At 42.8% G+C, this 72,089-nt stretch overlaps 3 protein-coding genes across 6 annotated transcripts in view; 1 reads left to right on the forward strand and 2 right to left on the reverse strand.

Moving 5' to 3' along the window:
• Window positions 1–9,478: 9,478 nt before the first annotated feature.
• LOC110537460 (2-acylglycerol O-acyltransferase 2-A) lies at window positions 9,479–19,632 on the reverse strand. 3 transcript variants are annotated; one of them, XM_021623521.3, is made up of 6 exons: window positions 19,370–19,632; window positions 18,286–18,464; window positions 11,984–12,188; window positions 11,340–11,514; window positions 10,551–10,750; window positions 9,479–10,036 (listed from the first exon to the last, which is right to left on the reverse strand). In XM_021623521.3, exons 1-6 carry the CDS (start codon window positions 19,461–19,463, stop codon window positions 9,882–9,884), a joined length of 1,008 nt encoding a protein of 335 aa, XP_021479196.1. In that variant the 5' UTR covers window positions 19,464–19,632; the 3' UTR covers window positions 9,479–9,881. The 3 variants fall into 3 exon arrangements, with proteins under 3 accessions (XP_021479196.1, XP_090048405.1, XP_090048404.1); XM_090192279.1 differs by lacking the exons at window positions 18,286–18,464; window positions 19,370–19,632 and adding an exon at window positions 12,360–12,587; XM_090192278.1 differs by lacking the exons at window positions 18,286–18,464; window positions 19,370–19,632 and adding an exon at window positions 12,282–12,408.
• A 7,978-nt stretch (window positions 19,633–27,610) lies between these two features.
• LOC110537461 (microtubule-associated protein 6 homolog) lies at window positions 27,611–58,993 on the forward strand. Of its 2 annotated transcripts, XM_036937404.2 has the most exons (5): window positions 27,611–28,902; window positions 52,814–53,033; window positions 53,349–53,581; window positions 56,877–56,987; window positions 58,445–58,993. In XM_036937404.2, exons 1-5 carry the CDS (start codon window positions 28,187–28,189, stop codon window positions 58,587–58,589), a joined length of 1,425 nt encoding a protein of 474 aa, XP_036793299.2. In that variant the 5' UTR covers window positions 27,611–28,186; the 3' UTR covers window positions 58,590–58,993. The 2 variants fall into 2 exon arrangements, with proteins under 2 accessions (XP_036793299.2, XP_036793300.2); XM_036937405.2 differs by lacking the exon at window positions 56,877–56,987.
• Window positions 58,994–69,463: 10,470 nt separating this feature from the next.
• Window positions 69,464–72,089, reverse strand: part of LOC110536849 (uromodulin-like 1) — an 8,059-nt gene continuing 5,433 nt past the window's right edge. Inside the window, exons 9-14 of the mRNA XM_090191376.1 lie at window positions 72,027–72,089; window positions 71,629–71,766; window positions 70,958–71,484; window positions 70,486–70,679; window positions 69,997–70,233; window positions 69,464–69,802 (exon numbers count right to left, since the gene is read on the reverse strand). The exon at window positions 72,027–72,089 is cut by the window's right edge and continues 226 nt beyond it. Of these exons, the coding sequence (XP_090047502.1) occupies window positions 69,595–69,802; window positions 69,997–70,233; window positions 70,486–70,679; window positions 70,958–71,484; window positions 71,629–71,766; window positions 72,027–72,089 (1,367 nt within the window). The 3' untranslated portion in view covers window positions 69,464–69,594. The remainder of the gene's footprint in view (window positions 69,803–69,996; window positions 70,234–70,485; window positions 70,680–70,957; window positions 71,485–71,628; window positions 71,767–72,026) is intronic.

Genomic DNA, 72,089 nt, shown 5'->3' on the forward strand with positions numbered 1-72,089 from the left:
ATGCTCTACCAACTGAGCCACATCATCACATCATCACAAACCACTTGATGTCTAAATGTACTCAATTACTGTATTGTGCATTGTTTTTCTTCATGATGATGAAAAGTCTACAGGTACAGACCTATATGACCAGCCTATGTACAATACAGTAATGTATATTTGCATTAAGTGGTTTGTGAGGATGGTAAATGAATACTGCACAAAAAAGTGGTTGTTTTCCATGTTATTTGATCAAGAAAAATATTTAATTTGATGTGGATGTTTTGTGTCTTTGCCCATAACTTTACACCTTTTGATGTAAATGTTTGAGGACAGGGTTTTGTTCTTTCTGGATTCCAGTAGAATGACAATCACAGAGGGACAGGGCAACAACTCCTACAATTCCAACTACTGAATCCTGCAAGATACTGTTCTTAATTATATGACTAACTATTTTGCCAAAGCTGAGATGCTGACATTTTTGTTGTTGTTGCATGCTCTACAGATGTCTACATCAGTCCACAAATACGAATAAAGGCCCAGTGCACTACTTTTGTGAAATAATGTCTCCCCCCCAAAAAAATGTTGCAGCAACATTGAAGGTTTTAAATGACATCCACTGTGCTCTTGATAAGTGTGTCTGTTTTTATTGATTTGTCGAAGGCTTTTGACACCGTGGACCATGCTGTGTTGTGGAAAAAATGTTGTGGAATTACTGGTCATGCTTTAGATTGGTTTATAAATTATCTATCAAATTGTACACAATGTGTAATGGCGGATGGTCGTACATCTGAGTCCATAGAGGTGTGCTCAGGTGTTCCGCAAGGTTCTATTTTGGACCCACTGTTGTTCATTTGGTATATCAACAACGTTGAGGAACTCATTGAAACAGCAGATGTTAATTTTTATGCAGACGATACTGTTCTTTATTCAAGTGGTAGTAGTGTATCTTTAGCTTTTGAAAATGCCCATACAGCATTTAACATCATAGAACAGAATCTATATGATTTAAAGCTGATTCTAAATTCGGGTAAAACAAAATGCGTGGTATTTTCAAATGCCAGGCATGTTACAAATCATGTCATTGCTACATTGGCTGGACATACTGTAGAGCAAGTTAAAGTGTTCAAATATTTGGGTGTGTGGGTTGATGATAAGCTGAGCTTCATTGTGCATGTAGAGAACTTGATAAGGAAGCTCAAGCTGAAAATAGGTTTTTATTACCGGCATAAGGCTTGTTTTTCTTTTGAGGCCAGGATGGAGCTGGTACAATGTACATTACTGTCAGTTTTAGATTTTAGTGATGTTATATATATGCAGGCCTCAGCCACTACCCTGAGTGCACTTGATTCAGTGTATCATGCAGCCCTCAGGTTCATTACAAATCAGAAACACACATCATTGTGATCTCTACAGTGCTGTTGGCTGGTCTTCATTGACCGTGCGTAGGCTAAAACACTGGTATACACTGATTTAAAAGGCCATATTGGGTAAAATGCCATTTTATCTCTGTTCTGTTTTAGTCAGGTCAGTAAACAAATATAAATTACGGTCCCATTCTGATTTGCTTCTAACAGTGCCAAAAATTAGAACAGGTCATGGTAGAAATAGTTTGAGTTACTTAGCACCGTGGTCCTGGAATTCTCTCCTGAACATTTTAAAATGTGATGATCTAGTTTCGTTGGTGGAGTTTAAACACTTGATCGATGTATATATCATAGAAGAGTGTAATTGTTTTTAGGCCAGCTGTTTTTAGTCAAAATGTTTGTGTTTTTAATGTAATATGTAATTGTTGTACTGTATGTGTGTTTATAGTTGTGTTTAATGTTGTGTTAGTGTATGTCACGCCCTGACAATAGAGAGCTGTTTATTCTCTATGTTGGTTAGGTCGGGGTGTGATTAAGGGTGGTTTATCTAGGGGAATTATATACCTATGTTGGCCTGATTATGGTTCCCAATCAGAGGCAGCTGTTTATCGTTGTCTTATTTAGGTAGCCATTTACGCCATTGTGATTTGTGGGATCTTGACTATGTTTGTGTGTAGTTGCTTTCTGCAATGCATGTAGCGGCACAGTGCATTTATTTGCGTTATTGTTTTGTGCTTTAAGTTTTCTCTTCCAAAAATAAGGATGGAAACATACCACACTGCATCTTGGTCCACTCCTTATAATGATCGTGACAGTGTATGTAAGTTGTTTTGTCTGAAATGCATCCAACAAATTTGTAGAGTCACAAGCTTAATGTAGTCATTGCGTGCTATGAATATGGGACCAAATACTTAACGTTATTTACTACTTTAATACACAATTGAATTTGTCCCAATACTTGTGGTCCCCAGAAAGAATTCATACCCCTTCACTTAGTCCACATTTTGTTGTGTTACAGCCTGAATTTAAAATGCATTAAACGTGTCTTTTTCTCACACAATACCCCATAATGACAAAGTGAGAACATATTTGTAGAAATGTTTGCAAATGTATTAAATTAAATACAGAGATCTCATTTATATACTGTAAGTATTCACACCTGTGAGTCAATACTTTGTAGAAGCACCTTTGGCAGTGATTACAGCTGTGAGTCTTTTTGGGAAATTCTCTAAGAGCTTGCCACACCTGGATTGTGCAACATTTGCCAATTATTATTTTCCAAATTCTTCAAGCTCAGTCAAATTGGTTGTTGATCATTGCTAGACAACCATTCTCAGATCCTGCCATAGATTTTCAAGTAGATTTAAGTCAACACTGTAACTCGGCCACTGTCTTCTTGGTAAGCAGGTCCAGTGTATATTTGGCCTTGTGTTTTATGTTATCATCCTGCTAAAAGGGGAATTCATTTCCCAGTGTCTGGTGGAAAGCAGACTGAACCAGGTTTTACTCTAGGATTTCGCCTGTGCTTAGATCCATTGTGTATATTTTTTATCCTGTAAAACTTTCCAGTCCTTAATGATTACAAGCATACTCATAACATGCCGCAGCCACCACTATGCTTGAAAAAATGGGGAGTGGTACTCAGCAATGTGTTGTATTGGATTTGCCCCAAACACAACAATGTTGCAGTATTACTTTAGTGCCTTGATTCTGGACAGGGCTTCCTTCTTTTCATTGTCAATTAGGTCAGTATTGTGGAGTAACTTCAATGTTGTTGTTATCACACTCTGTAACTGGTTTAAAGTCACAATTGGCCTCATGGTGAAATCCCTAAGCTGTTTCCTTCCTCTCTGGCAACTGAGTTGGGAAGGACGCCTGTATCTTTGTAGTGAGTGTATTGATACACCATTCAAAGTGTAATTAATAACTTCACCATGCTCAAAGGGATATTCAATGTCTGCTGTTTTTTGTTTACCCATATATCAATAGGTGCCCGCCCGTCTTTGCAAGGCATTGGAAAACCTCCCTGGTCTTTGTGGTACAATCTGTTTGAAATTCACTGCTCAACTGAGGGGATCTTACAGATAATTGTATGTGTAGGGTACAGAGATTAAGTAGTGATTCAAAAATAATGTTAAACACTATTGCACACAGAGTGAAGTCATGCAACTTATGTACATTTTTAACTGAACTTAGTTAGGCTTGCTATAACAAGGGGTTGAATACTTGTTGACTCAAGACTTTTCATTTTTTTAATGAATTTATCAACATTTCAAACAGTTCAGCTGATACGGAGGAAAATACCCTTCATTTAAGCTGACAGTCTGCGCATGGAGTACAGAGCCAAAACAACAAAGCATGTGTCCCTGTCCAAATACTTTTGGAGCTCACTGTATATTTGAGACTTGAGGAGACAAGAATAACGCTGCAGGAAATATACATTTTGATAAAGGCATTGATATTTTGAAAGGATATTGTAATCTGATTTCACATTGACTTAACCAGGTATAACCCCATTGGACACATGTCAAATAATGCAGTTGCGGGGCTAGCGACCTGGCTGTAGCCCTGTTATACACAATGTCTACCCCCCCCCCCCCCCCCCAAAAAGGAATTGTGGATTTGATTATGGATTGAGTTACTTGGAGTACTCTACAGGCCACTCTATACTCCTGTTGGTGTCAAATGTTATCACAGGGCTGGAAACTCTCAACACTGTCATCTTGCCAGTCTGCCAATCCTGCCACTTTGCCAGGGGAGCCAGACCATCTTTCCATGCAGGTCATTGTCACACACCCCTCACACTCCCACACCATGTCATGCTGAACTTGAAGATGTTTGGAAATCAGTATTAGCATTAAATAATGGCTCATCAAAATTGGGATTTCATTTGATATCTTTCACCTGCTACTTTACCGTCTTCCTTTCTGTCTCTTTGTTGTATTCATGCTCTCATTCTCTCCATCCTTCTTTCCCCAGTTCAATGTTTTGATTTGTTGTCAACTAACATGAATTAAATGTGAAATCAACAGAAAAAATAACATTCTTGGATTAAGGTTAAAACTTGAGTAAAAAACAAACAATTCCCTTACATTGATTACTTTTTGTAAATCCAATAATTTTCCCACGTTGATTAAACGTCATCACCTTTATTTTTTGTTGAAATTACGTACACATTTTTTGCCCAGTGTGCAGTTTATTGTAGTCATTTCTCTGTCTGGCCCTGTGCTTTTCTTTCTTCTCTTTCCTGGCCTGAGGGTCATTGGTCTCTGTTGAAAGTGCCTGGATACTATCCAGGTCACACTAATGTGACCAGCTGCCAGTCTGCTGCCCGTTTGGAAACATTTTACCCTTGCCATTGCACTCATAAAAAGTGTTGCGAAAGTCAGAGACAGCCTTATCGCTGAAGGACCAGATCCAACTCCAAGCTGTCACTGACCCTTGAATAATTAATCAGAACTGGATGACAGCTGTGTGCAAAGTTTATCCAGTGAATGAGACTTAAACACCTTTATTAAAATAAATTAACTGGTATTACAATACAAATGTACAATCTTAGTGACAAATGGTATCAGTTATTTTAACAGATTTTATATTACAATATTAAAATAAATGAATATATGAACCTTCTGTTGAGACAGAGACATTGGGATTTTATATAAATGGAAACTTGTGAAATCAGAAATACTATCATTGTGTAAAAACAGTGAGTATAGTATTTTATATAGGAATCTAGAGGCCTCATAAGTGAGGATACAGTGCATCACCCCATTACATAATCTCCTTACAAATTCAACCGCTGACGATCTGTGATAGGACATTCAACCTTAGGGCAATTCCACAGCTGAGACTCACCTTTTCATTGAACGTGTACGTCAAGCATAAACCATTGATTGAAAAGTTTAACAAACCATACACCTACATTTTTTTAAACAATTGCCACTGAACATTTTACTAAAACACATTTACTTGAGGAACAGTGCAGATCCAAAGTTTGGTTACAAAATGACAGCAAAATCTCCTTAACTTTTTTATGTCACCACGTTTTCCAAAAACTTCCTGTATTGAACTACAGTACATGAAGTGGATCAACACCCGGTAACAGAATGATGGTAACAGAATGACATAACGGGTCCCTGATTTGTACTATACAGAAATGCATAATTGTTCATGTCATTCTCTTCATGGTGATGTATGCTAAATAGGTACACAAAGGTAGAAAAATGTAATATCCTCCTTTGCATGTTTGGATATTATCCTACACACTGGCTATTATACTAATGAGCTCCGCCTCCAAACAAGAACAAATAGAGTACAGTACAGTCCAGTAGATTGTACTGTACTATACTGTACTGTACTTTTCTTTACTAAACTATACTCTACTCCACTCTACTTTTCTTTACTTTACTGTACTGTGCTCTACTACAACTGTTTGTGAGAACTATTGCAGTCATTCTCTTACTGATTTTTTTGGGGGTCACTCTGTTACACGTTATGTGACACGTTATAATCTCTTAATAATTCATAAACAAAATTGTTATCAGTGAAAACACTAACTGATTGGTAAGTCCATCTCCCGGCTAGCTGAAGAGGTCCATCAGCCACTCCTGGGCTACAATACTTATTTTGCCAGTTGGCCTGGACCCCTTTTACTGCAGGTTCGGAAACCCCACTGATCCTTCACAACTGGTCTACTGACGTAATCTGCCAGAGGGTGTTTTTCAACTGGCTACAACGTCGCGCCCTTCTCTGAATGCCCATCTGCTAGCCTGCTAGCCACGGCCCGCTAGCTGTCTAGAGCATATTGGACTGTTAGCTGAATAAGTCCATCGACCAATTTTTTTGGGCCACTATACCTTTTTTGCCAATTAGCCTGAACCTCTTTTACTACACGGAGCCCTGCTTATCCATCATGACTGGACTACCGACGTAAACGCACAAGGAGGCTCCTCACAAGGAGGCCATAACAGACTTTTTCTGTCGAGACATCCTCTAAAGCCCTTCTGCTAGCTTGCAATCCCCGGTCCGCTAGCTGTCTGAATTGCCGTGTCTCTAGCCAGCCTAACTACTCAATGGACCCCTATGATCACTCGGCTACGCATGCCTTTCCCTAATGTCAATATGCCTTGTCCATTGCTGTTCTGGCAAGTGATTATTGTCTTATTACACTGTAGAGCCTCTGGCCCTGCTCAATATGCCTTAGCTAACCCTCTAGTTCCACCTCCCACACATGCAGTGACATCACCTGGTTTAAATGATGTTTCTAGAGACACTATCTCTCATCATCACTCAATACCTAGGTTTACCTCAACTGTATTCACATCCTACCATACCCTTGTCTGTACATTATTCCTTGAATCTATTCTATGGCGCCCAGAAACCTGCTCCTTTTACTCTCTGTTCCGAACGTACTAGACGACCACTTCTTCTAGCCTTTAGCTGTACCTTTATCCTACTCCTCCTCTGTTCCTCTGGTGATGTAGAGGTTAATCCAGGCCCTGCAGTGCCTAACTCCACTCCTACTCCCCAGGTGCTCTCATTTTTTGACTTCTGTAACCGTAAAAGCCTTGGTTTAATATTAACATTAGAAGCCTCCTCCCTAAGTTTGTTTTATTCACTGCTTTATCACACTCTGCCAACCCGGATGTCCTAGCCATGTCTGAATCCTGGCTTAGGAAGACCACCAAAGACCCTGACATTTTTGCATCCTGTAGCACAAACTCAAAAAAGTTCTGGGACACTGTAAAGTCCATGGAGAATAAGAGCACCTCCTCCCAGCTGCCCACTGCACTTAAGCTAGGAAACAATGTCACCACCATTAAATCCACTATAATTGAGAATATCAATAAGCATTTTTCTACAGCTGGTCATACTTTCCACCTGGATACCCCTACCCTGGTCAACAGCCATGCACCCCCCACAGCAACTCGCCCAAGCCTCCCCATTTCTCCTTCACCCAAATCCAGATACATGTAGCTGATGTTCTGAAAGAGCTGTAAAATCTGGACCCCTACAAATCAGCCGGGCTAGTCAATCTGGACTCTCTCTTTCTAAAATTATCTGCCAAAATTGTTGCAACCCCTATTACTAGCCTGTTCAACCTCTCTTTCGTATCATCTGAGATTTCCAAAGATTGGAAAGCTGCCGCGTTCATCCCCCTCTTCAAAGGGGGAGACCCTCTAGACCCAAACTGCTACAGATCTATATCTATCCTACCCTGCTTTTCTAAGGTCTTCAAAAGCAAAGTTAACAGATTACCAACCATTTCGAATCCCACCTTACCTTCTCCGCTATGCAATCTGGTTTCAGAGCTCGTCATGGGAGCACCTCAGCCATGCTCAAGGTCCTAAATTATATCATAACCACCATCGATAAGAGACAATACTGTGCAGTCGTATTCATCGACCTGGCCAAGGCTTTCGACTCTGTCAATCACCACATTCTTATCGGCAGACTCCACAGCCTTGGTTTCTCAAATGACTGCCTCGCATGCTTCACAAATTACTTTTCTAATAGAGTTCAGTGTGTCAAATCGGAGGGCCTGTTGTCCGGACCTCTGGCAATCTCTATGGGGGTACCACAGGGTTCAATTCTCGGGCCGACTCTCTTCACTGTATACATCAATGATGTCGCTCTTGCTGCTGGTGAATCTCCGATCCACCTCTACGCAGATGACACCATTCTGTATACTTCTGGCTCTTCTTTGGACACTGTGTTAACTAACCTCCAGATGAGCTTCAACGCCATACAACTCTCCTTCCGTTGCCTCCAACTGCTCTTAAATGCTAGTAAAACTAAATGCATGCTCTTCAACTGATTGCTGCCCGCACCTGCCCGCCCGTCCAGCATCACTACTCTGGACTGTTATGACTTAGAATATGTGGACAACTACAAATACCTAGGTGTCTGGTTAGACTGTAAACTCTCCTTCCAGACTCACATTAAGCATCTCCAATCCAAAATGAAATCTAGAATCGGCTTCCTATTTCATCCTTCACTCATGCTGCCAAACATACCCTCGTAGAACTGACTATCCTACCGATCCTCGATTTCGGCGAGTCATTTACATAATAGCCTCCAACACTCTACTCAACAAACTGGATGCAGTCTATCACAATGCCATCCGTTTTGTCACCAAAGCCCCATATACTACCCACCACTGCGACCTGTACGTTCTCGTTGGCTGGCCCTCGCTTCATACTCGTCGCCAAACCCACTGGCTCCAGGTCATCTACAAGTCTTTGCAAGGTAAAGCCCTGCCTTATCTCAGCTCACTGGTCTCCATAGCAACATCCACCCGTAGCACGTGCTCCAGCAGGTATATTTCACTGGTCACCCCCAAAGCCAATTCCTCCTTTGGCCCCCTTTCCTTCCAGTTCTCTGCTGCTAATGACTGGAACGAATGGCAAAAATCACTGAAGCTGGAGACTTATCTCCCTCACTAACTTTAAGCACCAGCTGTCAGAGCAGCTCACTGATCACTGCACCTGTACATAGCCCATCTGTAAATAGTCCATCCAACTACCTCATCCCCATACTGTATTTATTTATTTATCTTTCTCCTTTCCACCCCAGTATCTCTACTTGCATATCTATCACTCCAGTGTTTAATTGCTATATTGTAATTACTTTGCCACCATGGCCTATTTATTGCCTTACCTCCCTTATCTTACATAATTTGCACATGCTGTATATAGACTTTCTACTGTATTATTGACTGTATGTTTGTTTATTCCATGTGTAACTCTGTGTTGTGTGTGTCGAACTGCTTTGCTTTATCTTGACCAGGTCGCAGTTGTAAATGTGAACTTGTTCTCAACTAGCCTACCTGGTTAAATAAAGGTGAAATAAAATTTAAAAAATAAAAAATAAGTAGTGACTCTTCGCTTTCATTTGACATGCTCCTCCTATAAACTGCGCATGTTGGTGCTCATGGGTCCTTTTACATGGAAATAACCCTTAAGTCTCAAATCTCCCTGACAGATGTCACTTCAAATCCTCTTGACAGAAGTGAAGAAGTGTGGCTCTCGGATAATTATACTAGTCCCCAGTGTCCCCCTGTTACCATGTCCTGAGGAATGGAATATGCAAGTAGGCTACCATCTGAAAGAATTGAACATATTGAGCACTTAAACAGTGTACATTTTTTATTTTCAAAAACACCAATTTTTATTTTATTTTGTAAAATATTTGCAGACATTACATTTTTATTAAGATGGGAAATAAGTAAATAAGTGCGGGATGGGCGCATACTCAATACAGTGGTTTGCATGAAGGCAAAGATTTTTCCATATCTTGGCTAAGAATGTCCATATCAATTCATTGGTTTGCTTGTCTTCTTTAGTTTGGTCTGGATCCTTCAGTTGGTTATGGCAGTAAAGGTTTATCTGTTTGAGGAAAGTCAAGTGAGAGGATTTGGTGGTGCAACGCCAAAGGTGGTTTGGAAACCTCTCTCCCCTCTCTTTCCTCTCCTTCTCTCCCCTCTCTTTTCTCTCCCTATACCCTCTCTCTCTCACTCCTGGTTGTGAGTTCTGCTCAGACGAAGCTAAGGTGTTGGTCCTCTGGCACTCCGTACTTGCCCTTGTGCTCCTCAAACAGCTGGCTGAGTTCTTCTGTGTAGAGCTGATGGAGGGCATCCAGCTCTTCCTCTGTGGGCTTTTCATTCTTCTCCACTCTGATTGGCCGTCCCACTGTGGAAAGGTCAAAGGGTATGCAAGATGACATCACATTCAAATATAGGTTACTGTAGTAGTGCATAACGCGCAAAAATGTATTTGCTTTTTGGATATGATTTTTATTGAAGGTATTTATTTAACATAATATGATGGCATTTTCAAGTTGGGATTGCCAAATAGATGTACACAGTGCCAGCCACTGTTGCTGAGAGGTTGCAGCCAACTGATGCAATCAAACTATCTAGCAAGTCAAATATGTCCAATGGGCAAATGTGTCCCTCTCTGCCAGATAGTTTACTGCCAAAAACAACAAATTGCCTTTGCAACATAGTGCCTTTAAGCTAGAGAAAGGGATAAATAAATTGGGTAGATATAGTGAACAGCTACTGATAACCCCTCTGGCTTCAACTGGCAAGGCCCAACATTCCTAAAACCTTGCTTAGAGTTATCTGGTCTACTTAAGTATGAAATTGGAACATTGTCCTAGGCAGTAATTCAGAGTGACAGTGAAGATCAGACAGTGACTCACCCACAGTGTTGATGGGCTTCCTATAGGGTATGACACCAAAGCTGTACTGGAAGATGCCCCGCGCATGGAAGAGGGGCAGAGAGATACCCATGATGCTCTGCAGCTTGTCCTGAATCCAGCGGAGACAGGTGCCTCGAGGGTTCCCCACCTGGTCAAACAACTCGTTCTCTCCAAAGGAGAAGACTGGCACCAGATGGGCACTACGGAGGGAATGGGTGGAGGAGGGGAGCGGAGAGGGGTGGAAGAGAGGTGAGGTGAGTTGAGACAGGAGTTTGGCCTTCAGTTTTGTTACGGTCATCTCTATGAGTTTGCAAGGTACAGTATATTTTTAGAACGCAGACCCATGCAGTTTCCATTTCACTACTAGGTGTTGAAGTTATTCCTAAACTACTCTACTATTGATGAAATTCACAAGCAGTCATGTTAAACACGTGATTTGAGCAAGCTTTGTGTATCCCACGAAATAGGTTGTGAGCGACTGTAGCTGGACTTGCTGTATAACCAGCAAAGTCAAGGGAAAACTGAATTGTGTAACACTGGTGTCACTTGACTCGTCCCTCTGCATGTCATACAGTGCTTGCACGCGGCCAATAGAAATTCCCAAAGGGCTTACACAAGTCACTATTTCAGGAAGCTGCCCACAAGTACACACTGTACATATTCATATCAAACTATGATGAAGTGATTGATACAATTGAAGTTCCTTGTGCAACCATGAGAGTAGTTACAAGATTTCATCAGGTACAAAGATAATAAAATGTCCTTCTACCCCTCTGGCACTGGTCTTACCCATGTTCCATTGCCAGTTTGACGAAACCTTTCTTATTGGCCAAGAGAATGGTGAAAGCGCCAGGGCGTGCGTCCAGGGCCTCGGGGGCTCCTCCCACTGCTATAACAACGGCATTCCCACCTCCCTGTCGACGTAACACATAGCTGGCACTCTCCTTGTCCGAGGGAATTAGACCTGGGAAATACATTAGACACACAGGTCAGGTGTTCGTAACAGTGGGGGGAAAATTTGGTACACTATTCTTCACTGTCGAACAATGATCAAACTCAAAGATGTTAATTTGCATCATGCTGGTTGTCCCCAGTCAATCAACTAGTGAATCCGATGTATTTATATTACCATCGTCTTTACAGCAACATACATTGAGTATACCAAACATTCGGGACATCCTCTGAATGGCACACATACAAAATCCATGTCTCAATTGTCTAAAGGCTTAAAAATCCTTCTTTAACTTGTCTCCTCCCTTTCATCTACACTGATTAAAGTTGATTTAACAAGTGACATCAATAAGGGATGATAGCTTTTCACTTGGATTCACCTGGTCAGTCTATGTCATGGAAAGAGTTCTTAATGTTTTGTATACTGTATGTCAAAGTGTTTCACAGTAACCCGGCCTTGACTTAACCCCAACCCCACTAACCTGCCATCATGATGTAGTCTCTGAAGAAGGGGGCTCTGAACCAGAGAGGCAGCATCAGCAGGAAGCTGTCAAGGCCAGGGAACAGCTTCCTGAAACCTGTAGCGTACGTACAGAAGTTAATGAAGGCTCCAGCCACCAGCACCCCATGGGGATGGAAACCAAGGATGTAGTTCTTCCCGGGGTCCAAGTCTGCTGTCTTCACCAGCTGCAACACACAGGGGTTTCACTTGTGAATTCAATAGTCATCAATTTGTGAGAGATTTTCTGAAACGTTTCAAAGATATATTGAATGCCATACTCTCTAGGAAGCCTATGAATTGACTTCCATGTATTTGGCCTATATCTTCATGTCATGTGTATCTTCATCACGTGTCACCTGTGTGAGTTCTAGTTGTTGTTCGCCTGCCTCCACAGGGGCTGTGAGTAGAGACTATCCTGCCTCTAACCAGTATTAACCAGTGTCGCCTGTCTCTTTGCACGGGCAGATAGGAGATAAACAGGAGGAAGGATCATGCCTGTTGTCTCCCTTGATAGGATGGTCACAGGTTCTGGATGGGGGCAAAGTTTCTTGTTAGCTATCCATGTGCCGGGAATGTTATGCCCATACACGTCAAACCAAAGCTGCTAAAAACACTTTTTGTATCGACCTCAGTGTTTGAGATTAGCAGTTCAAGGCCAATGAGCTCCAAAAATCAAGTCCCCACCTATTAGTTATAGGGCTACGCTAACCTCTCACTAGCAAAACGAGGGTAGTCATAGTAAATACTAAGCAGGCTTTGGGTGGGATGCATTGACTTAATGGATTGAGATGATTCATTCAAGGATGAACCACCAATTGTTAATAACCCGTTTGACCTTTTCTCGTTCCTTCTCTTGTTTGTCTGTAGTCCTCTGTCTAATCATGAGATTTTGCTGTTTCCAAAAACAGATTACAGAATTAGTCAAGCTCTAAGACTAAATATGCCAATAATATTTCTGATTCTGTTGTCTGGGGGCATGCAGTCCTCGGATGTCTGGAGGTATATGGCTGACCCCAATATCTCAGCGTGGGGAATGCATGTTTGGGAGTGTACTGAATGTATATTGGGGAATGAAGCTTTATCCGAGTTTGGCTTATTGGCCAACAAAGATGTCGTATGAGTGAGAATGGAGCACTAGTCATTGGCTGCCATAGAGAGAGAACACTGGCCAATTATTATTTTGGTCTGTACTGGAGACAGCCTCTATTTTTATTAGCTCCTGTTCCTCCATGTTTACAATCAAAATGGGTGTCCACTCCTATGCCCGCTGATACGGTGAACCCATTTTTCACATAATCTCCCACTCATGCTTGATATACAGTAACCTACATTATATTTAACTCTACCATTTGAACTCAGCAGAGGTTTTAGGCATGTTGTTGGATCTTGGCTTGGAGTTGGGTTCAAACATGACAAAAAGTGTATACATTCTCCAAATTCAAAGTGATGAGAGGAGTCAGTGTCTATAAACTATAGTCACTTGTTTTCAGTTTGCATGTCAGAGTGCAGGCGGAGGAAATGACGCTGTCATTAGGGATGGTAGTGGAGAACCAGACCTCAGTGAAACCGATGACACCCTCTGAAGGACACTGCTCTGTTCAGACTAACATTTGCTCTTTATTCCAGGCTTAATAATGCATGAAGTCAGATGCTCAGTTGGCACTTAGGGCATAATACAGGGGAAATGACATTCCAGGTTTGAAGAAGTGATCTTTGTTTGGTACTTGGTATCTGGTTGTGTTTAATGTACTGTATCTTTCCTTGAGAAATGAAGGAAAGTCCATATGAAATAACGATGATGATGCTCGTTCACTGTAAATTCCCGTGTGGAATCGATCTGTGTAAATTCACCATGTGGCATTCAGAACCAATTCATGTTTTGCTTGAGGGAGACATTACTCTCTCTAATACAGTTTTTCTCAGTGGTGTAGTGGAGGGTATACGCAAGTTTACGTGATAAACCCACTTATTTTTTTCTGCATGCATTGCGTACACTCACTTCTTAATCCCCATGATGCATATCAAAGTAGTGTAGTGGAGGCATATGCCATATAAATTAATAAGGTTGATGGAACAGATCAGAATGTTTAGCTTAAAATGTTGATAAACTATACATTTCTTTACATTTTAGGCACAGCAATGTGCACACGGCAGTAGGCCTACATGCAAATATTCCAAAAAGCAATAGAATGATATCAGAATGATATCATTTAAACACATCTCTGAATAAGATAAATGTAGTGTTTATCTGAGGCTAATTTCTAGGTCATCTGAAAATACCAATTTTATCTTTGATTACGATGATCAAAAGAAGCTTTAAAAAAAGAGACACTGTCACTCACTTTAAGCGAAAGAAATAGGTCTATATCAAATCAAATTTGTCACATACACGTGTTTAGCAGATGTTATTGCGGGTTGTTGCGAAATGCTTAACACCCCGGCAGTCCTACAATCTAAGCTAGATGCCCTCAATCTCACACAAATCATCAAGGAACCCACCAGGTACAACCCTAAATCTGTAAACAAGGGCACCCTCATAGACGTCATCCTGACCAACTGGCCCTCCAAATACACCTCCGCTGTCTTCAACCAGGATCTCAGCGATCACTGCCTCATTGCCTGTATCCGCTACGGATCCGCAGTCAAACGACCACCCCTCATCACTGTCAAACGCTCCCTAAAACACTTCTGTGAGCAGGCCTTTCTAATCGACCTGGCCCGGGTATCCTGGAAGGACATTGACCTCATCCCGTCAGTTGAGGTATTTTAGATAAGCATGCTCCGTTCAAAAAATGCAGAACTAAGAACATATATAGCCCTTGGTTCACTCCAGACCTGACTTCCCTCGACCAGCACAAAAACATCCTGTGGCGGACTGCAATAGCATCGAATAGTCCCCGCGATATGCAACTGTTCAGGGAAGTCAGGAACCAATACACGCAGTCAGTCAGGAAAGCTAAGGCCAGCTTCTTCAGGCAGAAATTTGCATCCTGTAGCTCCAACTCCAAAAAGTTCTGGGACACTGAAGTCCATGGAGAACAAGAGCACCTCCTCCCAGCTGCCCACTGCACTGAGGCTAGGTAACACGGTCACCACCGATAAATCCATGATTATCGAAAACTTCAACAAGCATTTCTCAACGGCTGGCCATGCCTTCCGCCTGGCTACTCCAACCTCGGCCAACAGCTCCCCCCCCCCCCCCCCCGCAGCTACTCGTCCAAGCCTCTCCAGGTTCTCCTTTACCCAAATCCAGATAGCAGATGTTCTGAAAGAGCTGCAAAACCTGGACCCGTACAAATCGACTAGGCTTGACAATCTGGACCCTCTATTTCTGAAACTATCCGCCGCCATTGTCGCAACCCCTATATAGGTCTGAGATCCCCAAGGATTGGAATGCTGCCGCAGTCATCCCCCTCTTCAAAGGGGGAGACACCCTGGACCCAAACTGTTACAGACCTATATCCATCCTGCCCTGCCTATCTAAGGTCTTCGAAAGCCAAGTCAACAAACAGGTCACTGACCATCTCGAATCCCACCGTACCTTCTCCGCTGTGCAATCTGGTTTCCGAGCCGGTCACGGGTGCACCTCAGCCACGCTCAAGGTACTAAATTATATCATAACCGCCATCGATAAAAGACAGTACTGTGCAGCCGTCTTCATCGACCTTGCCAAGGCTTTCGACTCTGTCAATCACCATATTCTTATCGGCAGACTCAGTAGCCTCGGTTTTTTCTGATGACTGCCTTGCCTGGTTCACCAACTACTTTGCAGACAGAGTTCAGTGTGTCAAATCGGAGGGCATGCTGTCCGGTCCTCTGGCAGTCTCTATGGGGGTGCCACAGGGTTCAATTCTCGGGCCGACTATTTTCTCTGTATATATCAATGATGTGCTCTTGCTGCGGGCGATTCCCTGATCCGCCTCTACGCAGACGACACCATTCTGTATACTTCCGGCCCGTCCTTGGACACTGTGCTATCTAACCTCCAAACAAGCTTCAATGCCATACAACACTCCTTCCGTGGCCTCCAACTGCTCTTAAACGCTAGTAAAACCAAACGCATGCTTTTCAACCGTTCGCTGCCTGCACCCGCACGCCCGACTAGCATCACCACCCTGGATGGTTCCGACCTTATAGATGTCCATATATTCAAGTACCTAGGTGTCTGGCTAGACTGTAAACTCTCCTTCCAGACTCATATCAAACATCTCCAATCTAAAATCAAATCTAGAGTCGGCTTTCTATTCCGCAACAAAGCCTCCTTCACTCACGCCGCAAAACTTACCCTAGTAAAACTGACTATCCTACCGATCCTCGACTTTGGCGATGTCATCTACAAAATAGCTTCCTACACTCTACTCAGCAAACTGGATGCAGTTTATCACAGTGCCATCCGTTTTGTCACTAAAGCACCTTATACCACCCACCACTGCGACCTGTATGCTCTAGTCGGCTGGCCCTCGCTACATATTCGTCGCCAGACCCACTGGCTCCAGGTCATCTACAAGTCCATGCTAGGTAAAGCTCCGCCTTATCTCAGTTCACTGGTCACGATGGCAACACCCACCCGTAGCACGCGCTCCAGCAGGTGTATCTCACTGATCATCCCTAAAACCAACACCTCATTTTGCCGCCTTTCGTTACAGTTCTCTGCTGCCTGTGACTGGAACGAATTGCAAAAATCGCTGAAGTTGGAGACTTTTATCTCCTTCACCAACTTCAAACATCTGCTATCTGAGCAGCTAACCGATCGCTGCAGCTGTACATAGTCTATCGGTAAATAGCCCACCCAATTTTACCTACCTCATCCCCATACTGTTTTTATTTATTTACTTTTCTGCTCTTTTGCACACCTGTACATGACCATCTGATAATTTATCACTCCAGTGTTAATCTGCAAAATTGTAATTATTCGCCTACCCCCTGATGCCTTTTGCACACAATGTATATAGACTCTCCTTTTTTTCTACTGTGTTATTAACTTGTTAATTGTTTACTCCATGTGTAACTCTGTGTTGTCTGTTCACACTGCTATGCTTTATCTTGGCCAGGTCGCAGTTGTAAATGAGAACTTGTTCTCAACTAGCCTACCTGGTTAAATAAAGGTGTTCTCAACTAGCCTACCTGGTTAAATAAAGGTGAAATAAAAAAATATTTAAATGCTTGTGTTTCTAGCTCTAACAAAATAACACAAAAACACAAAATACTGCAAAGTTTTTCTAAGAGCTAGAAGCATGGGAGAACTGTCGGCTCCATTTTTATTACTGTCAGAACAACAATCATGGTTTTAACAATGGCAAAGAATTTATAATTACTCATGTGACCCGATTGAAACTTTGAAATAATTTATAGTAGATAACAACGTTCTGCATTGTAACTGGAAGGAGAAAAACACTGCTGAGCCATTTTGTTGTTGATGTTCACATGCTTATCAGTGCTTAGTAGTACAGAACAAAGTGTAAATTCTGACCAAGGGCAAGAGCGTGGACCCATCTCAGCAGAGACAGTTCTTAGGATAAGACCATTGATAGTCAAATAAATTCCAACATATCTCTCAGCAGAACTTGTCTCCCTATGCACAATCCCTATTCCACCACTAGATGGAGACATCAACCCATCCCTCCCTCGTGTCAAAAAACATGCACTGACCTGAGCCCTGCTCTTTTATTGATAAGCCCCCCAAATAATACAGACACAAACACTTATATGTATTTTTCTGGCATCACTCCTAAGCTGAGACCTGACAAAGAATGAGATCTGACAGCAAATGAGCCAATTATAGTGGGATCAGAATGGGCAGCAGGAGGATGTGGCTATCATGCGGAGGGAGCATACATACCTCCACACAACAAGAGACCCCATTCTATAATTGGCATTATCAGTTGCACTGTCTGGCTGGGCCCTGCCTGCTCCTGTATAGAGATAAGGGCTGAGGAGCCACTGCCAGATCGGTGGACTCATCCACTGCGGAGGGCTATAGCCGCCAGTGAAAATAACACAGCGGGGATTGGAGATGAGGATGATAGAGTTTACTGGTAGCAAGAGATGTTGGGAGATACTGCCTGACCTCTAACCAATAAATTGAATAAAGGACTTTACATCTCCATAGTATATGCACTCCCACAGAGAATGTATGAGAATTGTCTGTATTTATATTAAACATGTATTCTCAACTGAACATTAAAAAGATGACAGCTCTACACTACAGTTCTGACTAAGTATTGTCATCAGCAGCTCGCAGTAAAATCAGTAAAATCTGTAAAGTCAGTAAAGTCATCCCACCTTGACAGGGAAGTAGTCCCTCATGTAGTCCCAGACACGTAGGTGGCACAGGAAGTGGAACCTGCGGCCCCCCTTAGACGGCGTTTCCCAGTCGACGAAAAACCACCAGGCATACAGCACGCTGATCAGCCAGAATCGTGTGAACATCAACACAAAGAACATCATGATGCAGCATGGCGCTGGAGGAAGACGACCAATGCAGAGAGACAGACAGACAGAGACACACACATAAACATTAGTCAACTGGGAATATTAGTGTTAAAAATCCATTTCACAGAAATGGAATAGATGTATTTAGTTTTCTATGTGATTTGGTCGTTTGTATGAGAAAACAGTGGAAGTCTATAAGTTGGGGTGACTTGAGGTCGATAGAGCAGCTTTATGAGGTGAAGGGCACTGCACTATTAGGTTACAACTTAACCTGCTGACGCACTGAGCAGCAGAGGGAAATGGAAGAGAGAAAAAGCTAGGGAGGGGTAGAGAGAGAGAGACCTTCTATGCTAACCAATAATTGTACTACAACTCAAGCCATGAGTTTGACCACGTGACTTGAACAGATTAACCAATAACTAGGACCCAGAGTTTCTTGGTCATGAAAAACCAATACCAGGCAGTGAGTTCCCTCTTGTCCACTAGGTACCACTGATGTATCCACTGATGTATCCAATCCCTCTATGGGAGAATAAAAAGTGTGGATGGCCTAATGGACAAATCTATTGTGACACACACTGGCATGATATCATGCACGGAAGACCATGGAGGTGTCTCCACTGTCGAACACATGTTATGTAAGAGTTAGTAAAGAGTAACTTAAGGCAGTGTCTTCTGCATGCACTTTCTTTGGTCCGTTTCAGGCGCAACTCCATGGACTCATGGAAGTCAGCCAGCAGTGAGCCTGCATGGCAACTCTCATAGAATTTGATTTCAGCTTCTCCACACCGAACAACCCATTAAATAAACAAAACTGTAAAGAGCCTCCCCACTTGTTACACAATGAGGAAGAAAGACTAACTAACACCGTTGCACAGCACACAAACACACATAGACAGGTCAGGACAAACAGAGCAGAGACACAGACACTCACCCAGGCCCAGAAAGGAAAAGACCCACTGCAGCACTGAGGCCATCTGCAGTCTCCTGGTTAGGGGCAAGTCAGTAGGGGCAAATTGGATCTTCATGGTGAGGAACTGGAGAGAGCCGAGAGCTAGGCAGTGCAGGCAGATGGGAGGGTGAGGTCTGGGACTAGTACACCCAGGAGAGGAGTGAGCAAAGAGAGTCCAAAGTCTGCCTCTCTCCCTCTTTCTTTAGTCTTCCTATCGTTGTATCTCTGTAATCCTTTTAATGAATGGGTTGATTACTCAACCCATATCTATAGCTTCAAGAACTTTGATCTTGCTGTTACTGAGCAGCTATAAATGCCCTTCACTTTGAACAATAAACAAAGTAAAGTTATTGTACAGTGAGCTGTCAGCAACAATAGTGTGAAATGAGCCAATGTACTTATAGATACTGCATACTTTGACAGCCTGTAGCCAATCAATATCTAAATTAGTTTTCCATTAAGTGTTTTTGTCTTCTGGTGATTGAACCTCTTGATATTCTGCTGTTCACCAATCAGTGCTCAGCCCCAATACGTTTTATCCAGGTGCTTATAAAAAGGGATTTGAGCAGTTGATTCACATTTTAGTCACTTAGCAGACACTCTTATCCAGAACATCTTACGGGAGCATTTAGAGTTAAGAGCCTTGCTCAAGGGCACCGACAGATTTTTCACTTAGTAGGTGTGGGGATTTGAACCAGCGACTTTTTGGTTACTGTCCAACGCTTTTAACCGCTAGGCTAGCAGCCACCCTAAAGAGAGATTAGCCCTGTGCTATCAATCTTTCCTTTCGGTGGTTTATATGATTAATTATTGATTGTGACTTTTCCATTTTCACATCATGTTGATTAATGGGTGGCTATCTATTACACCATAAACAGAAGAAAATCTGACATATCATAACTTTGAGGGAATATATTTGATGTCACTGATAACTATTCCTGTGAATACCATTCCTTATTTTTATGCTCTCACCAGCAATTTGGTACAAATAACCCACTGGGCACACCACGTAATTTCAACACGGATAATTGTTTAATATTTGGTTGAGACATTGATCAATGAGATTACAACCAATATTCACTAACTTAAAAAAAAGGCAAAAGTGAGTTGAATTTTCAATGCATTATCACTATGCTTTCAACAATCTAAAAGTACAACCAAATTCCAACGGAAAAACAATGTCTGATTTTTGGTTTAGATGTTACCCAAATGTCTATCATTGTACTTTCAACCATTTAAAAGCACAGCAAAGATCAAATGAGAATACAATTTCAGATATTTTGTATATTTATAGAACAGATTGTGTTATCACTGTGCTTCACCTAATAGCACAACCTTATGACCTGGATTGCAGTTGAGACTACATTAAAAGTGTACGGCACAAGTGATGAATGCCGTTCATGATTTGCGCATAGATAATTAAAGCAATTGTGAAGATCTCCACTGACCTAAGATATATGACCTATGCATGCTATCTTGAATATGCATGCTTTATATGATTATATAAGAATACGTTTATAGTTACAGTAACCTCAGAATGTGGCCATGGGTGAGTTACTCATTTTGAGGTTGAATGTTACATTAGTTTGTAAGATAGCCTTAACTTTAGGCCATTCACTGTATTAAAAAAGTAATATTGAATTGTGTTTGGTTGACAACACAATTTAAAGGATATGTACAGTTGAAGTCGGAAGTTTACATACACCTTAGCCAAATACATTTAAACTCAGTTTCACAATTCCTGACATTTAATCCTAGTAAAAATGGTTGTTTGAGGATCAACACTTTATTTTAAGAATGTGAAATGTCAGAATAATAGTAGAGAGAATGATTTATTTCAGCTTTATTTCTTTCACCACATTCCCAGTGGGTCAGACGTTTACATACACTCAATTAGTGTTTGGTAGCATTGCCTTTAAATTGTTTAACTTGGGTCAAACATTTCAGGTAGCCATCCAAAAGCTTCCCACAATAAGTTGGGTGAATTTTGGCCCATTCCTCCTGACAGAGCTGGTGTAACTGAGTCAGGTTTGTAGGCTTCCTTGCTCGCACACGCTTTTTCAGTTATACCAACAAATTTTCTATAGGGTTGAGGTCAGGGCTTTGTGATGGCCACTCCAATACCTTGACTTTGTTGTCGTTAAGCCATTTTGCCACAACTTTGGAAGTATGCTTGGGGTCATTGTCCATTTGGAAGACCCATTTACGACCAAGCTTTAACCTTGCAGCAAAGCACCCCCACAACATGATGCTGCCACCCCCGTGGTTCACGGTTGGGATGGTGTTCTTCAGCTTGCAAGCCTCCCCCTTTTTCCTCCAAACATAACGATGGCCATTATGGCCAAACAGTTATATTTTTGTTTCATCAGACCAGAGGACATTTCTCTAAAAAGTACGATCTTTGTCCCCATGTGCAGTTGCAAACCGTAGTCTGGCTTTTTAATGGTGGTTTTGGAACAGTGGCTTCTCCCTTGTTGAGCGGCCTTTCAGGTTATGTCAATACAGGACTCGTTTTACTGTGAATATAGATACTTTTGTACCTGTTTCCTCCAGCATCTTCATAAGGTCCTTTGCTGTTGTTCTGGGATTGATTTGCACTTTTCGCACCAAAGTACGTTCATCTCTAGGAGACAGAAAGCGTCTCTTCCTGAGCGGTATGACGGCCGTGTGGTCCCATGGTGTTTATACTTGTGTACTATTGTTTGTATAGATGAACGTTGTACCTTCTGTAACGGTCTGAGTGTAGTGGGTGAGGAGTCAGGCGCAGGAAGCAGAGAGTTCAGGGAAGTGCTATTTTAATGCACAGAGAAACGGCGAACATAAGCCAACCCTCACGAAAACACAGGGCGTAAATGAACAAACAAATGCCCCAAACAGGGGGACTTATACTGTCCAGGAAAACCCCACATAATGGGAAAACACACAACCCATAGATGTGCACACAAGTACACCAAACCGACGGTCACAATAATTAATCCCGCACAAGGCTGACTAATAAAGCCTTACTACTAACTACCTAACTCAAAACAGGTGCACTCAATAAACACATAAGGAGGGGGAGGAAATAATCAGTGGCAGCTAGTAGGACGGCGAACATAAGCCAACCCTCACGAAAACACAGGGCGTAAATGACCGCCACAGCACTCCTTTTCTGCCGTCCACTAGCCTGTTGAAGGGATTCCTGGAGCGCTGCACCCATTCCTCCACCGCAGGAGCCTCGGTCTGGCTCGGATGCCACGGTGCAAGGACCGGCTGGTACCCCAACACACACTGAAAGGGGGACACATTAGTAGAGGAGTGGCGTAGTGAGTTCTGGGCTATTTCAGTCCAGGGGATGTATCTCGCCCACTCCCCTGGCCGGTCCTGGCAGTACGACCGCAGAAACCTACCCACCTCCTGGTTTACTCTCTCCACCTGCCCATTACTTTCGGGGTGATAACCGGAGGTCAGGCTGACCGAGCCCCCCAGATGCTCCATTAACGCCCTCCATACTCGGGACGTGAACTGGGTGCCCCGATCAGAAACGATGTCCTCCGGCACCCCGTAGTGCCGGAAGACGTGGGTGAATAATGCCTCCGCAGTCTGTAGGGCTGTTGGGATACCGGGCAACGGGAGGAGACGGCAGGACTTAGAGAACCGATCCACAATCACCAGAACCGTGGTGTTACCCTGAGACGGGGGAAGGTCGGTCAGGAAATCTATGGATAGACGTGACCATGGCCGTTGTGGAACGGGGAGGGGTTGTAACTTCCCTCTAGGAAGGTGCCTAGGAGCCTTACTCTGGGCGCATACCGAACAGGAGGAGACATAAACCTTAACGTCCCTAGCTAAGGAAGGCCACCAATACCTCCCCCGAAGGCTCCCCACTGTCCTCCTCACCCCAGGGTGACCCGAGGAGGGTAGGACGTGAGCCCACCGAATCAGTTGGTCCCGAACACCAAGCGGCACGTACCTCCGCCCCGCCGGACACTGAGGAGGCGTGGGTTCAGCCCGTAACGCCCGCTCGATGTCCGAGTCCACCTCCCATACCACCGGTGCCATCAGCTTTGAGGCCGGAAGGATGGGAGTAGGTTCGGTGGACCTATCCTCCGACGGACAGTGCGTCCGCCTTCACGTTCTGGGAGCCCGGTCTATATTTCCACCGAGGTGGCACCGACGGACAGTGCGTCCGCCTTCACGTTCTGGGAGCCCGGTCTATATGATAAAGTGAACCGGAATCGAGTGAAAAACATGGCCCACCTTGCCTGCCGCGGGTTCAGTCTCCTAGCTGCCCGAATATACTCCAGATTTTGGTGGTCGGTCCAGATGAGAAAGGGGTGCTTAGCCCCCTCAAGCCAGTGTCTCCACACCTTCAGAGCCCTGACCACCGCTAACAACTCCCGGTCCCCCACATCATAGTTACGCTCCGCTGGGCTGAGCTTACTCGAGAAGAAAGCGCAGGGACGGAGTTTTGGTGGCGTACCCGAGCGCTGTGATAGCACGGCACCCACCCCAGCCTCAGACGAGTCCACCTCCACTATGAATGCTAGAGAGGGGTCCGGATGCACCAACACGGGTGCATCTGTGAACAGCGCCTTCAACTTGTTGAAATCTCTGTCCGCCTCTGCTGACCACCGCAACCGCACCGGGCCCCCCTTCAGCAGTGAGGTAATTGGAGCCGCTACCTGGCCAAAACCCAGGATAAACCTCCGGTAGTAGTTGGCAAAACCCAAAAACCGCTGCACCTCTTTTACCGTGGTCGGAGTCGGCCAATTACGCACGGCCTTACTGCGGTCACCCTCCATCTCCACCCCCGAGGTGGAAATGCGATAACCCAGAAAGGAGACGGCTCGTTTGGAGAACACACACTTCTCAGCCTTGACGTATAGGTCATGTTCCAGCAGTCTACCAAGCACCTTGCGTACCAGAGACACATGCGCGGCGTGAGTGGCTGAGTAGATCAGAATGTCATCGATATAAACAACCACTCCCTGCCCGTGCAAGTCCCTGAGAATATCGTCTACAAAGGATTGAAAAATGGCTGGAGCATTTTTTAACCCATACGGCATGACGCAGTACTCATAGTGGCCCGATGTGGTACTAAATGCGGTTTTCCACTCGTCTCCCTTCCGAATACGCACCAGGCTATACGCGCTCCTGAGATCCAATTTTGTGAAGAACTGCGCTCCCTGAAAGGATTCCACTGCCGTAGCAATGAGAGGTAGTGGGTAGCTGAACCCCACTGTGATGGCATTTAGACCTCTATAATCAATACACGGACGCAATCCTCCCTCCTTTTTCTTCACAAAAAAGAAACTCGAGGAGACGGGTGAAATAGAGGACCGAATGTACCCCTGTCCCAGAGACTCCGTGATGTATGTCTCCATAGCCAACGTCTCCTCTTGGGACAATGGGTAAACGTGACTCTTGGGAAGCGCAGCGTTTACCTGGAGATCTATCGCACAATCCCTTCCCGGTCGATGTGGTGGTAATTTAGTCGCCTTCTTTTTACTAAAAGCGATTGCCAAATCGGCATGCTCGGGGGGAATGCGCACTGTGGGACCCTGGTCTGGACTTTCCACCGAGGTGGCACCGACGGAAACTCCCAGACACCTTCCAGAACACTCTGACCACCCCTGGAGAACCCCTTGTCTCCACAAAATTTTAGGATTGTGCCGGGCCAGCCAGGGAATCCCTAACACCACTGGAAACGCAGGCGAATCAATAATATAGAGACTGATACGCTCCCTATGATTCCCCTGCGTTACCATGTCCAGTGGGATCGTGGTCTCCCTGACCACCCCTGACCCTAATGGCCGGCTATCTAGGGAGTGCACGGGAAAGGGAGAATCTATCGGCACAAGCGGAACACCTAATTTAATAGCGAGTCCGCGATCCATAAAGTTCCCAGCTGCGCCTGAATCGACTAGCGCCCTATGCTGGGAAGAGGGGAAAAATTTAAGGAAAAAAATCAAGACAAACATGTGACCAACAGGGGGTTCTGGGTGAGTTTGGTGCTGACTCACCTGGGGTGATCGAGAAATGTTCCGCCTGCCATCTCGACTCCCAGACGGACCCCCCCAGCACCGATCGGCCGTGTGTCCTCTCTGACCACAGTTGGTGCAGAGGGAGCCTCCTCCTCCGGTACCCCTCGGCAAAGCCCCTCCCAACTCCATCGGAACAGGAGTGGAGGTGCTGGGTGGTGGAACACACAGGACCCTCTCCGAACGCCCGCGGGCAGCCAGCAGATTGTCCAGTCGGATGGACATGTCAATTAGCTCATCCAAGGAAAGAGCGCTGTCCCGACACGCTAGCTCCCTGCGGACGTCCTCCCGGAGACTACACCGGTAGTGGTCAATAAGGGCCCTGTCGTTCCACCCGGATCCTGCTGCCAAGGTACGGAACTCCAACGCGTAATCCTGGGCGCTCCTCTTCTCCTGCCGGAGATGGAATAGTCGTTCTCCAGCCGCTCGGCCATCTAGAGGATGGTCAAACACGGCGCGGAAGCGGCGAGAAAACTCGGGGTAGTGCTCCTTCGCTGAGTCTGGGCCATTCCAGACTGCGTTTGCCCACTCCAGAGCACGACCCGTGAGGCAGGAGATGAGGACACTCACCCTCTCCGCTCCCGAGGGAGTGGGTCTGACGGTGGCCAGGTACAGTTCTAGCTGGAGTAAGAACCCCTGGCACCCTGCTGCCGCTCCATCATAGACCCTCGGGAGCGTAAGACGGAGGGTGCTGGAGTCGGGAGATGGGGAGTCCTGAGGAGGGTGGGCTGAAGGTGGAGAGAGGAGACCGCTTCTCTCCCATCGGTCCATTCTCTCCATCACCAGATCCATCGCCGTTCCGATCCGATGGAGAACGGTGGTGTGATGTAGAACCCTCTCTTCCATCGATGGGAGGGGAGTGGCTGTTGTTCCTGCTGACTCCATTCCAGTGGTGCGGGATTCTGTAACGGTCTGAGTGTAGTGGGTGAGGAGTCAGGCGCAGGAAGCAGAGAGTTCAGGGAAGTGCTATTTTAATGCACAGAGAAACGGCGAACATAAGCCAACCCTCACGAAAACACAGGGCGTAAATGAACAAACAAATGCCCCAAACAGGGGGACTTAAACTGTCCAGGAAAACCCCACATAATGGGAAAACACACAACCCATAGATGTGCACACAAGTACACCAAACCGACGGTCACAATAATTAATCCCGCACAAGGCTGACTAATAAAGCCTTACTACTAACTACCTAACTCAAAACAGGTGCACTCAATAAACACATAAGGAGGGGAGGAAATAATCAGTGGCAGCTAGTAGGCCGGCGACGACGACCACCGAGCGCCACCCGAACGGGAAGGGGAGTGTCCTTCGGTCGGAGTCGTGACACCTTCAGGCATTTGGAAATTGCTCCCAAGGATGATCCAGACTTGTGGAGGTCTACAATTTTTATTCTGAGGTCTTGGCTGATTTCTTTTGATTTTCCCATGATGTCAAGCAAAGAGGCACTGAGTTTGAAGGTAGGCCTTAAAATACATCCAATTGACTCAAATGATGTCAATCAGCCTATCAGAAGCTTCTAAAGCCATGACATCTTCTGGACATTTTCTGGAATTTTTCAAGCTGTTTAAAGGCACAGTCAACTTAGTGTATGTAAACTTCTGACCCACTGGAATTGTGATATAGTGAATTATAAGTCAAATAATCTGTCTGTAAAGAATTGTTGTAGAAATTACTTGTGTCATGCAGTTCCAGCAGAGGCACTGGCTTGATCCTATTCTTCAACTTATTTTTGGAGATGGGAATCCAACATAATTCATTTCAAAAGGATATTGAATTATGTTTGCCTGTCAACGCAACCAAATATCAACATTTGAAGGATATTTATCTTCTGCTTGGATAGTTCCATCATCTGTGCCACTGACTTAGACTGGCTTCCATTCCAGTTTGTCTACAAATTAATAATTGATATATTGGATTCACATCTCTATCCCAACCAAAAATTGTATTTAAAGAATAGGACTAAATCAAATCCAACACACTTTAAATAAGGTCTGATTTGATTTTAGTCCTATTCTTTAACTTGGATTTTTGGTTTAGATGGAGAAGGGAATGCAGTTATTAATATGTGGCCAAACTGGAATTAAAGCATATTATTAAGTAAAACGTTACTCCAAAGCCTCCATACAATGACACATAAATAAAGAAAAAAATGTCATCCAATTGCAGTATGGACAACAGCTCAGTTTATTCCCTATTTAATATGCTAAAGCACACCATCAACCTGTCATGCTTAATTACCTTCTTCAATTGTAGCCTACGTGAATGAGCCTACTACTAGCAGATTCTTGGTAATTTGCTATGAACGCATGGAAACATAAAACTATAATGGAATTGAATTGGTTGAAGCTTCAAAACGTCTCTCCTCACTGCAGACATTGCGTGATGATGAAGATGCCAGGTGATATTTCTCTGCTTCAATGCTGAGCATCCATCCTGTCATGGGGAGATGCTAGCGCGTGGGCGGGGCAGACTTCCCTTGCAGTGTCCTGTCGTAGTGCAATGTGCATGACGGGACAGAACGGGCAGAGCTGAGAGCAGCGCAAAAGGAAAACATCCGAGACAGTAATCTTTATATTTGGATCATGGATTTATCATTCGTCTATTATCGCTAAACATCGAAGATTGCACCATTCAATAACTCGGACATTTTGTTCCTCTTTAGCAGGATACCGGGGCCCATCAAGAGCCGAGGAGAGACAGTAATTTTCCCTGCTCGGATCCGTGGCATTTGAAGAATTGTATCGCGCGCAGGAGCTGAGCTATAACCGACATCATGGCGTGGCCCTGCATCACCAGGGCGTGCTGTATGGCCCGCTTCTGGAACCAGTTGGACAAGGGGGACATTTCTGTGCCATTGGTTTTCACCAGGTACGATGTCTCGGAGATGCAGCATCTTAAGCTGCAGCACCAACAAAAACAGCCGCATAACCAGGCACAAACGAGTGCAGTCGCCATAGAAACGCAACCCATTCACAGCGACCAGGCGGTAGCAGCTCGTGCGAACCCCGGTATCGCTGCGTCTGGGGAGCGCGCGTGTGGTTCTGTAATGCGGCAAGACTTTAAGCACTGGAAAGTGCGTCCTGAGCCATCCTGTAAACCTAAGAATGAATATCACACTCCCGAGATCCCTTTTAATAACAAGACACAATATCAGAAGGATTTCCAGCCGTGGCCCATTCCAAAAAGGAGTGACCATCCTTGGATTCCCAGACCCAATCCATCCATCTCCATCGGCGATGATCGCGTCCAGGATAGGTCCAAACAAGCGGAGGTTGACATCGGTGTAGAGAAATGCGAAATTGCTGACAAATTGCACGAAAAGGAAATCCTCGGAGGGAGTAAAAATAATCTACCTGCAGAGAAGGAGGGTGAAAAGAAAGTTAGCATCAAAGTGGAGCGAGAAGACGCGGCAGGGGCCAGAGGCAGGGCGGCACTAGATGCGCTAAACAGGCAGTTAAAACAGGAAGTTACTGGTGGCAGCTCATACAAGTAAGTTATAAACGCACTTCACAGGTAAAACCCAAAATCAAACATTGCATCATGTCATTGTGGAAGTTTAATGCGTTTCCAAAGTGGCTTTGCTCTGTGTTGCAGGTGAGTGAGTTCACCTTCAATATGAGGTTGTGTGAAGGTCGTCGCATGTTAATGAGATAAGCAAATAGGCCTACATGTAAAATATTCCTGATATATCATTCAGTATCAGATATCAAACATATTTTTTTACCAAGGAATTCTAACCACTGCTTTCTATTCAAAACTTTGAAGCAGATTTGCCTCAATTAAAGTAGCATGGATAAAACAGCATCTATCACAGAAATAGTGTAACAGTAAAACTTATTGTTCTGAAGGTCTTTATTTATACATAATGTTACATTCAAAAGGTTTGTGCTGAGGTAGAATTAATGTCCCTGTAAAACAAAATCTGTCTCTGTCCCAGCGTTATGCACTGTGCATGAATGATGGAGACCTGCCATGTCTCTGTCTGGCTCAGTGAGCTGAGCACTAAGGCCCGTGCTAGATATGCAGTTTACACAGACACAGCTTGGGGCAGCGGCAGTGCCATGTTTTTGTTATGCTCTGTGAACAAAGATGGTGGATAAATTGTTTAGTCATCTGCCACATCCCATTAGAGTTCCTTACAGAGTAGTTGCCAGGGAGTGAGTGCCACAAAGAGTTTGAGTGTTTGAGGATAACAACTTGAGAAAGTTTTGCCTTTGTTGTTCAAGATTCATCAGTACCACTTATTGCGTGTCCTATTTCAGTTCTCTGCTCAATTTGGCAAGAGTACAGTCCCATGACCAAGATATCACACTCCATAGGATTTATGCCTGAGCCTTACTGCCAAACACAGTACCTCTGGTCTGATGAATAGAAACACATTTCACCCAGTGAGTGTGACATGACAAAACTAAGCCTGACTCAGCTGTGAATTATATTAGAACACTTCCTTACTGAAGTTACCCACAAAACATAAATTACTAACACTGAGAAGAGGGCTGAGAAGAATATTCTCCCTGACTTGAGGTGGTGTGAGAGAGGAGAGCAAATGCCTTTGATTTATCAAAGGCATTTGATTTAGTTGGCCGTGAACATTGTTCAGTAACATAACACGTTCAGTAACATTGGTCTCAGTGAAGGGGCAGTAAATTGGTTTAGGAACTATCTTTCTGACAGAACACAATGTGTATATGCGGACAATCACATGTCTCGCTTTCTTGAGATTAATAGAGGTGTGCTCCAGGGTTCCATTCTAGCTCCTGTATTGTTCTCAATTTTTATTAATGATTTGGGAAATGGGATGCAACCAGCAAAGTTACATCTATATGCAGATGATACAGTCATATACTCATGTGTTCCTTCTCTGGTTCAGGCTGTTGAAGAGCTCCAGACTGCTTTTCAGTCACTGCAGGCCTCCCTTTATGTTCTCAAACTGGTCTTGTATGTACAACAAACTAAATTCATAACCTTTACCAGAGCTCGCACTCAGCCAGAGAAGAGCATTGTCATATTATCCATAAAAAAGTGTCATCCTACAAATACCTAGGTATTTGGTTGGATGACAAGTTGTCCTTTAAAGTTCATGTGGATAATCTTGTGACAAAGCTTAAATTGATATTGGGTTTTCATTTTCGTAATGAAGCTTCAATCCCGCTTATGGCTAGAAAGAATCTTGTTCAGGCCACTTTTCTCTCTGTAATTGATTATGGTGACTTGTTGTATATGCATGCAGCCTCCTCAGTCTTACAGAGACTGGATTCTGTTTATCATGCATCCTTGCACTTTAATACAAATGCTAAGTCACTCACCCACCATTGCACCTTGTACCAAATGGTAGGTTGGACCTCAACTTATATGCGCAGAAAGCTACATTTGTATGTGTTCATCTACAAAGCCCTTTTGGGTAAACTCCCTTTTTACCTCTGTAGTCTGGTCTCCTTCACCACCAGCAGTTACCATACCCGGTCTGCTAGGTGGTTGCTACTTAAAGTCCCCAGGACATTTACAGTATTTGGCAAGACTGCCTTCTCTTCTTGTGCACCAGAGGCATGGAATAGTCTACAATCCATGCTTCGTCTACTGTAGATATGTCAGTGCCACTGAATGAATTTAAAATGTTGATGAAAGACTGTTACAGAAGAGTGTAAATGCTTTTTTAAAGCTGGATCATGTTGTTGTATGTTTTAATTCTGTAATATATTGATTGTTGCTGCCTTCTTGGCCAGGTCTCCCTTGAAAAAGAGACTCTGGGTCTCAATGGGCTTTTCCTGGTTAAATAAAGGTAGAAATCAAATAAAAAACAAGTCTGGCAGCTGGTCACAGTGGAGCGCTCCACTGTTGTTGTGTCAGTATTGTTCTGCAGCCAGTGGGGACCAGCCCAGGGCGGAAAGAGACCTGCTCAGTCCTCACATGGCATGAAATGGCTGCATTGTGACAAGCAGGAGCCCTGAGTCTGCGAGCACTGAGAAAGAAAGAAGCAGGTCGGCTGTTGGTTAATCTCTGACACACACACATTCACACACACACACGCATGATCACGCACGTGCTCACACATACACATATAAACACACACTGTTATGGAGAGCCTTGCCGATGGGGACTAGGCTCCTTGGGATGTGGGTGTCTGTGGAGTGACAGACAGATATCCCAGTCTGACCGTGTTGAAGTTTACAAGTCCAATACAGACTTTTTTAATCGCAATATCAAATAATTTCTAGGTAACAATTAAGTGCCTTACTGTGATTATTTTTGACAATTTTAATTGAAAACAAACAAAAATAGCTTCTAAGCAAAGAGCAGTTTGAAGCAATAATTTTGCTAGGACTGTCTGGGAGTGGTCTGAGTGGGAATGGGAAAACTGAAAACTAGGTGCTATTGGTCTATTAATTAATTTACCGCCAAAACTCCATCGAACCAAAACAGGCTGAAATTTCAGGCGGTATTTTCACAATATTATTCGAACCTCATAGTGTGAAAATATATATAAAACACAGGAAAATCACTTTTTTGCCCCTGCACTGGGCTTTTAACTGCTCAGAGCGGCTTCATTCACCTTGCTTTCATGAGACTGTTTCTAATTATGTATGATAAAACTTTGTGTCACTGAATGCCACTGCATGGTTGGAGATTGACGTGACATTCATACAAATGAGGGATGTGAATTAGATTTTCTGCATCTAGTGGTTGCTCCCAATTGAGCCATGTTAATGTAATTCTCCTCCTGGACCTACAACATATAAATGAGGCCTATTCAGAAAACCAGGACTTTTATCCAAGCTCTGTGTCACGATGTTCGTAGTAATGGTCGGACCTAGACTCAGCTCGAAATGAGTCCCACATACTTTATTATTAGTGAAACTTAACAAAACAAAACCATAAACAATAAGCGAACAAACCGTGACTACTGAGGTGCTATGTGCACTAACTCCAAACATAAACAATATCCCATAACCCACAGGTGGAAAAAATGCTACTTTAAGTATGATCCCCAATTAGAGACAACAATAGCCAGCTGCCTCTAATTGGGAATCATACCAAAACCCAAACATAGAAAATATTAACTAGATTAACACCCCTAGTCACACCCTGACCTACTCTACCATAGAAAATAAAGGCTTTCTATGGTCAGGATGTGGATATGGATATTAATAGAATATGAAGCTTCTTGACTTCAAGTTACTGATGGAACCTGACTGGATAGTTGGCCACATCCTATTTTGTGTTCAGCCAGTCAACCATTTCTCCAAAACAATGGAAAATAGCTGTCTCTCAGAGAAGATTGTTTATGGCAGCGTGAAGTAAATAAAACTGCCCTCACGGTACAAAAACAAAAGTACTGAAGCTGAACCAAGAGCTATGCCTGGACTGCAGCGGCCTTTTCAAAATGTAGGCCATCTGAAATGATTCTGTGCAGCCTGCATGCCCCAAAGAAGTAGCATTCATGATGAAAGCCTTGCTTTTATGTCCAGTTTCAGTCATTCCTCACTTCTCACCTTTTTATTTTTATTTCACAATAACATGAGTGCATGACATGGTGGATGGTATGGACTGTGACAGATGTGATCAAGATGGCGCCTGTGCAAGATGGAGCCGACAAGATGGAGCCTCACTTCAGGTCCTATGCAGTTATTTGTTTTTTTATGTATTATTTCTTACATTGTTAGCCCAGAAAATCTCAAGTGTTATTACATACAGCCGGGAAGAACTATTGGATAAAAAAAAAGCCATCCACCGCTTCCGAGCATATTACTTGCCAATGTCCAATCTGTAAATATCAAGGTGGACGAAATTAGGGCACGCGTTGCCTTCCAGAGAGACAGAGATTGTAATATTCCCTGTTTCACGGAAACATGGCTCACTCGGGATATGTTGTCAGTTGGTACAGCCACCTGGTTTCTTCATGCATCGCACCAACAGAAACAAACATCTCTCTGGTAAGAATAAGGATGGGGGTGTATGCCTTATGATTAACGACTCATGGTGTAATCACAATACAGGAACTCAAGTCCTTTTGTTCACCTGACCTAGAATTCCTTACAATCAATTGCCGACCACATTATCTTCCAAGAGAATTCTCTTCGATTATAGTAACAACTGCCCCCCCCCCCCCCCCCTATGTAAACTGGAAACCATACATCCTGAGGCTGCATTTATTGTAGCTGGGGATTTTAACAAAGGTAACCTGCGAACAGAACTTTCTCAATTCAATCAGCATATCGAATGTGCGACACGAGCTGTTAGCATTCCGGATCATTGCAACTCTAACTTCCGCAATGTATACAAAGCCCTACCCCGCCTTGCCTTTTGCAAACCTGAACATGACTCTATTTTGTTGCTTCCAGTCTATAGACAGAAACTAAAACAAGAAACGCCCATGCTCAGGTCCATCCAACGCTGGTCTGACCAATCGTATTCCACGCTTCAAGATTGCTTCGATCACGTGGACTGGCGTATGTTCCGGATAGCCTCAGACAATAACATTGATGATGCATATGCTGACTCGGTGAGCGAGTTTGTTAGCAAGTGCATCGGAGATGTCGTACCCACTGTGACTATTTTCCTAACCAGAAACCGTGGATGGATGGCAGCATTCACCCAAAACTGAAAGCAAGGCGACTGGAAACATGACCGAATACAAACAGTACAGTTATTCCCTCTGCAAGGCAATCAAACAAGCAAAGCGTAGAGACAAAATAGAGTCGCAATTCAACGGCTCAAACATGAGACGTATGTGGCAGTGTCTACAGTCAGTCACGGATTATGAAAAGAAAACCAGCCCCGTCACAGACATCGACATCTTGCTCCCAGACAAACTAAACAACTTCTTTGCTCGCTTTGTGGACAATACAGTGCCACTGACATGCCCCACTACCAAAGCCTGTGGGCTCTCCTTCTCCATGGCCAACGTGAGTAAAACATTTAAACATGTTAACCCTCGCAAGTCTGCCGGCCCAGATGGCATCCCTAGCTGTGTCCTCAGAGCATGCGCAGACCAGCTGGCTGGTGTGTTTACGGACATATTCAATCAATCCCTTTCCCAGTCTGCTGTCCCCACATGCTTCAAGATGGCCACCATTGTTCTTGTTCCCAAGAAAGCTAAGGTAACTGAGCTAAACGACTATCGCCCCATTGCACTCACTTCTGTAATCATGAAGTGCTTTGAGAGACTAGTCAAGGATAATATCACCTCCACCCTACCTGATACTCCAGACCCACTCCAATTTGCTTACCACCCCAATAGGTCCACTGACGATGCAATTGCCATCACACTGCCCTATCCCTTCTGGAGAAGAGGAATACCTATGTTAGAATGCTGTTCATTGACTACAGCTCAACATTTAACACCATAGTACCCTCCAAACTCGTCATTAAGCTCGAGACCATGGGTCTCAACACCGCCCTGTGCAACTGGGTCCTGGACTTTCTGACGGGCGGTCCCCAGGTGGTGAAGGTAGGAAACAACATCTCCACCTCACTGATCCTCAACACTGGGGCCCCACAAGGGTGCATTCTCAGCCCTTTCCTGTACTCCCTCTTCACCCACGACTGCATGGCCATAAACGCTTCCAACTCAATCATCAAGTTTGCAGACGACACTACAGTGGTAGGCTTGATTACCAACAATGACGAGACAGCCTACAGGGAGAATTGAGGGCCCTCGGAGTGTGGTGTCAGGAAAATAACCTCTCACTCAACGTCAACAAAACAAAGGAGATGATTGTGGACTTCAGGAAACAGCAGAGGGAACACCCCACTATCCACATCGATGGGACAGTAGTGGAGAAGGGGGGAAGTTTTAAGTTCATCGGCCTACACCTCACAGACAAACTGAAATGGTCCAGCATGGTGAAGAAGGCGCAACGGCGCCTCTTAAACCCCAGGAGGCTGAAGAAATTTGGCTTGTCACCCAAAACCCTCACAAACCTTTACAGATGCACAATCGAGAGCATCCTGTTGGGCTGTATCACCACCTGGTATGGCAACCGCAAGGCTCTCCAGAGGGTGGTGCGGTCTGCACAACGCCTCACCAGGGGCAAACTACCTGCCCTCCAGGACACCTACAGCACCCGATGTCACAGGCAGGCCAAAAAGATAATCAAGGACAAGAACCACCTGAGCCACTGCCTGTTCATCCCGCTATCATCCAGAAGGTGAGGTCAGTACAGGTGCATCAAAGCTGGGACCAAGAGACTGAAAAACAGCTTCTATCTCAAGGCCATCAGAATGTTAAACAGCCATCACTAACATAGAGGCTGCTGCCAACATACAGACTCAAACCTCTGGCCACTTTAATAAATGTACTTAATACTGGTATCACTAGTCACTTTAAATAACCCCACTTTAATAATGTTTACATATCCTACATTACTTATCTCATATGTATATACTGTATTCTATACCATCTACTGCATCTTGGCTATGCCGCTTGGCCATCGCTCATCCATATATTTATATGTACATATTCTTATTCATCCCTTCACATTTGTGTGTACAAGGTAGTAGTTGTGAATTTGTTAGATTACTTGTTAGATATTACTGCATTGTCGGAACCAGAAGCACAAGCATTTCGCTACACTCGCATTAACATCTGCTAACCATGTGTATGTGACCAATACATTTTGATTCAAAAGACCTCTATTTTCTATCTCCATCAAAGCCACCATTGTGTAGACCTCAAGGATTTGTATTAGCTGTGACTGAGGAACCTGCTGCCACTTCAGGCAGAGCAGAGGTTAAGATCCCTCAGCTCAGCTGCCTTCCTGCTTTGTTCCATGTTTACGCTTTGAAAGTCACTTTTGCATGAGAATAACCCTAGGGTCAGGCCTCACCTGCAGTTGTTATGCTTTGTTTACTCCACTATCATTATCATCCACACCAACCACCAGCCTTTTCCTGCTGGGGTAATCAGACAATAAACACAGTGAGCAACAGCACAGACACTTCTTCTCCTCATCTCATTAAGCAGTTATTTTCCTTTGTTGCAATCTAATTAGAAAACAATCAAATGCTGGGCTTTCAGAGGCAATTACGTCTTCCTCTATTGCATAATGTGCAATAAGCTGTGGATGATGAATGGGGAGCAGGTAGCATTACTTTAAGGGAGACAGGTAGTTTAGCTTAGTTTCCTTTAGCTCAGAGGGGGCGAGACAGAGGCCATGAATTGTTTATTTGAGATGTTTTCAAGTTGCATCACAGCACAACATGTACATGCCAACATTAATTAATTAATTTATTGCGATTTTTATTTTATTTTACAAACACCATTGACTCATTCAATACCCACCTCACTCTCATCACGGTTAGATGGACAACTGGCTAGTCATTCACTGGCCATAGGGAACTCTTCTCTGCACACTGCCAACCAGTCCAGGCCAGGGTGATCCCAATGCAGATGAGTGTGCCTGCAGAATGAATGTCGCATGTGAGCAGAGCAGCAGTAGCGGCTGAAATATTGTAAAGAGGCCAACAGATTTTAGTGGATTTAAAAATGATCCTCTTAGAAGGCCTGTAAAGCCCGGTATTTCCACCGACATGCAGGCAATGCGTGCTGAATCACTGAATCTAACCACACAGGCTCTGACTGGGGAGAGAGTGATGGAGAAAGAGAGGGAGGGCAGGACATGCTGCTCAATCTCTCCTCACAAAGCTTAGCTTCCAGGAACTCCCTACAAGATGCAGGCAGGTTAGGATCAGAGGTGTGGCATTACATGATAGTCTGAAGAAAGGATTCTCTAATTGAAGTGTTAAACATTAATTTTAGGATTATGGTCATTCCGTATTCAGTTAGTGTCTATGCATATAATGTACTGTATAAAGCCAAGAAATTAGCATAACCAGCTTGAGGCAGTTTACATTGCTCTTTCTCACTTCTCACAAAACATGTGTTTATTTTGTGTAAAAAATGTCACTGCTGCTATGAAATACTTGGGAGAACCATGATGGCTAAGTTGGTAGAGCATGGCGCTTGCACCGCTAGGATTGTGGGTTTGAGTCCTAGAGCCACCCACAAGTAAAACATATGCATGCATGACTGTAAGTTGATTAGGATAAAAATGTCTGCCAAATAACATTATTATACTAAATGCTAGACGCAGCTAACATTATTAAAGGTGTGGGTACATCCGAGGTTTAGCCATGCATCAGAACGTACAACACACTCTGTGGTGATTTCACTGAGTTGCAATATGTCACAGTGTAGCCAATAGCCATCTGACTGCATGGGCAATCTTGACAGGCTACAGATTCAGCTACCATAACGCCAGAGGCAAGCTGATCCCAGAGGGAGGAGAGAGTATTGATCAGGAACAATCAGCAGTTGGCTACATGTAATGGCTGACTGACACAAAAAGAAGCAGTGTCAGTAAATCAAGGCACTGTTACTGTACACTGGGATTGATTGATTCACCTCAAGTGTTTAGAGAATGTCTGGCTGCGTTCCTCTGTTATGTACTGTATTATGTATAGATTTATTATTGATTCTGCTGTGTAGTAAATCGTGCAATCATTTCAGATGTGTATGTTATTGTTTATTGGAAACTCTGTGTCACAGTCGGATGGGCTTCAGATTAGAATTTCTGTCCTGCCAAAGTGGGATGTCGTAGGAAGGTAAATTTACAGTAAAAAAGACTGGCTGTGATAATTATGATTATGATAATTATTTGTATTTAACACTGATGATACTTTACTGTCCAATGTAAATGCTGCAATCAATTGGATTTATTCCATATCCTCTCATTAATGGATGTAACCTAACTGACATGGCATGTTTTAATTAAGGCTGAGAGATTTTATTTGGCAATAGATTTGTTCAGACTAGCGCTGTAGCTATGCGTGCTAATGGTCCTTTTGCCGTTCTCTGCCCTTTCTAAGTCTCTAAGAGAGAAGTGCCAGATTGTTCCCTCTCTGCCTGGCTGTTGCCTGGCATGCTAATGTTAGAGAAGGGTAGCATGTGTATCTTAGCAGTGTTGTTCCCTGGCATCCCTCCACCACTTGTCAGTGCCAGTGTCATAACGTCATAGTGATGGCGCTTTTCACAACATATCTCACCTTTCCTGCAGGGTCAGCAGGGTCAGCTCCAGGTACCAGGCAGAACCATTAGCGGATATCCATACAGCAGTAAGAAAAACAGCATGTTATCTTGGCAAGACCTGCTTTTCTACAGTAATAAATGCAGTATGTTAACTTGGTAAGACCTCATCAAATAACAGCTTGTTTTGGCAGAGGAAAGTTTCATTTTAGCACCACATAATAGAGGGAGTAAAGATACATAAAATGAGACTTTATTAGGGGTTTAGAGTTGTTAGAGGTATTAGATGTGCGTAAGATATTGAGCAAGTATGTTCAAGAAACCTCGCAAATCACATCATATGTCAAACATTTTCATACTTGTCTTTGACAAAGATCTGTTTTGAAAGAAATGGAAGGAGACTAGGTACCAAGCACACACTGACCTGGAAGACACTAGCTTAATTGTTACCAGTCATATGAGTATGACGTTGTCCAGCTTGCTATGTACAGTATAGACTTGTGTTTGACTCTCTCTCTGCCTACCACTACCCCGTCAATTGCACCCTGCGCGGGTAGTAGCATTCTGTGCCCTTGGCCACAGACATTGTATAATCTGACCTTGTACTGTCTCTCCTCTCTTTTCCTGCCCAAGCATTAAAAGTGGACTTCAATCCTTTTATGTAACAACTCTGTGATTCCATCTCACTTCCACTCCACTGGAACTAGATCTATCTATCTAACCGCCAGCCGCTCTTACTTTAACCACTATTCCACTCATCAACATCCTGGGCAGTTTACTTTATGAGAAAATAAAATTGTTTGGGTCAATTTATCATATCTGACCAAATGCTTAAACTTTAGAGTTTGATGGGTAATTTAGTTGTATTGATAAATGTGGACTGATATATAACTGCAGTGTCCTAAGTTAGATATTTTTGAAATGCCACACAGTAAGATCTTATTATCAAATGCCAATAAAGGTTCAATTAAATACATGAACAACTTTGATAAGGTTACAGTTCTGAGGAGTGTTACACTACATCAAAACATTGGGGGCTCACAGAGATAGTGTTTCAGTCTATCTATTGGGTTAATTAAAGGCAAGCTTCGTCATACATCATACTAACTGTTACAGGCCTATTTCAATTTTGCCCGGTTTATCAAAAGTGTTGGAAAAACGTGTCAATAATCAACTGACTGGCTTTCTTGATGTCTATAGTATTCTGTCTGGTATGCAATCTGGTTTCCGCTCAGGTTATGGGTGTGATACTGCAACCTTAAAAGGTCCGAAATGATGTCAACATTGCCCTTGATTCTAAGCAATGTTGTGCTGCTATTTTTATTGACTTGGCCAAAGTTTTGATACAGTAGACCATTGCATTCTTCTGGGCCGGCTAAGGAGTATTGGTGTCTCTGAGGGGTCTTTGGCCTGGTTTGCTAACTACCTCTCTCAAAGAGTGCAGTGTATGAAGTCAGATCATCTGCTTTCTCAGCCATTGCCTGTCACCAAGGGAGTACCCCAAGACTCGATCCTAGGCCCCACACTCTTCTCAATTTACATCAACAACAGAGCTCAGGAAGTAGGAAGCTTTCTCATCCATTCATATGCATATGATACAGTCTTATACTCAGCTAGCCCTTCCCCGGATGTTGTGTTAAACGCTCTACAACAAAGCTGTCTCAGTGTCCAACAAGCTTTCTCTGCCTTTAACCTTGTTCTCAACACCTCCAAAAAAAAGGGCATGTGGTTTGGTAAGAAGAATGCCCTTTTCCCCACCAGTGGGATTACTACCTCTGAGGGTTTAGAGCTTGAGGTAGTCACCTCAAACAAGTACTTGGGAGTATGGCTAGACGTTACACTGTCCTTCTCTCAGCACATATCAAAGCTGTAGGCTAAGGTTAAATCTAGACTTGGTTTCCTCTATCGTAATCACTCCTCTTTCACCCCAGCTGCCAAACTAACCCTGATTCAGATGACCATCCTACCCATGCTAGATTACAGAGACATAATTTATAGATCGACAGGTAAGGGTGCTCTCGAGCGGCTAGATTTACTTTCCCATTCGGCCATCATACTTGCCACAAATGCTCCTTATAGGACACATCACTGCACTCTATACTCTTCTGTAAATTGGTCATCTCTGTATACCCATCGCAAGACCCACTGGTTGACGCTTATTTATAAAATCCTCGTAGGCCACCCTCCCCCCTATATGAGATACCAACTGCAGTCCTCACCCTCCACATACAACAACTGTTCTGCCAGTCACATTCTGTTAAAGGTTGCTCCTTTTTTCAGTTTGTTGCAGCTCGCGACTGAAACTAGCTGCAAAAAACACTCAAATTGGACAGTTTTATCTCAATCTCTTCATTCAAAGACTCAATCAAGGACACTCTTACTGACAGTTGTGGCTGCTTCACGTGATGTATTGTTGTCTCTGCCTTGCCCTTTGTGCTGTTGTCTGTGTCAAATAATGTTTACACCCTGTTTTGTGCTGCTGCCATGTTGTGTTTCTGCCATGTTGTTGTCATGTTGTGTTGCTACCATGCTGTTGTTGTCATGTTGTGTTGCTACCATGCTGTGTTGTCATGTGTTGCTGTTATGCTATGTGGTTGTCTTAGGTCTCTCTTTATGTAGTGTTGTGGTGTCTCTCTTGTTGTGATGTGCATTTGTAAAATGTTCTTAGTTTTTTATCCCAGCCCGTCCCCGCAGGAGGCCTTTTGCCTTTTGGTAGGCCGTCATTGTAAATAAGAACTTGTTCTTAAATGACTTGCCTAGTTAAATAAATAAAAAATAACTTTCCATATAAACATGCCATACAAAAGGAAGCGTTACTCTGTACATACAGTGGGGAGAACAATTATTTGATAACCTGCAAAATCGGCAGTGTTTCCTACTTACAAAGCATGTAGAGGTCTGTAATTTTTATCATAGGTACACTTCAACTGTGAGTAATTAATTAGCATTTTATTGCATGACATAAGTATTTGATCACCTACCAACCAGTAAGAATTCCGGCTCTCACAGACCTGTTAGTTTTTCTTTAAGAAGCCCTCCTGTTCTCCACTCATTACCTGTATTAACTGCACCTGTTTGAACTCGTTACCTGTATAAAATGCATCTGTCCACACACTCAATCAAACAGACTCCAACCTCTCCACAATGGCCAAGACCAGAGAGCTGTGTAAGGACATCAGGGATAAATTGTAGACCTGCACAAGGCTGGCATGGGCTACAGGATAATAGGCAAGCAGCTTGGTGAGAAGGAAACAACTGTTGGCGCAATTATTAGAAAATGGAAGAAGTTCAAGATGACGGTCAATCACCCTCGGTCTGGGGCTCCATGCAAGATCTCACCTCGTGGGGCATCAATGATCATGAGGAAGGTGAGGGATCAGCCCAGAACTACACGGCAGGACCTGGTCAATGATCTGAAGAGAGCTGGGACCACAATGATCTGAAGAGAGCTGGGACCACAGAAAACCATTAATAACACACTACGCCGTCATGGATTAAAATCCTGCAGCGCACGCAAGGTCCCCCTGCTCAAGCCAGCACATGTCCTGGCCCATCTGAACTTTGCCAATCTGGATGATCCAGAGGAGGAATGGGAGAAGGTCATGTGGTCTGATGAGATAAAAATAGAGCTTTTTGGTCTAAACTCCACTTGTCGTGTTTGGAGGAAGAAGAAGGATGAGTACAACCCCAAGAACACCATCCCAACCGTGAAGCATGGAGGTGGAAACATCATTCTTTGGGGATGCTCTTCTGCAAAGGGGACAGGACGACTGCACCGTATTGAGGGGAGGATGGATGGGGCCATGTATCGTGAGATCTTGGCCAACAACCTCATTCCCTCAGTAAGAGCATTGAAGATGGGTCGTGGCTGGGTCTTCCAGCATGACAACGACCCGAAACACACAGCCAGGGCAACTAAGGAGTGGCTCCGTAAGAAGCATCTCAAGGTCCTGGAGTGGCCTAGCCAGTCTCCAGACCTGAACCCAATAGAAAATCTTTGGAGGGAGCTGAAAGTTCCTATTGCCCAGCGACAGCCCCAAAACCTGAAGGATCTGAAGGTCTGTATGGAGGAGTGGGCCAAAATCCCTGCTGCAGTGTATGCAAACTTGGTCAAGAACTACAGGAAATGTATGATCTCTGTAATTGCAAACAAAGGTTTCTGTACCAAATATTAAGTTCTGCTTTTCTGATGTATCAAATACTTATGTCATGCAATAAAATGCTAATTAATTACTTAAAAATCATACAATGCGATTTTCTGGATTTTTGTTTTAGATTCCGTCTCTCACAGTTGAAGTGTACCTATGATAAAAATTACAGACCTCTACATGCTTTGTAAGTAGGAAAACCTGCAAAATCGGCAGTGTATCAAATACTTGTTCTCCACACTGTATAGGATAGCTCGAGATAGAGGGCTGATGTAGATTGAGGACCAAGTTTGGATGTTGTGGTTAGGGCTGTTACGGTGACCATATTACCTCCACACTGGCGGTCACAAGCCGTTTAGTTCAGGTAATTAGGCTTCTCCGAGCTCTGATGCTGCTGATGGTCATTACTAGCCTACCAAAACCTGCTAACAGCCTGGTACTCAGCACTATATTGTCCCTCTAATCACTCTGACATCAATGCAAATGTTATCGAAAATCTAATCAAACACTTCATGAGAGCCCATGAGCTCATGTTGTGCAACATTTCTATAGGCTATGTAATTGCGTAAGAAAACAGAGTGATGGCCTCTATTAAAAAGAGAATCCCATCAGCTTTCTTTAAGCTAGGCCTACTATATGTTGATTTATAAACTTTCCAAATATTAAGCACATTGCTTCTCTTTAGAAACAGGAGTATAGCCTAACTGGCTGCTATTTTAAAGGAACCACGATGTCACGTGTGCTCCCTCTCCGGTCTCTAAGTCACCAGGCTGCTTGTTATTGCGCTTAGGTTGGAGTCATTAAAACTTATTTATCAACCACTCTGCAAATTTCTTGTTAACAAACTATAGTTTTGGCAAGTTGGTTAGGACATCTACTTTGTGCATGACACAAGTCCTTTTTCCAACAATTGCTTACAGACAGATTATTTCATTTATAATTCACTGTATCACAATTTCAGTGGGTCAGAAGTTTACATATACTAAGTTGACTGTGCCTTTATACAGCTTGGAAAATTCCAGAAAATTATGTCATGGCTTAGAAGCTTCTGATAGGCTAATTGACATCATTTGAGTCAATTGAAGTTGTACCTGTGGATGTATTTCAGCCAAGACCTCAGAATAAAATTGTAGGCCTCCACAAGTCTGGTTCATCCTTGGGAGCAATTTCCAAACGCCTGAAGGTACCACGTTCATCTGTACAAACAATAGTACACAAGTATAAACACCATGGGACCACACAGCCGTCATACTGCTCAGGAATAGACACGTTCTGTCTCCTAGAGATGAACGTACTTTGGTGCGAAAAGTGCAAATCAATCCCAGAACAACAGCAAAGGACCTTGTGAAGATGCTGGAGGAAACAGGTACAAAAGTATCTATATCCACAGTAAAACGAGTCCTATATCGACATCACCTGAAAGGCCACTCAACAAGGAAGAAGCCACTGATCCAAAACCACCATAAAAAAGCACGACTACGGTTTGCAACTGCACATGGGGACAAATATTGTTATTTTTGGAGAAATGTCCTCTGGTCTGATGAAACAAAAATAGAACTGTTTGGCCATAATGACCATCGTTATGTTTGGAGGAAAAAGGGGGAGGCTTGCAAGCCGAAGAACACCATCCCAACCGTGAAGCACGGGGGTGGCTGCATCATGTTGTGGGGGTGCTTTGCTGCAGGAGGGACTGGTGCATTTCACAAAATAGATGGCATCATGAGGTAAGAAAATTACGTGGATATATTGAAGCAACATCTCAAGTCATCAGTCAGGAAGTTAAAGCTTGGTCGTAAATGGGTCTTCCAAATAGACAATGACCCCAAGCATACTTCCAAAGTTGCTTAAGGACTTTGGGCTTAAGGGCTTAAGGACAACAAAGTCAAGGTATTGGAGTGGCCATCACAAAGCCCTGAAAAAGCGTGCGCGAGCAAGGAGGCCTACAAACCTGACTCAGTTACACCAGCTCTGTCAGGAGGAATGGGCCAAAATTCACACAACTTATGGAAGGCTACCCGAATCGTTTGACCCAAGTTAAACAATTTGAAGGCAATGCTACCAAATAGTAATTGAGTGTATGTAAACTTCTGACCCACTGGGAATGTGATGAAAGAAATAAAGCTGAAATAAATTATTCTCTCTACTATTATTCTGACATTTCACATTCTTAAAATAAAGTGGTGATCCAACTGACCTAAGACAGGGAATTTTTACTTGGATTAAATGTCAGGAATTGTGAAAAACTGAGTTTAGACGTATTTGGCTAAGGTGTATTTAAACCTCCGACTTCAACTGCATATATGTCACTCCCTTTGGTTCTTTCCCCAGGCGTTATTGTTTCTGTTCCTGTGTCATGTCTGTGCATTTTTCGTGTTTCTTATTTTGTAAAATTTATTAAGACACTCACTCCCTGAACTTGCTTCCCGACTCTCAGGGCACATCGTTACACACGGGAAACGCGTCTCCCGTTCTGTACGGGGTGCATAACTGGTGGCAGGGAAGTCAGAGGGTTAAATACACAACAATTAATGAGGGAAATGAACACCAGGTGTGTAGGAAAACAAAACAAAACAAATGGAAAATGAAAAGTGGAACGACAATGGCTAGAAGATCGGCGACGCTGACCGCCGAATGCAGCCCGAACATGGAGAGGAACCGACTTCAGTGGAAGTCGTGACACGTTCGCTATTTAAGTGCATAGATAACATGTATTTTTCCCCCTGCTTCGAGACATGTGCTTGATAATGGTCCATTCTAAATAAATACAAATTCACACATATATTATTTAGTATATGTAAAGACCAGCATAAATCAAGAATAGTCTAATGGTGTAATGATGGGTTAGTGATTCGGAAGCAGGTACAGGTGTAACGTTTTAATAAAACCACAAAACCAAGAACACAATAACGCCAAGACAAGAACAATACCAACTGGTGAGTGAACCTGGGAGATTGACATATAAATGGGAGGAAAATATGAAAGTAATGGAGTCCAGATGTGAATCATAGTGATTCACAGGTGCGCGTAATGATGAGTGCCAGGTGTGCGTAATGATGAATCCCAGGTGGTTAGTACTCTGGCGACGTTGTACGCCGGAGGGGAGGAGCAGGAGCAGACGTGACAGATGGGTGACAGTATTAGACTTGTGAATGGTATATTATCACTTGTGAATGATGTCCAGCTTAAGGCAAGAAACAGTGCATGCCTTATTTTGCAACTTTTTCTAATCATAGTCACACACCTCATATAGCCTAGACCATAGGCCTATATGTTTTGATAAGGTTTGTATCGCAACTAAAGTGGCCAAATAACTTCTTAAAATGAAGCACATTCATCTGATTTACAATGGGTGTAGAGCCTAACTGGCATACAGTACATACTGTACACAGTGTGTGAGTTTCAAGTTTGGGGAAGAACATTTTCACCTAATTCGAGACACCTTTATAATAAAAGCATTACATGCATAATTGCATTTGTGGTCACTTTTGAGAATGGTGTTTTCTGGCTAATGGAACACTGCCGTGTGCGCATTGGTGTGTCTATAATGTGAAGAAATAGCCTAATAGTTTACCAACATTTTAAACTAAACGTTCTGATCTGTTGCGTCAGGGTCATTGCTTAAAGAAGTTGTTTTGATGCTAGTGGTTTTTATCATTTGGAATCTATCTTATCTTATCTAATCTATCATATCCCACAACTGTCCCAGACTATGTTTAGAATATTTATTTCTCGTACAGAATAAAATAGGTCAACTTTTGTACTATGGCGGATAGTAGATTGACATAGATTAGTGCTTTTGCTGTTTGTTAGGCCTACTCATCTCATTGGCTGATGAAAAGTAAATGTGGACAGTTTTTCCAATATGTTCAATATGCACCTCGGAATTGGATAAGGACATGCGCGCAGTTGCATCCCAGATGTGTCGGTCTTCACTTGTAGCTTGTGAGAAAGACCCGATCACGTGACAGATAGCCATTGAAGTGAGATGTGCTTCGGCACGCGGCCGGGAGAAGGGACTTATAATTGTTATATTCAGCCCAAGGGCACAATGGCCACTGGCTGCAAAAGGCATGGAATATTTTAGGGGGCATTACAGCCACACAAAGGGGATGCAGCCAGGAAATGTGAGGCCTTATCAAGTGTTTGTCAAATTGTGAATGAGAGACTGATGAAGTGTGTACAGCCTGTACAAAAAAAACTAAGCAGAGCTCATGCATTTCATGTGACTTTTTTCAAATCATCATTAGAGACGCATTATGCAGCCTTAGAATGTATTAAAAATCACACCATATAGCCCAACAAATCTTGTCTGCTAAATTAATTGTGTAGCCCATAGTCATATGGCATAGCCAGATCAGGGCCTAACATAACGACAACTCAGAGTATTCTATTCTGTTCTTCTGAAATAGACTACATTTTCTTCATATCATGTTTTTTTTTTGACTTGTCTGAAATAAATAATGGATTTATTGTGATGGTGCAGGCTATATTACTTGAATGTATTAGACTTATTAAAATGTAGATGTTCCAAAGGTCTGCATCAGTGGCTATGCGTTGAAGCCAGAAAATTCTAAATGTGTTTATGTTAATTAACGGTCAATTACCGTGAGACCGGCAGTTATTTGCTTGACGATCACCATCTGACAAAATATCATGACCGCCACCGCCCTAGTTGTGGTTTGAAGGCAGAGCAGATGATGTTCCATTGGTGTCAGAATAAGAGAATCCAGATCATTTTCTCTTTGAGGCATTCTCCTTATCACCACACATTCTGTTATTTTTCTCCACTCACATTCGATCCCATGACAACCTATTACAAGAGGATCTCTGAGGTATGGATCCAGCTTTGATTCATACTGTGATGGAAAAGAGCCAGCTACAGATACAGCCTGATTTATTTTCAGCCTGAAACTCATTTGTACCACACATAGGACAGTGTGTATAACCTAGTGGTCTTTAAAGCTGGCTGGCTGTTATTTAAGCCTTCTCATCATCCCATCCATGGTCATGCTACAGTAGCTGCCATGGGTTGAGCTATAGTGTGATAGATTTCATATCTTTCTACGTGATCTTCAGCAGCAGTTTAATTGTTATAATGGATCTGTAGTAAGGTTGCAAAGGATCGGAAACTTTCCGGTAAATTTCTGAAATTTTCCATGGGAAGTTAAGCCCTGGAATTTGGGGGATTTTGCTTAAATTTGTCAAAAAAAGTTAGCTTATAACAGTGAGACTTTTTTTGTGGGATACACATAAGGTAATTCTAGGTCTTGTGGCTTTTTTTGGTTAAACTATCCCCAATTCAATGGAATTGCAACCCTCTGCATGCACAGTGCATTCTTCCATCACATGTACAGCTGATTCTCAAGATCTTGTACACTAATGAGATGCTATTGAGCCCACACTACTACACTGTCTGAGCCAAGGACTACATGCTTTCTGGTAAGTTTTGATTACAGTACTGGGAGGGGTGAATGTATTTAATGTGACATACATTGTTTTTTTGTTAACTAGTAAATAGTAGCCTACAGCAAAGTGTGTTTTAAATCATTTCTAACTTGTTAACAATTTATGCTATTTAGTTTTTTTCTCCCATGTGGGTTTTAGCTTGCTTGAGCCTGCTAACTGAGGAGTGTTACCTGTTCACCTGTTTCCATATATGTTTCATTTTAAAACATTTATCTTACAAAGGAGTTGGTTAATCTAACTGCTTAATTATTTATCTGTACATGGAATTGTATTTTTATTTATTTTTACTCATGTTTCTCTAATCTTTACAGGAAAATGCCACGGGCACTATCTGATGTGTGGAGACATTTCACTGCAGCTAATGTAGAAGGAAAAGTGGTGTACATTTGCAAATACTGTGCCATATCATATGTGAAGAATGCAACAAAGATGCCGAATAATCTGGCCAACTGCATAAAGTTCCCTCAGCGCTCACAACAAGCAACCTCTGACAAAATTTAATCTACTTCTATTCGAGGTGAAAATAATGAATAAGACACCTTATCGATAGCAACAGCTCCTAGAATCAGAAGTTTTTTTTTACTCAATGGAGAAACTTAGTCAGACAAATGCTGATAAATGTCTTACTCGAGCTGTGTATGCAACTGGTTTACCTCTGACGCTCACAGGCAATGTTTATTGGAATAATTATTTTTGCCCATCATACATCCTCCAACCAGACATGCTTTATCTACTCATTTGCTAGATGCAGAGATCAACAGAGTTCAAGTGAAGGTCAAGCAAATCATAGAGAAAGCAGACTGTATTGCAATCATTTCTGATGGGTGGTCGAATGTTTGTGGGCAAGGAATAATTAACTACATCATTTCCACCCCTCAACCAGTATTCTACAAAAGCACAGACTCAAGGGACAACAGACACAACAGTCTCTACATTGCATATGAACTGAAGGCAGTCATCAATGACCTTAGACCACAGAAGGTATTTGCACCGGTGACAGACAATGCTGTGAACATGAAGGCTGCTTGGTCTAAAGTGGAGGAGTCCTATCCTCACACCACACCCATTGGCTGTGCTGCTCATCCATTGAATCTGCTCCTCAATGACATCATGGCACTGAAAACAATGGATACACTCTACAAGAGATCCAAGGAAATGGTTAGGTATGTGAAGGGTCATCAAGTTATAGCAGCAATCTACCTCACCTAGCAAAGTGAGAAGAATAAGAACATCAGATTGAAGCTGCCCAGCAACACCCGTTGGGAGGGTGTTGTCATCATGTTTGACAGTCTCCTGGAGGGGAAGGAGTCTCTCCAAGAAATGGCCATATCACAGTCTGCCGATATGGACAGCCCCATCAATAGGATCCTCCTGGATGATGTATTTTGGGAGAGAGTGGTAAGCAGCCTGAAACTCCTGAAACCTATAGCAGTAGCCATTGCACAGATTAAGGGTGACAATGCCATCCTGTCTGATGTTCAGACTCTGTTCAGACATCTGTTTGCAGATGTAAGAGAAGAAATCAGTACTGCCCTGCCCACTTCACTGTTGCTCCAAGAAGAGGAAACTGCAGTTCTGAAATACATCAAAAAGCGTGAAGACTTCTGCCTGAAGCCCATATAGACCGCAGTGTACATGTTGGACCCCAACTATGCTGGCAAGAGCATCCTGTTTGGTACAAAGATCAACAAGGCCTATGGTTTCATCACTATCGTGTCTCGCCACTTTTACCTGGATGAGGGCAAGGTTCTTGGCAGTCTGGCGAAGTACATTTCCAAGAAAAGGCTTTGGGATGGAGATGCAATATGGCAGTCGTGCCAACATATTCCATCAGCCACCTGGTGGAAGGGACTTTGTGGATCTGAGGCTCTTTCCCCTGTTGCCTCCATCATCCTCCAAATCCCACCAACATCAGCCACCTCAAAGCGCAACTGGTCCTTGTTTGGGAACACACACCAAAGCATGCAACAGGCTGACCAATTGGTTGAAAAATTGGTGGCCATCCAGGAAAATTGTAGGCTTTTTGAGCCTCAAAGCGAGCCATCTTCAACAAGGTTGGAAAGTGACAGTGAAGATGAGGCCTCGGAGTCTGATGTTCAAGAGGTGGACATTGAGGAGGTCCAGGCAGAAGACATGGAAGCCTGAGAGGAAGACAACCAAAGCTTTAGTTTCAAGGCTATCATTTAACAGATGTATGTTGAAAATGTTTTTGGGAGATACATATTGGTACAATATTCCCTTTCTTTTGTTGTTCAGTGAAATCATCCCTTGTGAAGAGTCAACTCGTTTAATTAAAGTTCAATTCGTAACTAAATTGTTATTTTTATTTCTATTGGAAGGATTTAATAATTTGCAATTATGTCTACTTTTGATAAGGTAAAAGGTTTATGTTTCTGTCTCCATATGATATGGTAAATATATCCAATGCAAGAAAACATCTACATTTAAATGGTATTAATATTAATTCCCATATATTCCTGTTAATTCCCATATATTCCCATTAATTCCCACAGAAAGTTTTCACCTCTTAATATCCCCCAAAATGTGCAACCCTAGTCTGTAGTACTTGAGCCTGCCTGGGCTGCTTCCTCTATCCAGGCCAGTAATAGTGTTACCTAATCCCCCCTCCCTTCACTGCTGTAGTCCACAGAGGGAACATTTAATTTTTCACTGTGGTCTTTTATTCTCTTGGTGTGTGTTGTGTGGTTGTGCGGGGGTTGGGGTCTCCTGCTGCACAGAGTGGGGTCACTGGAGAGCCTTGACGGGTAGTTTGTCCTTGTCCAGGGACCAGGGCAGGAGTCATCTGTTGTCATTTGGTGTTTGCCACCTTAGTCACATGAACAATGGACATTGGCAAGGAAGGAAATACACTGTGAAAAGCCAAAACAACCGGAAGAAAAATGTAAACGTTTTATACACTGGTAAGATAGTATGAAGGAGCAGTGGGAAAGGGACGAGGTAGTTTTTTCTAGCTTTTAAATGCTAGTAAAACTAAATGCATGCTCTTCAACCGATTGCTTCCCACGCCCGCCCGCCCGACTGGCATCACTACTCTGGACAGTTCTGACAACTACAAATACCTAGGTTTCTGGTTAGACTGTAAACTCTCCTTCCAGACTCACATTAAGCATCTCCAATCCAAAATTAAATCTAGAATCGGCATCCTATTTCACAACAAATCCAATTTAATTTACAAAATAGCCTCCAACACTCTACTCAGCAAACTGGATGTAGTCTATCACAGTGCCGTTGTTTTGTCACTAATGCCCCATATATTACCCACCACTGCGACCTGTATGCTCTCGTTAGCTGGCCCTCGCTACATATTCGTCGCCAAACCCACTGGCTCCAGGTCATCTATAAGTCTTTGCTTGGTAAAGCCACGCCTTATCTCAGCTCACTGGTCACCATAGCAACACCCACCCATAGCATGCGCTCCAGAAGGTATATTTCACTGGTCATCCCCAAAGCCAACACTTCCTTTGGCCGCCTTTCCTTCCAGTTCTCTGCTGCTAATGACTGGAACGAATTGTAAAAATCCCTGAAGCTGAAAATAAGTCTCTTATATCTCCCTCTCTAACTTTAAGCATCAGCTGTCAGAGCAGCTTACCGATCACTGTACCTTTATACAGCCATTCTGTAAATAGCACACCCAACTACCTCATCCCCATATTGTTATTTATCTTCTTGCTCTTTTGCACCCCAGTACTGTATGTCTACTTGCACATCATCATCTGAACATCTATCACTCCAGTGTTAATACTAAATTGTAATTATTTCGCCTCTATGGCCTATTTATTGCCTTACCTCTCTACTCTTCTACATTTGCACACACTATACATAGATTTTTCTATTGTGTTATTGACTGTACGTTTGTTATGTGCAACTCTGTGTTGTTGTTTTTGTCGCACTGCTTTGCTTTATCTTGGCCAGGTCACAGTTGTAAATGAGAACTTGTTCTCAACTGGCCTACCTGGTTAAATAACGGTGAAATAAAAATAAATAAATAAAAGACATAATGAATGAATGTTTCCACCTGACCTTCCAATAAGTTAAGTGAGTATAAGTTCATATGTCATGTCCCAACCTTCAGATGCCCATCAGTGAGAAGACTATCCTGTAGTCATTTATGGAAAATTAGGTCTGCTTTTATGAGTTCAAAATCCATTACAACTTTTAAAATCAACTTTATCTATGATGGGCAGTTCAATCTAAAACTCAAATTAGTAGCAACATGTTCGTTTATATACCTGCTATAGAATTGATAGTGAACATATCTCACTTTGATGCCTATCTCTAATTGCTCTTGGATGTGTCTGGAGGTTGGCTCGTCCCGTACAGAACCCCTCTATGAGACAGACTAGAGGTCAGGTTGTTCTGTGTGAAAGCCATGGAGCTGACCTTCTGAAGAACTGCTGTGTCTTGACTATATTAAACACCTGAGCCGCCGGCTGCCTGGCGCAGTCACCACCCAGCTCCTATGCATTACATACACTCACTCACTCATACTGTGGGGAGACCCAGTCATTCCACTACATCTATTTCTATATCCAAACAGTTCTATGTAAATGTACTTGTTTGTAAGTGATTGCTTCATATTTCATGGGGTTTTTAAATGTCTACATGCTGCAACACAAATTGCCCTTTGGGACAATACAGGTTTAGTCTTCTCTCCTATTCTCTCCTTCTCCTCTATAAATAGATTGTAGAATGTGAAGAGAGCTATTTTACTGAGTGTATTTGGTGCTGATTCTTCTCGTAGGACAGAGTTCAAAGCCCACAGGGATGTGAAGCCAGTGAAGCTGATCCGAGCCAAGTCCCAGTACCTTCCCCCTGATGAGAAGACCAGCCTGGAGACCAGCTATAGCGCCACCTACAGGGGAGAGCAGGGCAAACAGCAGCCCAACGACAACAAGGCTGTGGACAGGAGGAGGATACGCAGCCTGTACAATGAGCCCTACAAAGGGCTACAAGAGACCAAGGTGAGAACGTTTTAGATCATGTCCTATTGACTACTCCCATGGTACAGCCATAATGCAGCTAATCACCTATTCAGAACCACAGCCGTGCAGAGTGCGTTTTCAAACCCAATGTAATGACAGAATCTTTCTCTTGGAGGGCTGCTGTTCTCTTTACTGTGTATGTTGTGATGGCAAATCATATCAGTAATACTGAAGCAAACACAATATCAAACTGAGGAGTTACAGATCTTTGCAGAGTTATTTACACCTGCTGCTAATGTCTTTGGGGATGGTATATATAAATCATCTCCATCTTCCCCCATCCCCTGTGCCTAGGTTGAGAGGTCTAACAGTACTCCCCGATCCAAACCCAAAAAGGCGGGCGCCACGGTAGCTAGTCAGGGCGGCAAACCTGTCAAGAAGGCCAAAGAGCAGAAGCAGCCGGGCAGCACAGCACTGCGGGGCACCAAGAAAACGACCTCTGAGAACCAGCCCACTGAGTCCAAGCCTGCGGTGGGGGACAAGGAGAAAAGTAAAGAGATGAACAACAAACTGGCTGAGGCAAAAGAGTAAAAATCATTTAGCATTACTTTTTATTCTTCTTTGGGGAAAGAACACGAAGGCTGCAAAATTAATTAGAAGTTCTCATCCCTTTTATGTTTTGTCTCTCTCCCTCTCTCTCGTCTCTCTCTAACTCTCTTTCTCTCTCTTCTCTCTGCCTCTTGGCTAAATTAGATGTAGTTACAGTAAATGTCAGGGTTGTGACATGACATGTCGTTGCTTCCCCGCCTCACATTACATTAGATCACCGTAGTAACAAGGGGGCGTGTTCATCCGCTTCCTCTGCTCCCCGATGCCACCCTCCACCCCCCTCTCTCCATCTCAAGGTTACCATGGCTACCGGCTGCCTGGTTAGCCAATGAATGGCACGTGCTATTGTTGCATGAGCCCACCGACTAGCAAGCCTGTGTGGTTGGCTTCCATCTTCCAACTGAACAGATTGCTTTGTTGAGTTTATCAAGGATTTTTGGGAATGAGAAGACCATGAAAATTGGCTCAGTGACTGGACTCGATTTCTGTAGCTGTAACTTTCAAATGTATGCAAAGATACATTTATAAATGTATGCATAGACACATTAGATACTCATCTAGGATAACGGTCTGAAAATCTTTGATAAATATGCAGCTTTGAGTGTATCGATCCATGGCTGAGTTTGTGCCTGCTCTTTATTTCCTGAATGCTGTTTTCAGATTGGCATTACTAAGATGCTTTGTTCAACTTTGCCATCATTCCTGAATGCAATGTCTAATTTTGTAAACCTAATAACTATGTTGATTGTGGATGATGTGGGAATGGTTTTGAACAAATAATTGTCAGGACAGCATTTACAACGTCATACGCTCTCATTCAAATTGTTCTCTCTCTTTGCAGTCAAATTCATTCATCAAGGTATTTTAGAGGTCAGACAAGGCTGTCTTGTTTCAGCAACCTTGTTGCCAAGCTGGGAGCCATCTGGGTTACTGTAACGTGATTATTATGCATTACTAGACCAGTCATTTGCACAGCAGATGAGAATTCCCACTGAATAAAATGTTACTATCATGCAATTATAATTACATTCAGCATTTATAAAAAAAACGCCATTACATTTCACTGAGTCACGATAGGAATTTGATATTGTGGCTCTATGGTCTTTAGCTATGCTTTCACCCAGCCGATATACACTCTATGTGCTATAGCTAGGACACACACACACACACAGAGTCATGGTTGACTGGAACCAACATGATTATTTAGGCCCCTATGGCACTAGCAGATGAGAGAAGCCAACAACAATATTCACATCCCAGAGGTCTAAAGAGGTGCATGGCTTGATGTGATACGAGTTAAAACTCTTTCTCTCTTTCAGCAGATTCATGGTTTTATAATTATATGTTATTTATTGTTTTATTTATTCATCTATTTATTTGGGTATAAAACACTAGTTACTTCTGCTAATACCATTATTGTAACATACCCCCAAAAACGTGTCTGCGATGTTATGGTAAGTTGAATGCTGGCCGTTTGGAATGTTTATATTTCTGGACTTATTGTTTCTGTCTTTGTTTTTGGTTTATGCATGCTGTGTCTCTATGTTTCTGTCTAGCATGGGCCTCAAACAACTGGCCTCTTCCCTGGACCAGGGGTGGGTGTGTGTGTGTGTGTGTGTGTGGGTGTGTGTGTGTGTGTGTGTGTGTGTGTGTGTGTGTGTGTGTGTGTGTGTGTGTGTGTGTGTGTGTGTGTGTGTGTGTGTGTGTGTGTGTGGATTTCATTAGATTGAGAAGATTACGTGTAGATGTCAAGATTATATTAAACACATTCAACTCCAAATATATCTCTCCTCTGCTGCCTTCTATGGCAATCTAAATATAGTAGGCATAGGCTACCAATGTAGAACGACTTGATTGAATTAGGACAAGCAGCGAAACTACATTTTATAGTTGGTTTACATTTGTATCATACTTCTGCATATGTATGCAGTTTCTTGAATGGGGTATATTGAGGGAGCAAGGAAAATTATCTGTATTACAAACATAAACCTCATTATGTCAAAATGAATCAGGTTTGTATTGGTTGTATAGTGCCAGTAGAGCTCTATTGGCTACTACACATGTCTACTTGTGTCTTAGCAGACAGTAGTAAAGACCAGAACAGCGTTTCAGACTCCTGGGATGGCGTAGACCACAATAGGGCAGTGCATTGTGCTGTGCAGGACTTGCTTGTCATGGGCCACCCCACACTCCCCAGTCTCTCTCTTGTGTTGTTGTCATCTGTTGTGCTAGTCAGAGCCCCCTGGCTCCCTCCCCTCCATTTTGAATACTGGAGTGTGTTGTCTCTCCATTTGCCATGGTGGTGTCTTGAGTTAGTATGTCACAATGAACCACCATGACATATTCCGCTTAGACTGAGCATGTGCCCACGGAGCGGAGGGTGAGGGCCATCTCATTAGCATTTTGCAGCCTTTGGTTAGGGAGGGGGGTCTTTCTCTCGTAGCACAGGAAGGGGTGTCGGGGGGGTCATACATGTAAAGTGCTGACACACAGCACACCCGGTGCTATCGATCTTTAATCGAAGCATTAGAAACAAAAAAAGAATAGAAAAGAACCATGGTACAAAGAAGTTACAGAATGTATTGGACACAAATATTTTACTGTGACGTGCTTGTGTTTCTCTCTGCTTGCTCCTATTTACTGAAATATTATGAATAAATGCAAAAGCAGAAAAAGCTGTGTCCTCTTGGTTCTTTATGTTGAAACGTATGGAGGAGGAGGAGGGTGAAAGAACAGTGGTTGCAGGTATTTGTTGAATTGTTTTTGTGTCTTTGTCTTTGTGAGACATGAGATGCTCTTTAGTGAGTGAATCCACATGGAAGAGAATTTTGCCTTCAGGTTTTCTTTAGCGCTTATCAAAGAGATTCTGGCATGAGTTCTGGCATCCTTCAAAGGGCTTGCATATTGCTGCTACACTATGTGAGAGCTGAGGAATATATTATTTTGCATCATGTGTCCAAATATATTCAAAGACCTTGCCCAAATTATACAGCAATATGCAAGTTAAGGATGGGTAGAACATTATTCCAGAATCGGATGTCATGTATTTACTGGGCCAACAAACTGTATGATTAATGAAATGTTCTTTCTCTGCGTGTAACAAATGTGACATTTGGATATTTCTAAAATCATTATAATCATGTAATTACTATATTTTCCAGCTTCATCTGGTATCGTTATTAGCTTTTCGTGGATGTCAAATTTGGATATACTGTGCAAGGTGAAATCCTACCTCTAGAAAACCTAATGAGTGACATTCTGATTCATTTGAAGGGTTGTGCTAAAACAGTACCACTACATACAGCTCTGTCAGCCAATCCGTGATACAGGCTGGGTGCAGACGCTAAAGCAACACCTGTGGGGCTGTACACTACCCATTCCAAGGTAACCTAAAAACACACCCAGCCGCCACAAGCCACAAATCTCTCATTCATATGTGCTCATAAGATGTATTTCAAAGTCATGATTTTTTTTTTTTTTTTGATAGTGGCACAGTTTTGTTTTGAAAATCATTGTACTCCGATACAGTTCCCACCAGGTCAGATCCCTCATATATTTCTCTTCCATATGGAAACTAGAGTAGAGGAATGAGTGTGTGGGCATGTCTGTCTGTGTGAATGCTTGGGTGTCATGTCCTATAATGTACGTATGTCTCCTTAAGGTTCCTCTCTTAAGGAGGCCTTGGGTCTGCCTTGGGTCTGCCTTGTTGTAGTAGAATGGCTATAGTACAGACCATCTTGGAATCCCTCCTTGAGATACTGGAAGATGCTAGATGCATTCATTGCTCCTGGTAATAAGAAATAGGCCAAGGCTAAACAAATTGCATGGCTGGGCAGTAAAATGTGACTTTTGAATTATTCACACAGATGACTAGAGATCGCCCATCCTTTTCTATTTTTAGAGCAACTAGATTAACCCTACCGTGCAACCACTATTATTTGATATAACATTATTTGATATTATATCAAAGTGATATTGTAATTACACACGTTACCAGTGTGATTATATATAAATTATTAATAAACCTGTGGGTAAACACACCTATGTTTATAATAACACATAGTTATCCTTTTCGGTTTGATAATTTGTATCATTTGATGTAATGTTGTTATGGTGTCTGAGTGGGATCTGCAATCCAAATGTTATATAATATTACTAAATGTGTGTAAATGTGTGGTTATTTTATATGGGCTGGACTTGGTGCTAAATCTGAATTGTTTATTAAAAATATGTCGATTCAATGTTTATTGGGGTGCATGGTCGGAATAGAGTGGGGAGGTACAGTAGTTCTAGCATTGGAGAGAGCCAGCTCTGCTACTGGAGAAGATAGTAAGTGCATGTTTTAGTCCCCTCAAGTTTGATTTTAGATTAGATTATTCCTGAATGTCCTGTGGCTGTTTATCCTTGAACACCCTGAGACTCTCATTAGACTCTCATTATTCCCATTCGTGTGCTCTAGCTTTTAGTCTGTTTCAGCTGACAGATTGGATTCAAACTCAGAGAGCAGTGGCTATTTATTGATCTGAACATAACGCAAAATCCTAACTTTGATTGAAGAAACATTTAAACTTTTGTTTGAAATTGAGGAAGGTAGGCGGGCGAACTATGTTTTTTTTGTGCTATTTTAGGTTTGAAGTGATAAGAAACCAAGAGAGAGCTTTAGTAGTTTCACATCCCCACTGTGGCAGTATAATGTTGCCCTCTGATATGAGTATTCACAGGGTGCTCAACTCAACTCAGCAAAATTCTTTGTGATTGGCCTCTGAGAAATGCCTCATTTTGTGTTTCTTTGTTTTTGTCTTTTTCTTTGTGTCTTAACTCTGTGCTGCCTCGCCTCCTAGAGAGCTTAATGACGAGGTTCTCCGACCCGGTGATCATCATTCCCAGGGTGCCGTTGGAGGAGAACCAGAACCACTGGAGGAAAGACCCGAACCACGGAGGAGCGGCGTAGTTGTGCACTTTGCCCCAGATGTAAAGTATGAGTAGATCCACTAGATCTGTACTGTAGGGACATACTGTACTGTAGGCCTATGGTATACAGGGAGGAACTGCTGTCCTGTTCTGTACTGTACATATATAGTATTTTCAATTCAGTTCTATTGGGAAAAGAGAAATACCCCATTAACAAGTCCTCTGCGTGAGGAGGCTAACCAAAATAGGATGCACGTAGCGTGTTTGAAACAGCTTTAGGGCAGTGCGGTCATAGCTGTTTGAGCAAATGCAAATGCAAAAGGTGCTATAAGTTTAATTTCCGTTTCATGCTTTTGTTTTAAGAGAATGTTTTAATTTGGTAATGATGTTAGAAATGCCAAACCATAAAGTGCTTATTGAAAGAAAAAAAAGAACTGTATATTGATCAATTCAAAGGCAAATAAATATAGATAACTTGCTGATTTGCTAATCTGTGTTGTATTTTTATTGGTGTGTGACTTATTGGTGTTATTTTAGAACAGACCAAGAAGCTATCCACAACTCAGAGTACACTGAAGAAGATAGAACTGACACTGAAAAGCACAGTGGAAAATAGCCTACAATAAACACACTTCAAAATGAAACGTGAAACACACTCATATAATAATATTGAGGTTCTCGGGCGACCCCTTTCTAAATGCTTTAGGACACATTCCTTTTTCATTTACTGTATGACTCATTCTAGTCTAGTGAATATTTGTGTGAGAGTGCTTGTATGCTCTGTTTACTCTGGATAAGCACTTGTGTGAAAGGGGTTTAAGGGCTTGGCTAAAGCAGCTATTTCTCTGTTGACCTTCATACTGCTTTTCATTACCCCTCTCCCTTTTCTTTGATTATGAAGTGAAAGATGAGAATGAATTTGTATTGGATGATGAAATGATAAGTATGCACATTCGTTATCTGATTGTACAGATGTGCTCTGCTGACTCATTCTCCTCAATGTGCCTACCCCAGAGGAGTAAACACACGCACACACACACACACACACACACACACACACACCCCACACACACACACACACACACACAACACTTTTATGCGAAGCCTTCACATCTTCACGATGCCACATAGACTTGAGCTGCTCATCAGGATTGGAGGACTCGTATCTCTAAGGATGATTCTCCTCCTATAGACTGTGTCTCATGACTACATGGAGGACTCGTATCTCTAAGGATGATTCTCCTCCTATAGACTGTGTCTCATGACTACATGGAGGACTCGTATCTCTAAGGATGATTCTCCTCCTATAGACTGTGTCTCATGACTACATGGAGGACTCGTATCTCTAAGGATGAGTCATGGAAGGATGATTCTCCTCCTATAGACTGTGTCTCATGACTACATGGAGGACTCGTATCTCTAAGGATGATTCTCCTCCTATAGACTGTGTCTCATGACTACATGGAGGACTCGTATCTCTAAGGATGAGTCATGGAAGGATGATTCTCCTCCTATAGACTGTGTCTCATGACTACATGGAGGACTCGTATCTCTAAGGATGAGTCATGGAAGGATGATTCTCCTCCTATAGACTGTGTCTCATGACTACATGGAGGACTCGTATCTCTAAGGATGAGTCATGGAAGGATGATTCTCCTCCTATAGACTGTGTCTCATGACTACATGGAGGACTCGTATCTCTAAGGATGAGTCATGGAAGGATGATTCTCCTCCTATAGACTGTTTCATTACTACATGGAGGACTTGTATCTCTAAGGATGAGTCATAGAAGGATGATTCTCCTCCCATAGACTGTGTCTCATGACTACATGGAGGACTCGTATCTCTAAGGATGAGTCATGGAAGGATGAGTCTCCTCCTATAGGCTGTGTCTCATGACTACATGGAGAACTCGTATCTCTAAAGATGAGTCATGGAAGGATGAGTCTCCTCCTATAGGCTGTGTCTCACTCTCATCACTATTCCACATCAAGTAACTCATGCCAGCAGTAAAATTATTTTTTAAAAACAGATACAAATACACCTTATGGAACAGCAGGGACTGTGAAGCAACACAAACAATAGACACATGCATACAAACACACGATAACATGCGCACTATACACACATATACACATGGATCATGTGTTGTAGATGTGTGGTAGTAGAGTAGATGCCTGAGGGTACACACTTAATATTTTGTGAAATCTATTGTGAATGTATTGTAATGTTTTTAAAACGTAGAACTGCCTTAATTTTACTGGACCCCCGGAAGAGTACTGAGGATCCATAATAAACATAAATACAACACACATAAGTCTCCTCTTACTACCAGTAAACATTTCGCTATCTACAGTACTTACAATGTTCAAAAGCAATGAATAGGAAATCATAGCCTACAAACCTTCCAGCTAGAATCTTTTTGTACAGTTATTGTCGGTCATAATGATTAGAGGAGATTTTCAGCAATTGTCCACATAAAACTGTTGTTTATGACAGGAACAGGGTAGAGGGGAGGGGCACCAATGAATCCTCCCCATTATTGGAGAGCACAGTGTTGACCCGTATTGACCTTTGACCTAGTGACTGTATGGCAATCACCATCTTCCCTTAAGCTTACCGTATGCTTCCCAGTCGAAACAGTTCGCACATATATTATGCAGAAATGTTTTGTTTGTTATGGTGTTCGGCAGCCTTCGGCAGGGGTATTTTCAGCAGTTGCTGAAGTCTATGCCTCCTCGTCGGTGAATGATCCACAGTAGGAATTCTTCATTGAAGTGTTTGTTGCCATTCAACTACAGACGACTAGTTTTCATGCACATTATTTAACTTGAGAAATACTGGACCAAATATATGTAAAAGTGCATCACTTCGGCTGGCCGAACTCGCATACTCGCATAAAAGACCTTCGCTTAAAAAACGAGAAAAAAACGTCCATAGTATTGTTCATTTTTTGAGACGCCGTAGCCAGTATCAACTTCCTCAATATAGTCAGAATTAATCTAAAATAACTCAAGAAATCTGTCATTAATTTAGAAGTTTTTGCAGAGGAGATTTTAGTCGCACAATTTTACATCTAACTAAGATGTTTGGTGCAGTATTTCTCAAAGAAATGTTTTGCAAGATTTGAGTTGAATGACAACAAAGACTTTATTGAATAATCCCTACTGTTGACCAATCACCGACGAAGGGGCGCAGACTTCAACTACCGACTTCAGAAAAAAATTTACTGTGCCCGAACAGCCGGGGGAAAAACTCATGAAGTCCAAACAAAAACGTCCAGTGGTGTAGTGGTGCCTGGAAAAGTGGGTATTGAACATTTTTTGATGTCTAGCTGTCTTCTGGACTGCTTTGAGTTCAGCGACAGACACACCTCGGAGAACTTGGCAGAGGAACTGTTGAGAGTGGACAGAGAATGGCAAGTAGATGGAAAAGTGGTCTGTTGTGTTCGCAACAATGCAGCTAACATAACCAAAGCCATGAAAATTTTAAAATGTACCCATCATCCATGTCTTGCCCACACAATCAACCTGATTGTAAGAGATGCTCTGAAGGTGATGAAGCCCACTGTGGATAAAGTGAAAGCAGCCGTGGAATACTTCCACAGGAGCACAGTAGGTGCTGAAAAACTAAAGTCTACACAACGCCAGATGGGGATGCCTGAGCTGAGGCCTAAACAAGACTGCACTACAAGGTGGAATTCAAATTGTATATGTTGAAGCGGTTTCTTGAGTCAAAGGATGCCATCATCTCTACCCTAGCCATTGTCAATGCACCTGTTGATGCTCTGACCCTAGAGGAATGGGAGGTGGTGGAGGAGATGTACAGAGTCCTGGAACCCTTTGAGCAGGTCACTGTGGAGATCAGTGGAGAGAGGTACAGTAAGTAGTTATTACTACATCATTAGTTAATCCAGTATTATATACGTATATGAGCAGTAGATGAGAATGTAGTATCAGTAGACAAAACATGAACCTTAACTAATAAGTTACTGTTCTCTCTTTTCAGCTATGTGACAGCCTCAAAAATGATACTCCTGTGTAAGGGTCTGCAGCGAATCACAGCCAGACACCAGAGAGAAGCAAATGTAACCACAGGACATGTGACAGAGTTGATGGACACCCTATGTTCATCAATGGACAGAAAGTTACACAGAATGGAATATAACCACGTGCTATCAGAAACTGTTGCACTTGACCCCAGGTTTAAGAAGTTAGCCTTCAGTGATGCCAGAGCGATTGATGAGGCTCTTCAAAGAATAACCTCAGCAGCAGGGAGGGACAGCCCCAGCAGTCAGCTGGCTCAGGCACCAGGAAGAAGAGGGACCAACACCAACTGCAATCACAACAAGCAGGTTAAAATATCAAAACAAACTCTGAAACAATGACATTAATTTGGGGACAGGTCGAAAAGCATTAAACATGTATGGCAATTTAACTAGTTAGCTTGCACTTGCTAGCTAACGTTAATTTGTCCTATTTAGCTAGCTTGCTGTTGCTAGCTAATTTGTCCTGGGATATAAACATTGAGTTGTTATTTTACCTGAAATGCACAAGGTCCTCTACTCCGACAATTAATCCACACATAAAATGGCAAACCGAATCGTTTCCAGTCATCTCTCCTCCTTCCAGGCTTTTTCATAATTGAACTTATATGGTGATGCATCTAAACTTTCATTATATTACCACGACAACTGGCAACAAAGTTCCGTCTTTCAATCACCCACGTGGGTATAACCAATGAGTGCCCAATGAGGAGATGGTACGTGTGTACCTGCTTCTATAAACCAATGAGGAGATGGAAGAGGCAGGACTTGCAGCACAATCTGCGTCAGAAATAGGAAGGAGTCAGAAATAGGAAGGAGTTCTGTTTTAGCCCTTGGCAACGCAGACGCTCGTTGGCGCGCGAGCAGTGTGGGTGCAATAATTGAATAACATGGATTTCTACATTTATTTTGCGATGCTCGCGCACGCGACGTGTCCGGTCTGGTCAGCATGTAAAATAATAGTCCTTTCTATTTCTGACGCAGATCGCGCTGCAAGTCTTGTCTCTCCCATCTCCTCATTTGTTTATAGAAGCAGGTACACATGTGCCATCTCCTCATTGGTTATACCCACGTGTGTGATTGAAAGACGAACTGCTGCCGGTTGTCGTGGTAATAATATGAAAGTTTAGATGCCAATCACCATATAAGTTAAACAATGAAAAGGCCTGGAAGGAGGAGAGATGACTAGAAACAATTCGGTTGACGTTTTTTATGTGTGGATTAATTGTCAGAGTAGAGGACCTTGTGCATTTCAGTTAAGATAACAACCTAATGTTTATATCCAGGACAAATTAGCTAGCAACAGCAAGCTAGCTAAATAGGACAAATAAGCAAGCAAGTGCAAGCTAACTAGCTAAATTGCCAAAAATGTTTAATACTTTTCGAACTGTCCCCAAATTTATATAATTGGTTCAGAGTTTGTTTTGATATTTTAACCTGTGTGCCATGATCGCATTTGGTGTAGGGGGACAAAATAAATGTATGCACGATGGCGCACGCGCGTGGTGAATATCCTCACCACCAGCAGTAATTATGTAGTTGAGGTGCTTAGATTCAGCCCTGGCTGTTAATGGCAAATGAACAGACAATGGGCTGAAAGTAAGAGGAAGAGAGAACATGAATTAGTAATGGTCTGAAAGCCCAGGGAGATGACAGACAGACAGACCAGCAGTTAGGGTGATAAATGCTGTCTGTGCCTCCTACCTGCCAAATGGACTGAGGATGGAAGAGAGGAGGGGAAGGATGAAGGAAAAAAGGACAGAAAGATCAATTTGCCGCCATTATATGGATGTTTGGCTCAGCTGCCTCTTAGAATACTGTTTATTGGGATGTTAAAAAGAAAGACATTAGTCTTCTGTGGCCCTGCCTAGTCCCCAGATTCGATGTAATATGTTTGGAAAGGACTCCCAGACACTCATAGTGGTATTTAACAATTGGGGTTCTTTGGAAATTCAGTGCAGTGTTTTCTTATTCACTCTGTGAATATTATGGATGATCCAACACATCTGCACACCACAGGGGTGAACAAAAACCCTGGCTAATGTTCTTAAAGCCAGATTCATTGCTAAAGGAATCCTTAATTAGGTAATTAGATCAGGGGAAAAACACCTACTTGTTAATTTTTGGAGTGAAATGAAATCAACAAAATTGCAGAAGTGGATAATTGGGAATCAAACCTATGGTGCTGAAAATCATTGGATGAATTTGATTGAAGGAGGATGTTATATCATACTGGTGGGTACTGGTATGGCAACTTCCGGTTCCATCACCGCCTGGTATGGCAACTGCTCGGCATCCGACCGTAAGGCGATTCAGAGGGTACTGCATAAGGCCCAGTACATCACTGTGGCCAAGCTTCCTGCCATCCAGGACCTATATACTAGGCAGTGTCAGAGGCTGGCCCGAAAAATTGTCGATGACTCCAGTTACCCAAGTCATAGACTGTTCTCTCTGCTACGCATGTCAAGCGGTACCAGAGCGAGAAGTCTAGGACCAAAAGGCTCCTTAACAGCTTCTAACCCCAAGCCATAAGACTGCTGAACAATTAATCAGATGGCCACCTGGACTCTTACATTGACCCCCCCCCCCAACTTTACCCCTACCTACATGTATAAATTACCTCGACTAACCTGTATGCCCGCACATTGATTAGGTACCGGAATCCCCTGTACATATCCTCATTATTGTTATTTTATTGTGTTACTTAATTTTTTTTACTTTAGTTTATTTGTAAATATTTTCTTAACTTAATTTCTTGAACTGCATTGTTGGTTAAGGGCTTGTAAGTAAGCATTTCACGGTAACGTCTACACCTGTTATATTCGGTGCATGAGACAAATACAATTTGATTAGATTTTGAATCTACAGTTCACTCAGCTTTACAATGTGGGTATTTTTTAAACATTTAATTGAACCTTTATTTAACTAGGCAAGTTCTTATTTACAATGATGGCCTACCCCGGCCAAACCCTAACCCGAACGACGCTGGGCCAACTGTGCGACGCTCTATAACTGTAACAATCAACTATTTTTGTTTTCTTTTGATGGAGGTTTGTTCCTTTGATACTTTGCCTCAGATCACCGTTTCACCCTCCCTTCCTCCATCCCCCCTCACATCCTCCTCCCTACTTCTACCCCACCCATGTTTCCATAGAAATGGGTTGCCAGTAAGAAGGTGGGTTGGGGTTGCATGGGTTAATTGGGGTAGGGTTTATCAGTCCTCGTCCACACAGATTGTACCCCCCCATCCCACCACCCTCCTGGTCTCCAGGGTACGCCTCTGAAAGAAACCAACCTCCTGCTGTTTACCATGTATCCCTCCACAGGGCTCGCCTCTCAGAGAGAGAAAGGTGTGTGTGTCACAAAGGTGTGTGTTAAGTGGTGGTGTGAAGTCATCATACACATGATGGGCCCGGCCTGCACATTTACACATGCACGCAGCACAGACATATAGACCACCAAGTCTTTGATGTATTTGGTAAATGTGCAATACCCTCATGTAATGTTAGCTAATGTCAATCATCCAAAATGTTTACAGTGTGACCATATCTTATTCATGATATCATAACACTGTGAAATCACAACATCTGTTGTCCTACCTATGTTTATTTTTTTATGCAATGACCCAACCAACAGTGTCCTCTAGTGTATGGATCATTACAGTAGTTCTTAGATTGTATCACAAATTCAGCATTTCACCTCATACATAAAGATTGGGGGAATATTCTCTCCCTCTGCTACAAATGTTCCAATATACAAATAATTCCTTTTTATTTCTAGTTGTTCGTTTATGAACATATTTCACATATTTTAGCAGGTCAATATTTCAGGATGTTTCTGCTATTGACTTTAGAAGACTTCAGGATATACTTATAAAATACATGCATTTTCCATATTTATAAATGATAGATTTTCTCAGTTATAGAAAAATATCAGTTTAAAAGAAGATGAAGGGATTGCAGAATATATGATATTTTTTAAATAAGATTCACTATACAAATCCTAACAAGACAACATTAATTTCCAAGGCAAACAGTGCTTTGTATACAGTATGTATTTAAATGTATCAATGTTGAAAAAATTGAAGAGACCCTGATCCTGATCCAAATTAATAATGAATTCTGCCCTTTTGATACACTTAGTGTTTTAATAATATGCCTTAGTTTAATCATAATTATCTGCATTGACCTCTTCATTTCTGACTACTAGGCAACCAACTTTACTATGTCTTTGAGTTCACTAAAACTAGCCTAAAAGTGTTCCAGCACTAAGTATTGAAAACATGATAGGTATAGTTATCTTGTTTGGGTTTGAGGCTGAAGCTGTAGGTTCCAATTCGCTTCCTGTGGCTGAAGAACAAGGAAGAGAGACTCCCGATAAAGAGGAGGAATAGTCCTATTCCCAGTAAACTGTAGCCCACCAGACGAAGAGTATCAGATCTCTCTTCGACGGGCACTGCCAGAAAACACGTCAGAATATATTAACTCCACAATATGTACAGTTGATCATCCTATACATCATGTAGCCTCGTACAAACCACCCTGAGCCTTTTTCTAAAATGTGTTATTAGATTGGAGAACACATTAGGAGGGATCTTAGACCATTCCACCATACAGAATCTTTCCAGATCCTTGATATCCTTCGTCTACCCTTATGGACTGCCCTCTTCATTTCAAACCACAGGTTTTCAATGGGGTTCAAGTCTTGCAAAATGTTGATTTTTTGGGGGGTCAATGAACAATTTCTTGATGTGTGCTTGGGGTCATTGTCTTACTGGAAGATCCACCTGTGGACAAGTTTCAGCCTCCTGGCAGAGCCAACCAGGTTTTTATCTAAAATGTCCTGGTACTGGGTAAAGTTTATGATGCCGTTGACCTTCAAAATGGAATGACATGAATCCCTCCCAATGTGTTCTCCAATCTCCTAAAACGTTTTAGAAAAAGGCTCATTGCCGTTTTCCTCGCAAGGTGAGGTATTGAAAGGTATTAAAAATGGGTGACAATCATTTTGACCCCTATCCTTTTGAGAGAAAACAATATTACAAGTTACACCATCTCTTTTGGGTGAGCAATTGTATTAGTATAAAATAATATACTTTCCCATTTATAGCTCTGTATTTGCATGATTTATTTGATATATTCTTTTTGCTCATCTTTATCAAGGGTGCCAATCATTTTGGACTTGGCTGTCTATGAAATTATCAGTAGCCTAGTCATCACGTTGTCACAGTATAGTTTATTTTGATGCAGTCACACTTTGAAATGCATTTACTGTACCTTTGTGTGATCTAAGCAATGGTCCACAGGATGCTTTTGCTGTTCCAATTAGGTTGGAGAATCTTTCTGTCCGCCCAAGCAATCCTGACAAAGGAAATTATTATGGAAAGAGAACAGCATTGAACTACACTGAACAAAAATATAAACGCAACATGCACATATTTAAAAGATTTTACAGAGTTACAGTTCAAATAAGGAAATCAGTCAATTGAAATAAATAAATGAGGTCCTAATCTATAGATTTTACATGACTGGGAATACAGATATGAATCTGTTGGTCACAGATACCTTAAAAAAATGTGGCGGGGGATCAGAAAACCAGTCAGTTTCTGGTGTGACCACCATTTGCCTCATGAAGCGCAACACATCTCCATCGCATAAAGTTACTCCATATTGGCGGGAACTGGAACATGTAGATCCAGAGCATCCCAAACCTGCTCAATGAGCAACATGTCTGGTGGGTATGCAGGCCATGGAAGAACTGGGACATTTTCAGCTTCCAGAAGTTGTGTACAGACCCTTGCGACATCATGCTGAAATATGAGGTGATGGCAGCGGATAAATGACACAGCAATGGGCCTCAGGATCTGGTCAAGGTATCTCTGTGCATTCAAATTGCCATCGATAAAATTAAATTGTGTTCGTTGTCCGAAACTTATGCCTGCCATACCATAACTTCACCATGGGGCACTGTTCACAACGTTGACATCAGCAAACTGCTTGCCCACATGACGACATACAAGCTGTTTACCATCTGCCCGGTACTGTTGAAACAGGGATTCATACGTGAAGAGCACACTTCTCCAGCGTGCCAGTAGCCATTGAAGGTGAGATTAGCCCACTGAAGTTGATTACGAAGCCGATCTGCAGTCAGGTCAAGACCCTATTGAGGATGACGAGCATGCAGATGAGCTTCCCTGAGGTGGTTTCTGACAGTTTGTGCAGAATTGTACAAACCCACAGTTTCATCAGCTGTCCAGGTGGCTGGTCTCAGACAATCCCGCAGGTGAAAAAGCCGGATGTGGAGGTCCAGGGCTGGCGTGGTTGCACGTGGTCTGCGGTTGTGCGCCGGTTGGATGTACTGCCAAATTCTCTAAAACGACGTTGGAGACGACTTATGGTAGAGAAATTAACATTAAAATCTCTCACAACAGCTCTGGTGGATATTCCTGCAGTCAGCATGCGAATTGCACGTTCCCCCAAAACTTGAGACATCTGTGGCATTGTGTTGTGTGACACAACTGCACATTTTAGAGTGGCATTTTATTGTCCCCAGAACAAGGTGCACCTGTGTAATGACCATGCTGTTTGTCAGATGGATGGATTATCTTGGCAAAGGAGAAATGCTCACTAACAGAGATTTAAACACATTTGTGCACAACATTTGAGAGGGAAAGCTTTTTCTGGGATCTTTCATTTCAGCTCATGAAACATGGGATCAACACTTTACATGTTTTGTTTACACTTTTGTTCAGTATAATTAAACATTCTCCAAGTAGAGCATTTTTCAAGAGCCTCTAGGTAGTCATATCAAAGGGGTTGAACACAGTGGTTAAATTGAACTGGAGATACCCGGATCAAAGCGAGAGACAGGCAGACCCTAGAATAGTAATACATTGTACTTACAGCAGTAACACTAACCCTAATTCTAACCCTAATCTTGGCATAACCCTTTCATTCAACCTGCCAGAGCTTCCCCACCTCCAAATACCCCATTTAACCCCTGGTTGGACAGTAAATCTAGACATCAAAGTAAATACTATATATTTGAGTAGTACAGTATGAATACATCTGGACAGATGCTCACAGGCTGGCAGGTGGCTGAGCCAGTCTCGATACAGATCTGAATCTGGCAGTGCAGGTAGATGACATTCAGGTTGATGTAGGAGAAGATGCGAAGAGACAGGCGAGACTTGCTGGAGTTGCCGTTCTCCACGACTGTGGTGTATGTGTTTGGGAGGGGACAGCTGATGAGAAAGAGAGAGACAGATTACCGGCACAAAGCTTAGAAAGTACCCAAACACATCTCAATCTTCAAGCAAATGTCCATCCTCGGTTGGACAATACATATAAATGGTATTCTATTATATGCCACGGAATGAAAACCTAGCATCTAAGCTAACTATAATAGGGCACCTTCAAAAGCAATTGTAGAACAGACCTGTTTTCCAGAAAAACATATGTTGTTGGTTCTAAGGGGTTGCTGCTCTGGGTGGCCCAGCACTTGTTGATGACCACTTTGATCTGGGCAACCGTGGAGTCAACGCTGACCTCGACCACAACGTCCTCCTCAGGAGACAGGCTGTAGTTCTGGGGTAGGGGTGACATTCCATTCAGGAGCTGAAATGTCACGTAGAACGTCCCTGAGCCCATGACAGCATCATTGATCATATCATACCTGTCAATACACCATAAGATATGATGTAAATAAATAGCTAAATATATCATGGATACTGAATATTCAAATACACTCTGTTAATAAGAGAGATATTTGCAAGCATGTATTTGAGTAGTGAGGTAAAATTGGGTTCTAGACATGTTTATTTTTCAGTCTAGCTGAGCACTGATTTGGGGGAGTTAAAAGGTGGAAGGAGGTGGATGTGACCATAGTGACATAGATAAGGTAACCATGGCGCTTGGCAGAGCGTACCCTGCGGTGCTGTAACCAGAGGAGATGATGATGCTCCTCCTGAAGGTACACATGATGGGGACCTTCAGCCATACTGTGGGAACCCTTGTAGTGTCATCAGGCAAGAGCTGAGAGCTCATAGAGTTGTACAGAATCACCTGAGCAGTGTAGTGAGTGCTGTTCTGAAGTGCAAAAGTTAAAATGGGAAATGAGTTATTTTATTTTCTAACAGACCATGAGGACAGTTCAATCTAGTTTGGTCATCCAACACCTGCACCTACAAGATACCATGGTCACAGGCTTCATGTTTTTAATGTATAGAATAAATGGTACATAAATAAGGACATTTTAACCTGTTAAATCCAGGTCTGTTTTGTGCATTATAGAATAACCTTTTATTTAGCCAAAACACACCAGAAACTATGCTCTTTGTGACACAAGGGGGCAGTAGGTAGCACCCTCTAGCCACTGACTGACAAGTTTACTGACTCACATATAAGAGCTGTGTGTTACACTCGTCCCACGCCACCGTCAGTTGGACGTGGCTACTGTTCCCTCCGTTCACGCCACACTCCTGTGTCCCTAGGAACAGGGAAGAGTCCCCAATGTGCCCCGACCACAGGAAGTCCCTGGCCACTGTCACCGTGATGGCACTGGCCCTGCACTCCACTGAGATGGCTTCTGTATAAGAGACCAGAGGAGCCAGAGATGTAGGAGTCTCAGGCTGCAGACTGGTTTTGATGAGACCGCTGGTCATTTTTGTAGGAACTTCAGTGATGGTTGAGGTTGTAACTGGCGCCATGGTTGTGATTGTGACTGGAGTTTTGGTTGAAACTGTGTTGTTGATTCTAACTGTATTGTTGACAGTGGTTGTAACGGGTGCGTTCATTGTAGCTGCATCTGTATTGTTGGATGTAATTGAGGTTGTATTGTAGGTGGTAGTGGTTGACACTGTATTGCTGGTTGTAACCGGAGTGTTTGTTGTGGTTGCGAACATAGGTGTTGTTGCGGACATAGGTGCTGTATGGAAACAAAAAAAAAGACAATTACAGTTTGAACTGTAGTGAACTGATTAGGCAGTGTGAGACGAATACGCTAGTAACCATATCCAGATCTGAATTTAGACTATCAAAAATGTGAAAGCGATTACTCCATTTTGTCTACCTGAACAGACCCGTCCCGGCCTAGAGGGGTTAGAGTCCGTGAATCCATCCAGACAGAGACAACTGTAGGAGCCCCAGGTGTTAGTGCACTGGCCCCATGGGGAGCAGTCCATGTCCCCTGTACTGCACTCATCAACATCTGTTAGAAACAACAAAAATCTGCCATTGAATATCAGGTTAACAGTTTATGCAGATTGGTATCACTAAATGTGTTTTCCATATAATGCTAACAGAGTTATCTTATTTCATATTCAACCTATATTTAAGCAGGAGGTCACATTAATTCAAATAATAATTTTCAAGAAAGGCCCATTGGAGAACCTGGCACATTATCTTGTACACATCCTTTTATCAAAGTCTACGTATTCTAACAACTGTACAAGGTTAAGACAGCGTTACCATCTATGCTGGTGTTGTTGCTGTCAACAGTGTATCTGGAGCTGTTCTGTAGGGCCTGCATCA

The sequence above is a fragment of the Oncorhynchus mykiss genome, chromosome 12, assembly GCF_057628025.1.
Source record: "Oncorhynchus mykiss isolate SJ-2025 chromosome 12, ASM5762802v1, whole genome shotgun sequence".
Taxonomy (NCBI): Eukaryota; Metazoa; Chordata; class Actinopteri; order Salmoniformes; family Salmonidae; genus Oncorhynchus; species Oncorhynchus mykiss.

Coding starts and splice junctions, on each gene's coding strand:
- LOC110537460 (XM_021623521.3), bottom strand. CDS start 19,463: ATGAAGATCCAATTTGCCCCTACTGACTTGCCCCTAACCAGGAGACTG. Junction 11,515..11,983: donor AGACTACATCATGATGGCAG/GTTAGTGGGGTT, acceptor TGTATTTCCCAG/GTCTAATTCCCTCGGACAAG. Junction 10,751..11,339: donor AAACTGGCAATGGAACATGG/GTAAGACCAGTG, acceptor TTCCCTCCGTAG/TGCCCATCTGGTGCCAGTCT.
- LOC110537461 (XM_036937404.2), top strand. CDS start 28,187: ATGGCGTGGCCCTGCATCACCAGGGCGTGCTGTATGGCCCGCTTCTGG. Junction 53,582..56,876: donor AAACTGGCTGAGGCAAAAGA/GTAAAAATCATT, acceptor ATTCATTTGAAG/GGTTGTGCTAAAACAGTACC. Junction 56,988..58,444: donor TGTACACTACCCATTCCAAG/GTAACCTAAAAA, acceptor CTCGCCTCCTAG/AGAGCTTAATGACGAGGTTC.